At 47.6% G+C, this 71,599-nt stretch overlaps 1 protein-coding gene and 1 long non-coding RNA gene across 2 annotated transcripts; one reads left to right on the top strand and one right to left on the bottom strand.

Moving 5' to 3' along the window:
• Window positions 1-19,285: 19,285 nt before the first annotated feature.
• LIPG (lipase G, endothelial type) lies at window positions 19,286-44,683 on the bottom strand. Its single transcript, XM_045886331.3, has 10 exons — window positions 44,303-44,683; window positions 40,894-41,075; window positions 39,066-39,245; window positions 37,844-37,955; window positions 32,492-32,713; window positions 30,787-31,029; window positions 29,181-29,301; window positions 28,301-28,519; window positions 26,221-26,325; window positions 19,286-23,938 (listed from the first exon to the last, which is right to left on the bottom strand). The coding sequence occupies exons 1-10, from the start codon at window positions 44,397-44,399 to the stop codon at window positions 23,905-23,907; spliced, it is 1,515 nt and encodes a 504-aa protein (XP_045742287.1). The 5' UTR covers window positions 44,400-44,683; the 3' UTR covers window positions 19,286-23,904.
• A 168-nt stretch (window positions 44,684-44,851) lies between these two features.
• Window positions 44,852-53,708, top strand: LOC135362450 (uncharacterized). Its single transcript, XR_010407184.1, has 3 exons — window positions 44,852-45,140; window positions 51,065-51,201; window positions 53,535-53,708. It is a non-coding gene; the product is annotated as an uncharacterized LOC135362450 (long non-coding RNA).
• The last annotated feature ends 17,891 nt before the right edge of the window (window positions 53,709-71,599 follow it).

Here is a 71,599-nt window from a genome sequence, read left to right on the forward strand (position 1 = left end):
CAGGCAGCCCTCCAAGCACAGACCCTGAGCCCGGAACCCAGAATGGACAGGCCAGGTCTACTCCTAGGTCAGCAGTGCACAACCTGAACTTGTGGCTGGCAGGCTCAGCCATAGCAAGTGATCACCATCGATGGGCTGACGTCCATTATTTCCTGGCACCTCTTCTCTAGCACTTTGTGGTTTATTTCACAAAATCAACTATAGTTGAACAACTATGAACTACACAGGCCATATTAAGGGGGAGAGGGGTTTCCAGTAAATACAGTACAGTACCATAAATGTATTTTCTTTCTTATGATTTTCTTAACATCTTCTTTCCTCTCGCTTACTTTATTGTGAGAATACAGTGGATAATACATTGAATATGTGTTAATCAACTGCTTATGTTATGGGTAAGGCTTCTGATCAATAGTAGGCTACTAGTAGTTAAGTTTTGGGGGAGTCAAAAGTTATACACGAATTTTTGGCTGAGCTACGGGTCAGTGCCCCTAACCTCTATGTTGTTAAGGGCCAACTATATTGCAAGTATTTGATGATGGAAACTTGAGCACTATTCTCCTTCCTATTTAACATGTTTGCCAACCGACCTTACCTGTCAGAGGTAATGTGGAAACTTATCAGCCACTGGCTCACTCAAGAGAAGCCTAGGGTTATTAAATCATTATCTTATTTACTTTGGAGCTTCTCTTTGCTTGATCTGTTCTACTTTCCACTGCAAAGTGATTTGCAAAGTCAGGCTGAGACCATGACCCCTGAGCAAAACATCTAGGCAGATGAGACAGTGCTTCTGTCTCTTTTGGTTTTGTTCTTCCTTCCTAAGGTAAATAGAAGGTCAGAGAAGAAAGAGCATCCCTTCCGTGGTGATGGTGCCAAGCCCTTGTAATGTACCAATGATGTCTTACTCACTCATGATTTCTCCTGGGTCTGAGTCACCCACAGCAGGGCTGTTAAGAGGAGGGGGGGAAAAAAACCCTGAAATGAATGAGTTACATTTTGGCCAGTGAGGCCAGACAATAGAAGTACTCCCTCTTGGGCGGCTGGGTGGCTCAGTTGGTTAAGTGACTGCCTTCGGCTCAGGTCATGATCCTGGAGTCCCGGGATCAAGTCCCACATCGGGCTCCCTGCTCAGCGGGGGGTCTGCTTCTCCCTCTGACCCTCTTCCCTCTTGTTCTCTCTGTATCTCAATCTCTCTCTCAAATAAATAAATAAAATCTTAAAAAAAAAAAAGAAGTACTCCCTCTCACCCACATAATTAGGATGATAGCTGACAGAGATTGGTGGAAAAGGTTGTGAAATTGGGGAATATGGAAACAAAGCTTAAGGCTGTCCCAAGAGGCATAGTCAGAAAGGATACTTTATGCTGGAGCCACAAAGGGCTACACCCAAGTGGAGAGATGGAATTAGAAAAATATCTGCCCCACAAAGCAAGGAAGATTACTTGTCTCAACCCTTGTCACTGGGTCAAAGGCAAACCATCTCCCGTAAGAATAGGGAGGGAAAAGGAGGAAAGAAGGAAACAAGAAAACTGATATCTTTTGAGTGGCCTTTATGTGGCATCTATTATATGATAGGCACTCACATCTTATTATCATATTTAGTCCCACAGATTATTGCCTTTTTAATGGATGAGGGAAGTGAGACACAAAGGCCAAACGTATGGCATGAGCTTGCAGATCCTATGGTCACTGGCACTGAAGATGCTTTGCTCAGACCTCAGTTGCCCCTGCCAACCACTGCCCAGGGATGGTTCTCCACATGTGCTCCCAGAACAGCACCTTCTTGCCATTCATTTGGGACATGTTTTGCACTCAGTGGGAGGATCTGGGCATATCAGCCTCCGGGACCGGCAACAAACACCCAGGCCAATGGGAATGAACTTCAAAGATGAGCAAGATAAACAGTCCGTGAGGGTTAATTTCATGTGATAACTTGGCTGGCCCCAGTACCCAGCTATTTGGCCAAACATGATGTTAGGTGTTTCTATGAAAGTATTTTTTAGATGAGATTAATATTTCAATCAGTAGCCTCTGAGTAAAACAGATTTTCTTCCTAATATGGGTGGGCCTCATCCAATCAGTTGAAGGCCTTAAAAGAAAAAATGACTAACCTCCCCAGGAAGAAGGAATGTTGGGTTTTCTGCTCAAAGCCCATGAGGAAGTTTGAGAATCCATTCCACCAAAAGCAGTGGTCACGCCCCCACAAAAGCAGTGCGCAGGCTCCATGCTCACCCTTGGCTTCTGGGTTCCCCACCAGGAGTGGGGAGCGCTGGCTTGTATCAACTTTGGAGGCTCATCCCTGCCTCTCCCTCCCATCATGGGCCTCCCATCCCTTCCAGTCAGTCTGTTGCCTGAAGCTAGTCCCTGGGACATGGTGGATGTCTTCCCTCCCGGGACACCCGCTCCTTCACCAGCGCCCAGCAAGCCCCTCCCTGGTGGCAGCACCCTGGTGGCACCATCTGCACGTCCAGCCTTTCCTCCTGGAGAGAGAAGGGACATTTGATGGGATCAGTAGTTTGTGAAATCCAGGGCACAGGTGTTGGGAGTCAGTTGCCCCGGAGGAGACAGATAATGGACACAAGTTCCATCGTGACACAGAGAAGGAACAAAGGGTGCAACAAACAGAGGAGGCCTTGGTGATCAGGAAGGGGAAGGGGCTGCTTCTAATGGCTTCTGCTTTTCTTTTCCTTTTTTAAGGAGGAGAGAGCCTCATGTTTAGAGTACGGACTAGTCCAAATCAGAGGAGGCAGGCTTGGAATCCCTTGGGGTAACTGCCAGCCAGGGCTGCTAGTCCACCTCGGCATGCAGCGGATATGTGATACGGACCATGCCATAGCTAAGCAGTCTATCTCAAAAGAGATTGGCCAGACTGATGTGATGATCCTCTCAGGCTACCAGCCCATAGTGGTAAATAATGTGGGGCTCTGTACAGACACATGACCAATGCGTATGGCCCCGCAGGCCTGGGCTGGTACAGCTCCCCATCACCCATCAGACTTCTGGGACTCTCCTGACAATACCCGTCCAACTGGACTGCTGTAACAAAATACCAGAGACTGGGTAGCTTATAGCAGAAATGTATAAACAACAGAAATTTATTTCTCATAGTTCTAGAGACCAGAAATCCAAGATCAGGGTACCAGCATGATGGAGTGAAGGTCCTCTTCTGGGTTGTAGACTTTTCCTTGTATCCTCACAGTGGAGAAGGGGGCTAGGGAGCTCTGTGGGATCTCTTTCACAAGAGCACAGTTCCCATTCCTGAGGGCCCCACCCTCATGACCTCATCACTTCTCAAAGCCCCGCCTCCCAAACACCGCCACATTGGAGATGAAGCCCCAACATAGGCATGTGGGGCGGGGGGACACACACATTCAGACCATAGCAATACACTAAACACTCATCACACTGTGTTGGCACCTGCCTAACAGTGGTTGCCGTAGTCCACCGTGGGTCATAACTACATGTGGCTATATCTACGATCCTTTCTTGCAAGTTCCTGAAGAGCAAGAATCCTGTGTTGTTGATTCTTTTTTTTTTTTTTAAGATTTTATTTATTTATTTGACAGAGAGAGACACAGCGAGAGAGGGAACACAAGCAGGGGGAGTGGGAGAGGGAGAAACAGGCTTCCTGTGGAGCAGGGAGCCCGATGCGGGGCTGGGATCATGACCTGAGCCGAAGGCAGATGCTTAACGACTGAGCCACCCAGGCACCCCTATGTTGTTGATTCTTAACAATCTGTTCAAAATGTCTCTCTTTGGGAAACTGATCATTTTTTAAATCTAAATTCCATAGTCCTGATGCCAACATTTGGGTTCAGCCACCACTCAGAGATAAGCACTCGAGAAAGCCACCACCCCCTCCTCTGGCACTTGCTTGCTTCCCATAAGAGGGTTGTACAAGATGATGCCCAGGGACTTAGTAGCCACCCCTGTCCCATTTCCAGCAAGAACTCTAGATTTTCAACCCTTCTCAACTCAGTTGCCTCTCAACGGCAAGAGAATTTCTGGGAGTGTGTAACATTTCAAGTCCACAGGCTTTGTTGTCCGGTGCGTGATTCCTGGTCTTCCCTTGTATATTAATTCAACACTGAGGAGTGCTACAGGGAGGTGGGCTAGATTCCAATCATGTCGTCACTGGCAAAACAGTAAAATGCCTGACTGGCTATGAAGGTTATCACTGTCCCAGAGGTGAAGGTCAGGCCCTCATCCTTTCCAGCAATGCCCTTCTGGAGGAGCGCCGAGTGCAGCCCTGGGAAAGTTTGGTTTGCTCATGGCAGGAACTGGGAAAACATTTCCAGCATTGAAGGCCCCACTGGCTCTCATGTGGGGCAAAATGGGCAAGAGATAAAAGACAGCAGAGTGTGGGCCAGTTAGACGGCCCCACATGGAGCTGAGAGAGCCTCCCACCACCTTCACCCCACACCCCCTGCAGGCCCGCATGGTCTGATCTAGCAGATATCTAGAGGTGCCAGAGCCAGCTGGCTCATAAGCAGAAGAACTACCCTTTTCCTCAGCACAGCATGTGGCAGTTTCTAAGGTTCCTTCATCCTTTTATCTCATCAGATCCTCAAAACTAGCCTGTGAGGGGCAAGGATAAATATTCTCATCCCCATTTTATAGATGAGAAAACTGAGGCCCAAGAATTTCCCCATCCCATCAAGCCCTACTTGATGACAATGCATCAGAAAGGGTCTCCTCTACTTCAAGATATAAAAACCACTTCTTAGAGCAAACTCTGACCAAGTCACAAAACACATTCCCACTGCGTGATCAGAACCAGAAGGGGACCAAGGCTGCCTTGGGGTGTCTGGGCTCTGTGGGGTGGCAGATGGAGGTGGTCTGGGAGTACATCCCACTGCAGAAGAGGGACCCAGGGCCCGAATGCTCCCACTGCGCAAACAGCTAATTGGAACTTCCTTCAGGATCAAGTTGAAGTGGCAGATCTCAATGTATATAACTACAGAAATGTGAAAAACCACTTTGTTTTTGCAGTTTACAATTAATTCAGTCCATCAATAAGTATTTTAGGGGCAACATCTGTTCGTCCAGCCCAATGCTAGGCATGGTGAGGGATGCAGGTGCAGCAGAAACACAGGCTCTGTGCAAAGTTAAGGATAGCAGAGCCCCGGGATGCATCCTCCTCTCTGCTGTTCTGCCTCAAACCTCAAGGTCAAAGAGAAAAAAGAACAAAGGTCTCTCAGAATCTCTGCTCTATCCACTCAGATGCAAAACCAGGCCTTCATGGGTTAGCACCGTCATGGCGCCAAGGGCAGGGAGAGGTTCCTTGCGTGCTTTTGCTATAGATAGGGAGAAGCATGCACCAGGATGGATTCCCAGGAGACTGCCTTCCCTCCCCACAGGCTAGGTCTGCTCTGGCCCTGGATTACCTTGAGAGGTTGATTATGGCACAGGGTAGAACGAGAGGCTGTCCAGGCCAGAGCAGATCCAATGAGCAGGTCCTAGAAAGAATGGCCCCAGGGAGTCCTGAGACCACCTCATGGGCCTTTGGGTTGCTTTCAGGGCAGATCTGATCCGGTCTGGTCCGGACTGCTGCATCCCATCGGATCCCGTGTTTATGGCTCCACGTGAACTTGCCATCACCAAGAACTTGCTTTGATCATTAGGGTATCTCATGGCTGTGGTCATCCTGACTCCTCAAGTGGATGGGAAGTGCTGTGGGAAGGGCAGGGAGGTAGGCAGCTGCTCTCCCAAAGCCATAACCTCCCATCTCTCAGCCCCCCACACTTTTTTCCTCTCAGGGGCTTTAAACATCCTTCCACGCTCTTCCTTCCGAAACCCAATCTCAGGGACGGATCTCAAAGCGCAGCAGAATTAGAGGCATTGGAAGCTGGAAAGACTCAGTGACTTTCCAGGTGAGGGCGCCTGGGTGACCTCATCACCCTCAGTGTCCCCGCCCCTGCAAGTCACACTCAGAGAGAGCAGGACGATTGCAGACACCAGTGAGGAGCGGAAGACCGCACGCGGTCAGGGCCTTTTCCACACGGCACCCACTTAGGAAATCACAGGAACTGTGACTCTGCTTCCTGTCAAGACTTTTTGGGACACAGTCGGGACAAGACTTAGCACGCCCTTGGCACCACAAACACCAGTTCCAGTAACAAATGAGTGAGCCACTCTGGGTCTACGTAGCCACTGTGGACATGCTTGAGCTTGCTCTGGCCTCAGTATGTAATCAGAGCAACTGCAGAGCCTTTTGCTCTTTTGTCATTTTTCTCCGTCATGCTAGAATCACTAGATGCTACACTTGATCTTAGCCAAAAGGCAGAGAAGCGCTGCACCTGGGTGGTTCTGTTGGCTGAGCGGCTGCCTTCGGCTCAGGTCATGGTCCCAGGGTCCTGGGCTCGAGCCCTGCCCCGGGCTCCTTGCTCAGTGCGGAGCCTGCTTCTCCTTCTCCCTCTGCCACTCCCCCTGCTTATGCACTCTCTCTCTCCGTCAAATAAATAAAATCTTTAAAAAAAAATTTTTTTTTAATGGGATCACTAGATACCTTGCAGCTCCAACCCCCAGACATGTGCAGGTCTCCCCAGGTATGCAGTGTCTGGAAACAGGAGCCTTCAGCCAACATCTTGCTCCCATAGCTGGTTCAAGACTCATGTATCGAGCACCTGTTTTGTGCCAAGCACTGGGGTGGGTGCTGGGAAACCCACGGCACACAGGCATAGCTCCTCACGGTCTGATGGGAAGACACATAAGTAACCAACAACCTCAGTTCCCCACAGGGTAAGGGGATGCTGAGAGGGGGGCAGGGAGGCAGATGTCTACCTGCACAGATAATTTCAGCAAAATGTGGAAAGTGAAAGGAGAGAGATATGTACAAAATCTATCTTAAAAGAGAAAACTTTCCTGGGGTGCCTGGGTGTCTCAGTCGATTAAGCATCTGACTTCAACTCAGGTCATGATCTTGGGGTCTTCAGATCAAGCCCCATCGGGCTCCACACTCAGCTGGGAGTCTGAGATTCTCTCCCTCTCCCTCTGCCCCTCCCCCTGCTCGTGCTTTCTCTCTCTCTCTCCTCTCTCAAATAAATAAATAAATAAATAATATTTTGAAAAAGAGAGAGAGAGAAATCTTCCCTGAACCTGTTCCCCCTTTTTCTTCATTTTTTTAAAAATCTCCTACCCTTTATAAAAAGTTTTTTGCAAATACTATGCACACCCATTTCCCAGTCCATGAAATTGCTCTAAAATCACTGGTAACCTCATGACTGATAAGCAATAGTTTCCCCCTTCATTTCATAAGCCCCTGTGATATCTGGCCTCTTGAACACTCCCTCCCTCCCACCTTGGTCCCCCTGACTCCACTCTCCTAGCCGGCTGGCTCCTTGGGGATTCTGTTCTTGAGTCTCTTCTCTTGCACCTGGCTCATTCTCCCCTGGGCCGTTTTACCCACACCCAGCTTCAACTGCCACCTCCCTGGTGACTTAAAACTGCCAAGCGGCTCTATGTCCCCGATGTTGTGCTAAGCACCCTACCAATATTCTCTTATTCAGTCCTCCCACAATCTGGCAAAGTAGGACTTTGATTCCTTTTTTACAAAAGTGGAAAGCAACATGCAGACAGTTTGTAGATCACATCCTCCTCAAGTTCATGCAACTAGTAAGAGGCAAAGCCACGATTCAAAGTCAGCCAGGCTTGTCACCATCTTCTCTGAGCCCCAGCTTACACCACCTGCGACATCAGGATCTCTCCGTCCGATCCCTCTCCTTCACTCCAGGGCCCCTCCCAGGAGGCCGGTCTGCCCTCAGGCACCTCAGCTGTTCCGTGTCCAGAACAGAACTTGTCGTCATCCCTGTCGTCTCTGTCCCGATTCCTATAGCACCACCACATGCCCAGGCTCCTCCCCGACGCTGGGCTGTGTCACCCCAGACACCCCGTCTCTCACTGCCTGCTTCCTCTCCCCACTCTCCCTGCCCTGGGCTCATTCCTCAGCACTCTGATGCCTTCCTGGTCTCCCCAACACTTCCAGTTTTCACCCAGGAGTCCATCCTCCTCACTGTGGCCCTCGCTTTCTGAAGCATAACTCTGACCACGTTACCCTCTTATTAAAATCCCTCATGGGATGCCCTGTGCCCTTAAGTTAACCTCCACACGATTTGGCTTAGAAGATAAAATCTTTTAGGACTCAGCCACTCACCTCTCCATTTTGTCTTCTGTCCCTCTCACCGTGGGCCCACGGTCCAGCCACCTCAGCTGCCTATGGTCCTAGGAAAACCCAAAACTCTTTCTCATCATGTGACCTCAGAGATGGTTTTCCCTGCGTGTAACACCTGTGTGATCAACCCCTACTCATCCTTAATGATGTTCAAATGTCACCTCTTCCAGGAAGCCTTCCCCCAAGCCTCCCCCACTCCTTCCCAGGCACATTTCTACACCCCTTCCTCAATGTCCCCAGAGCGTCCGATACATTCCTCTATTGTCCACTGGTATGTAACTGTTCACTCAGTTCTATACCCCTGCATCCCCAACTAGGCTGCACACCCCTCAATCCAGATGGTGCCTTATTGATCTTTGTACAGTGCTGGGCAAGGGGTTTCTTTAATAACCATTGACTGGGTGATTGTTTAGTTAATTAAGTATAAAACAAGGTCCCCTGTGGAGGAACTACAGTCCAGATGGAGAGGAAAGCCGATCGTGGGTGAGGTGATGGAAAACACTCATGCCAAGAGCAAGCATGTTTTCCTGACCACAAAAGGCTGTAGAAATTTGGAGGAGGAAGATATTGAGAGAGCTCGAGGGGCTGGAGTAGCGGCAGGTTTCCTGGATGAGAAGAGGGTTAATCGATGCACAAGCCTGGGCCGTAGCTTTACCTACACCTGGTCTATTTTCCAGCAGCAGCAACATTTGAGCAAGAATGGGTGCCAAGAGGCACCCAGGGTCCCTTCCACATAATTAGCATGTCTCTGGAGGAGGCCTGAATCCCACAGTCTGGAATGTAGACAGAGGGTTTCTGTTCCAATTATGCTAATTGCTGCCTCTCTCCCACAGAGGATGGGGCTGTGACAGATTCCGGGAGGCAGCCAAGCAGATGGGGAATTCCTCAGCTCACATCTCCGGGCCAGCACCCAGGGAGGGGGGCCTGCTAGCCTTCCCCAGGGAAAGCTGGAGGCAAAGCCCCATTCAGATGCCCCCTACACTAGCTCTGAGGAAGTGTGATTGGAAGACTAGGCAGTTTCCTATCCAGGAATCTCAAAGCTTAAAATTCCACTTTAGAATTAGTGCTTTCTCCTGGAAGCCACTTTTTAAATGCAAATGACCCTGGGAGACGTAACACATTAATTCCCTAACACCTCAGTGTAAATGCGTGGGTGGGTGTACAGCTTTCCCAAGGGGTCCGGGTGGCCTGGAAAGGCAGGTGCCCTGAGCTGTAGCAGGAATGCAGAGGAGACAAGAGCCCCTGGTTCACAAATCCACTCCTGCCACAAACGCAGCCCCACCCCCTACCGTTACTGCCCAGCAGCCCCGTTCTGAACCGGCCCTTCTTTCTGCCACCATCCTGAGCTGAAGACCTCACGAATCCTCAGAAGCACCCACCTTCCCTCTCCCACACCCCCTCTTCAAAGGTTTCCTCTCCCAGAGTCAAAGTTCCCAGGTGATACAGATGCCTGTCCAGGCACCCCACTTTGAGAACCAGGGCTCGATCGCCTTGAGACTCAAACGGTGGTCTATGGACCAGTATCCCTGACATCAACTGCGAGCTGGTTAGAATTGCAGAACCAATGCAAAAGCTGCCTTTTAATAAGGTCCCAGGTGACTTGTATGCACATTAAATTTTGAGAAGCCTCCTCCAAAGCACTGTCTCTCAAAGTGTAGTCCAGACCACCTGCATCAGCCTCCCCAGGGAGTGTATTAATAATAAAGACTCCCAGGCCCTACCCCAGGCCTCCTGAACCAGAATCTCTGCAGGCAGAGTTCAGAAAAGGGCATTTAACAACTCTTTTGGTGTCTTAACCCTAACGTTTAGGAACTTGAGCTTCACAAGTAACATGGTCTCCATTTTGGCTGCCCATTAGAATTTTCTGTGCATTCTATCCAGGTTACCCCCAGAATAATCAAATCAGACTCTTTTGTTGGGGGTGGGGTGTGGGGGACGCAGGCGCTGCCATTTTTAAAGTTCCCCAGGTCATTCCAAGGTGATTTGAAGTTGAGAATGTCTGGTCACCAGCATCATCTCCACGGCAAATGTTGGAGCATGTTACCTGACACCAGAGGTTCTCAAACCTGGCTGCTCGGAATCTCCTGGGCAGCCGGTGGTTTTTTATTTTTAAAGATGAAATTCATAAAACGTAAAATCCATCATTCTGGGGGCTCCTGGCTGGCTCAGTTGGTAGAGTGAGCGACTCTCGATCTCAGGGTCATGAGTTCGAGCCCCACATTGTGTGTAGAGCCTACTTAAAAAAAATCCATCATTCTGACCGTTTTACAGTGGACAATTCAATGGCTTTCAGTATAGTCACAATGTCCCACAACTATCACCACTATCTAATTCTAAGATATTATTCTTACCCCGAAAAGAAAGCCCGTATCTCTCAATTCCTTCCTCCCCCATGGCCTGGCAGCCACCAATCTACTTCTGTCTCTATGGACTTGCTTCTTCCAGAGATTTCATACAAATGGACTCATACAATATGTGGCCTTTTGCTTCTTGCACTTGGCACAATGTTTTTGAGGTTCGTCCACCCATGTAACCGTACTTCATTCCTTTTTATGGCTAGACAACGTTCCATTGTATTGCTGTACTACATTTTATGTATCTGGCCATCAGCTGATGAACATTTGGGTTGTTTCCACTTTTCGGCAATTATGCATAATGCTACTATGAACATTCATGTCCACGTTTTTGTGGGAATATATGTTTTCAATTCTCTTGGGTGTATACCTAGGAGTGAAATTGCTGTGTCATACGGCAACTCCATTTCTAGCTGATTGAGCAATTGCCAAACTGTTTTCCAAAGGAGCTGTACCATTTTACATTCCCACCAGCAGTGTTTGAGGGTTCTGATTTCTCCACATCTTCATTTTTTTATTACAGCTATCCTGTTAGGTATGAAGGAATAGCTCACTGTGGCTTTGATTTGCCTTTCCCTGATGACTAATGATTCTTCACATCTCTTCATATACTTACTGGCTATTTGTATATCTTCTTCGGAAAAATGTCTGTCCTGATCTTTTGCCCATTTTTGGATATTTGTCTTTTTATTGTGGACTTGTAAGGGCCTGGAAGGCTTCTAAAATCATCCGTATACAGGTCCCCAAACAGTTCAATGAAATCAGAACGTGGAGTGCACCTGGACGTCAGTATTTTTTAAATTCCCCTAATCTGCATGTAAGGTTGAGAAGCACTGGGTTACACCATGTGGCTAGGCAGAAACAGAAGTGCCATGCAAGAGTTTGGCATCTACTCCGATCTCCTTCAGGGCTGTGTCTGCTCCTCATCCAACACCAAGTTCCTCCTCTGTGCCAAGCACAGCACTAAGCTGAGCAGAGGCACAAACCAAGATGAGGTGAATAAGACACTAGTTGAGAGAAGAGGTCTCCATGCAACAGAGAAGCTGGCTCCTCAGCAATAATTACAATACAATGTTTTAAGTGGGCTCTAATAATGGGATGCTATAAGTGTATCAAGGGGACTCCAAGGAAGAGAAACTCAGCTCTTTCCTGAGTGCATTAGTATTGCTGAATGTCAGTTGGTGGACATACAGACCCTCTACTTAAAGAGTAGTCCCCCACGAGCTGTGTTAGCATCCCACAGGGGCTTGTTAGAGATGCAGAATCTCAGGCCCCATGCCAGACCTACTGAATTAGTCAAGTTTATCAAGATCCCCAGATGGTTCCTATGTACATGGAAGATGCACTGATCTATCTAACTATGTCAGTTAAGAAGCATCCAGAAAGACCACCCACCTAAGAACAAAATAAAACAAAACAAAAAGATTCTACCGCAATGAGGTGTAGGGTCATTAAATTGTTCCTTAAGATAACTGACTTGCTCCTTTAAAATGCAACATGCTAAATAACTTAGTCCAGTGTATCTCAGCATGAATTTGTTTATCAGAATGGTTTAGCCTGAGCCATTGTCTTTCCCAGGCCCTCTGCCAGCCAAGTTGTTAAGGCAAGGGAGTTGAGACCAGACTGGGACCACACTGGTTCTCGGGCTCAAGCACAGTTGAACTGAAAGACAGAAATGGGACAGGGAAAATGAAAGATGGTCACACAATTTCTTTCAAAATCATCCCTGCTGACACTTCGATTTACAAGGCAAATGGCTTGCCCCAGCGTAACACCATCAATTCATTATAACACGATCAATTTATGTAGCAGTAGTTAAAGACTTGATTGAAATGACACAGTTGATTGTTCAGCCCACCAGATCACACCTGAACTTGATCTTGCAACAGGTGAAATCCCAGCCTCCACTGACTGCAGGCTTTCCAGAAGTCAAATAATCCACGTCCCAGTCCCATAACGGGTTGCATCTAATTCCTAGGTGTCCTCATACATTATAAAGTTTCCACTCTTCCAGAGGTGACTCAGTGCAGTGTTTTGTGAGCTGTGCTGCTAGAAAAATCTTCACATTTAATTTAAATGCCACCTGCTACAAGAGGAGATTACATTTTTGGGGGGTTGTCTGGTTTCCTTATTCGTTCCAGGTTTCCATGCTGAGTACCAGATGAGAGCCTCCCACTCTCAATCCCTCAGGCTAACGGCACCAAGGCCTCAAATGATCCCCCAGAGGCGGTGCTCTCTGAGGGATAAGAGATGTGCAAATATACACCCATGGTGCTGGCTCCATTAAAGCCTTAATACAAAATTGCATTGGGCCACCATCAAAAGCCCTTCCTGGATCCACATCCTAAGACTTAAGCCAAACCCTTTTCCATTCCCCCTCACTAACTGGGCATTAACAAAGAATCGGTAACTTTAGTATCTGTTCATTCATTTACTGAATACCTACTGGTTCCAGCCCCTGCTGTCCAGTGTAGGCTCCCTTTGTCACCCTTTGCGCTGATACTCAGTTCTGGCCCCAGGACTACACCAAGAGGTGCAAACACAGCTGAGGCTTCCCATCTCCAGCACCCCAAACCTTACTAGTGGTCTCTCTGTATTCATTTTCAACTATTTTATTGAGATGTATTTAACATACTGTACAATTCACCCATTTGCAGTGTACAATTCAATGGTTTTTAGTATCTTCCCAGAGGTATACAACCATCACCACAGCTAATTTTAGGACATTTCCATCACCTCTGAAAGAAACCCTGTACCATTTAGCAGCTACTCCCCATCGCCCCTGCTCCAAGTCCCTCAGCCCAAGGAAACCACTAATCAACTATCTCCATGGGCCCCCTATTCTGGACATTTCCATGTAGTTTCTTTTCCACAGAGATGGAATCATACAACAGGTGATCTTTGGGGACTGGCTTCTTTATCTCAGCATAATGTTTTCAAAGCTCATCCACACTGTAGCACGTATGAGAACTTTATTCATTTTCGTTGCTGAATGATATTTCATTGTGTGGACAGACCACATTTTGTTCAGTCACTCTTCAGCTGATGGACATTTGAATGGTTTCCACTTTTTGGCTATTATGAATAATATCACTATGAACATTCATGTACCCAAAAGTACCTTTTGCCTTCTGAAAAGAACAGGAAAAAACAAACCAAGAATCCTGTTGGTCACCCTAACACTTTGGGTGAAAAAACCTAGTACAGGAGGGAAGACAGCAGGATACATCACCTTGGACCATTTACTAGTGTCAGAAACCTCAAGTTTGGGCGCCTGGGTGGCTCAGTTGGTTAGGCGACTGCCTTCGGCTCAGGTCATGATCCTGGAGTCCCTGGATCGAGTCCCGATCAGGCTCCCTGCTCGGCAGGGAGTCTGCTTCTCCCTCTGACCCTCCCCGCTCTCATGTACTCGCTCTCTCTCAAATAAATAAAATCTTTTTAAAAAAAAAAAAGAAACCTCAAGTTAGGGGCCCCTGAGCTGCAAGATCTTGGCTAAGTCATTTGCTTTATCTGTGCTTCCTCCCCCCCTCCCATTTAATTAAGTGCTTCCTACCTTTATAAGGGAATCAGAAGACTATTAAATAAATCATTATCAGAGTATCTTCCTGTTATGCATGAGAGGCTTATTCCAGAACAGAGGAAGGGAAAATTGACATCATCATGAATAACAGAGTATCGTTCAGATGTTACATCCATAGCCAAACATTCCAAACCTTCCTGCCCGTCCCTGTGGTGGCCAGACCCACTACACCAGCATCTTCCCCTGGCCCTCGTGATGCTCCTTGATAGCGTTAGCCATACACAGTCACGGAATTTGGGCAAACCCACCAGAAGTCACCAAGAAGTTAGGCACACAGCTGCAGGGTGGGATGATCCAAGGCCTGGAACATCCTCCAGAGTCACTCATGGAATAATCTGCACATCTTTACAGCTCAAGTTAATCTTGTGAGTACCAGTTGAGAGCCCTTCCTGGCTTTGCACTTAGGATGGGCTCCTCAGCACCCCTAGGCTGGCTCAAGTTCTCAAGCTCCATGACGTTCCTCTATTGTATTTCTTTCCTTCTAATAATGATCAGGATTCTGATGAGCGTGTTGTGTAGCAGATACAGGATTTCTCTGGGTCTTCCTTCCTCGCCAGCCAGCTCTGGTCATCTTTTACCCATTTCTGTACTTCCCTTTTATCCCCACTTCCCATACATAATTACTTGTACACAAGCTTTTAGTTTATCTTTTCCTAAGTGCTGAAACTGGATTGGGCACCATGAAGATTTGCCACACTGTGGACTGAATTCTTGGTAGACTACAATGTCCTTGATAGAAATATGTCTAAATTACATAAAATTATAGTTTTTAGAAGTATTCAGCTTGATTCATTTTCAACCAAAACGCCGTAGACTTCAATCTCGGTGAAGTATGTCAACAATCACAGCAAATCAAATGGAGAGAATACATGTTGGTTACTTATCACAATATGCGAATCCTGGGGCAGGCTTCCTGGGAGATGGTCTTTCTATCATCCCAGGTGTCTTTGGATTAATGTGCACAGATGGAGGATGTCCGCTGATTATTTGGTGCTGTTGACATTCTGAAGGGAAGCAGGGGATGTAGCCTGACAGGAAGCCACCTAGACAGGTAACAATGACCTGAAACAATCAGCAGGTCCCCTCACCTCCCACTGTCCCAGCAGAGATGAAGGTGCCTGGAGCCCTGCTGCAAAACAATGTGGCATGGCCCAGTGGAAGAGGGACAGGGGGAGCCATTTGGCTGGTGGGGCCAGCATTTCCAGGCAGGTGGCCAACCCTGGACAGAGCACAGAAGGAAGCCGTACTGAACAAAGCCAGGAGACCGAATATGAGACCTCTTCAGAGAGTCCACAGATGTGATCTGTGGTCTGGCCACACGGGGAGCAGGGGCAGCAGTGCCTAAAGAGTCTGCCTTTGGTGCTACACGCTCCCTGGCCACCTCTCAGGGGCTGAGCCGCTTACACTTGTCAGGGATGCTCTGATGGGCTTCTTAGGGTGGGGAAGAAGATACCACCCGATGCTAAGCTCAGGTGGGCACAGATTCCCTCGTCTGCCTTATAAGGTGGGAGGAGGTGTTAACTATGGTACTTTGTCTGCCGAGTGAGGTGTGCTGGATGCTGTCCGCTCCCCCACAACCCAACAGCCTTCGCCCCTCTCGGTCTCAATCTTTCCACTAACTAAATGTTGAAGAAATATTTTAAATACGGATCTAAAGTTATGCACTACAATTCATTATCCCACCTCACTTTATACACAATATAACCCAGTGATTAAAAACAACAGATTTGGAGTCAGAGAGACCTGGGCTCGAATCCCAACCACCACTTACTGCTCTGACGTTTGACAATTCAGTCTCTCCAAACCTCGGCATCCACGTTTGAAATAAAGGATGGGAAAATTCATTTCATAGCAGTGCGGTGAGGATTACATGGAATGGAACTGAAAAGAGCCCAGTTCCACGCTAGGTCCTCTATTACTTCCAGAATATTCCAGGCGTGCCTTACTGAATGATAGCTGGAGCCCTTCTCCTGTTCCTGTAGCTGCTCCTTCCCTTGGGAAGCATCCCCTCCCACCATGCCGGGTGGTTCTGCTGGTAAAACATCTCCAGGCCATTCTTCAGGAATGTATATGATTCCAGTATTCCACAACGAGCCAGTTGGGCAAGTTTAGAAATCCAGGTGACTTCGCATCTCCCACTCACCTGGAGCGCCAGAGAGACTCTTTCTTCTTTGTCCATCTTCTTATGAGAAAATCTTAGAATGGGTGTTCCCTGAAAGAAAGCAGGTCGCCCCACCTCGAAATAGATGAACATCCAGATTTATACAGAGGACAAACAGACTCACACTACCAAAAGGCAAATTCTTTTAGTACTTTTAAGAGAAGGAAATAACACAGACTTTAATGTCTGTGGACCCAAGTTTAACTTCTATACCTACCACATAGATGGCTGTAAGGGCCCAACGAGGGAACATAGGTGAAAGGACTTTATAATACAATTAACTTATTAGTTATTATTATATAATTAAATTTACAAAAACATATGTCTGTTGTATAAGGGAACCTCACTTAAATGAGCTAGCCCAAGCTTGTTTTTAAAGGCCCTATTCTTTTTTTTTTTTTTTTAAGATTTGATTTATTTATTTGACAGAGAGCAAAACAGCGAGAGAGGGAACACAAGCAGGGGGAGTGGGAGAGGGAGGAGCGGGCTTCCCGCAGAGCAGGGAGCCCGATGTGAGGCTCGAACCCAGGACCCTGGGATCATGACCTGAGCCGAAGGCAGACGCCTAACGACTGAGCGACCCAGGCGCCCCTAAAGGCCCTATTCTAACTCTTTAAAAATGTGGGGTGATTCCAAGAGGCACATATTATGGGGACAGAATAGGACAAGATTTATGTCAAGGTGAATGTGGACTGACATCTGTGGCAAAGAACACTTAGGAAATCCCTTCATTAGGATCCTGGTTGCCCACCTGTCATTTCTGATCTCTCTGATTTTCATTAGCATCAGGAGGTAAATAAAAATATGTTTGAGTATCTCAGTGCATGATTTTATATAGTTTTTGGTACTATTTCCTCTGACTTCCCATGTTACACTCCCTCCCTGTCAAAGGGGGAGCTGAGAAAAGTTACAAAGTGAGTCTTCTCTGCCTTCCACAAACACCCCCCGTGCACCCTAGCTGTGTGATACCTTGTTCCCAGGGGGTGAACTTCTCTCTTCAGCTTCACTTGGCCCTGATGGAAAGCCTCCCTCTTTCCCTTTCTCTCCCATTGCATCATCCTGGTCCCTGCCAGGTGCTTTCTCCTCCTCCGGATGTCAGGATAGTTTCAAAGGGTGCTGTGAGAGAGGGAAAGCATGCCTGGGTGAGGTAAGTGACTTTGACCAGAAGCAGTCATAACAGGCCAACGAAAATTGGCTTCCTGTTTTCCTCATATCTCTTCCCTGAGCCTCAAGGGCTGACCTTAGTTTCTCTGTCTACACCTCTTTAAGCACTTGAATTAATTGCAGGCTGATTAGGAAATAATCTGTCCTTAGTTGCATTCCCAGGAGACAGACCTCTGTGTGAGGTGGAGATCTGTGTACAAGACTTTTGCCGGGGAGCGCTCCCAGAATCCCACCTGTGGAGGGTGAGGGCAGCAGGAGGGCAGGGGAGCATTGGATCCAACAAAGTTCTGGGCTGATCTCACCAGGAGCTCTGCAGTTCCTAAGGCTCTTCAGAGCTGTTCTGTCTTGAGGCAAAGACATGGGGCCTTCGCACCTGTCAAGGGCTATGTATTGCCCCTGGAGAGGGGCTGTGCCCTTGAGCTCCTTGGTTGGCTGGAGAGAGGCTCACCTGGGAGCCCTCAACTGCCAACAGTCCCAGCAGCTGGGGAAAAGAGAGCCTCAGTTCTGAGGGGGCATCTGGGTGGCCCTTCACACCCATTACAACATCTAAAGTGGTGTCCTGACATTTTTTAATGTTCAAATTTAAAATTTTAAAAATAAAAATGCCATTGTAAGTAAGTGTGAATTGTTTAACATGGTTCTATCCAAAAGTATTTTTATATATTCAGAAAGAGTAAGCCACGCCCCCTGAAGAAATAATTTTGTCACTACGCGGCCACGCTGTAAAATACTGAATTTAAGGTAAAAAGCGTTCCTATTTAAATGAAGAACTGATGAAAATGGGTTGAAAAACTTACATGGCCATATCAATTCTCAAACAGGTCTATAGATTCAATGCAATCCTACCCAAATCCCAGCTGACTTTTTGTAGAAATTGACAGCCGATTCCAAAATGCATATAAAAATGCAAATGACCTACAATAACTAAAACAACTTGGGAACAAAGTGGGAAAACTATCAGGGCCCAATTTCAAGGCTTATTATAAAGCTACAGTGAGGGAGAGAGTTTGGTGTTGACATGGAAACAGACAAATAGATCAATGAAACAGAGAGTCTGGAAACAAAGTCCACACACAGAGACAATCAGTGTTTGACAAAGGTCCTAACATAGTTATTTGGTGAAAAGCTAGTCTTTCCAATAAATGGTGCTGAAACAAATATCTGTCTGCACCCCTCCCAGAAAAATGAACTTGGATCGATACCTCATACCATGCAAAAAAAAAAAAAAAAATTAACTTAAAATGAATCATAGACTTAACTGTAAAACCTAAAACGATAAAACTTTCAGATAAGACAGAGTGATCTTTGTGGCCTCAGGTTAGGCCAATTTTTCTTACAGATAATACTAAAAGCTACATTCATAAAAGAACAAATTGATAAATTGTATTGCATCAAAATTTTAAACATTGCTCTTCAAAACACTCTGTTAGGTGAGTTAAAAAGACAAACCATAGACTGGGAGAAAGTATTTGAAAATTGTATGTCTAATAATTTACATCTGGAACACGCAACGAGCCTCCAAAACTCAACAATAAGAAAACGAACAACTTCCCCTAAAACAGGGAAAATATATATTTTTTAAAGGTTTATTTATTTATTTATTTTGAGAGAGAGAGCATGCAGGGCGGGGCAGGGGGAACAGGGACAAGCGAGAGAGAACCCCAAGCAGACTCCCTGCTGGGCATGGAGCCCAAGCCCAATGCAATGTGAGGGTCGATCCCATGACCCCGAGATCATGACCCTGAGATCACAACCTGAGCTGAAACCAAGAGTCTGATGCTTACCCACCCAGGTGCCCCAAATGGGGGAAAGATTTGAGCAGATACTTCACCAAAGATGCTGGAATGGAAAGGGAAGGGGAAGGAGGAGGAGGGAAGAAGGGAAGAGGCAGGATGTGAGGGAGGAAGGGGAGGAGGGGGGGGAAGAGAGGGAGAGGGAGAAGCAGGGAAACTCAACTGCCTTGGAGGGAGAGACAAGAGTAGCCCCATCACCAGGGAAATGAACTGCAGGGCTTATGAAGCCACACTTCTGAGGGTCTCTTTTTGAGGGGCCAAAAAGAAGCCTGTATAGAGAGTTTAGGGTAGCCTAGCCAGAAAGAAGAAAGCTGTGTTTATCTTAAAAAGGACATGGGACAGACGGTAGGACGGATATCTCTGACAAAAAAAAAAAAAAAAGTTGAGATCATGATAGAATGGTCTCCCTCCCAACAAATTGCTGAGGCTTTGACTTCACAGCAATCCCACTGAAGTTGTCTTGAGATACCAACCAGGGCAGCAGTTAAGATATCTTTACTTTTAAAGTGTACTCCCAGCTTCTGCATTCCAGTGAAATCAGCCCAGCCTCTGTTCCTGGCCTCCCCGCTTGCAAGGTTCAGTTGCAGCATCTGACCATAATCACCCACTTCTGGTGAAAGTATAAACGGTTAGAGTGTGCGTTCCTTTGGGCTGCGATATCCAGCATGGGGCCGGATACTGTTCCTTGCTGCCCCCTGGACCTCAGGACCTGAGCCCTTGCCTGCTTAGACCTGTCCTAGCTTCCAGACTCTTCCAGCAGCCCCTTCCTGAGGTGCAACACACCCATGCACTGACATGGTACAAAGAAAGTCAAGGTTAAATGATTTTGCTAACCACAGGTGTTTAGGAGAACAAATGACTTGAACCCTGGTTTGCATTTGTTTTACTCTTATTCTTTTCACATACTTTAGTAATCTTTTTTTAGGAGAGACCATCCCCAATTTGTAGATAACCCCACAGTTACAAAAGACAGCTTTGACACTTCTCTCCACTTCTCCATGGCAACTATGGCCACCATGGAAACCACCGGGGCGAAGGGGGAGGGAAAAAACAAATACAGGATCTATGGGATCAGGAGTGAAGGAATGGGATCAACTGTGAAAACCAGTAGGATCTGGGGGGACTTCACTAGAGGAAAGATTCCCAAGCAGGACTAGCCTATTTGTAAGGTGACTACCCTGACCCAATATTTTCCTACCCTAACAGGAAAACTTTCTTTTGATTTTTTTCTGCTGCCTCGAGGCAAATCAAAGATTGATTTGGATTAACAAGTATCTTACTTTGACAATGGGAATAACTCTGTACTGATTAAAGGCCTACTAGCCATTGATTCGTGAGCATGACGGATTTGAAAGCTTCCAACCATGCCTTGTGGAAGTCAGCAACACCAAATAAACAAGAGCTTGGGTAGAAGGAGTAGAAACTCAAGTAAATTTGGAAAATGGAACATTTGAGGAGTATGGGAGGGGAAATGCTTGGAGCAACGTGAGAATGGGCAGTAGGAGAGGAGGCACCAGGGGGAAAAAGTGGGCAGGAAAGGAACGTGGACCTGATGACCAGCCACGGAGGGATAGCTGAGTAAAGCATGATGGTCCACCCACTGTATGGAAATTTCTCCGCCCATGTATAAAATGATCATTAACTCTATTGCAACAAGAGAAATTACTGATATTTCTGAATATTGGTATCTGAATAATACTGAAACCACTGATACTATGGAGTGACGAAAGCAAGAGGCATAAGAAAGAGATGTCAGAATTTGACAAATACGAACTTCGTCTGGTTCAGTATTTTCACTGGAGATGGACTTCTTCTCCTCCTCCTTCTCACGGTCTGGAAGGGACCTAATGGGGGGCACTTTGAACTGTGGGGATGAGGGAAACATCCTGTGGGTGGCACAGCAAAAACTTAGAGCCTGGACCCCTCTCAGCCTTATGGAGCAGAACCTCAATACCAGCCGAGACTTGAGCACAATAGAGAATTCAGCTTCTACCTGGCTCGAGTCACTGTTATCTGGGTCCCATGCAACCAAACCTACATCCTCTCCAGTGTTCCCCAATGTCCGGCCACCTGCCCTTTTTCCTAGCATACACTTCAGGCACTTCTGTGATTTGAATAATTTTCCATCTTGGGACGTGGGGTGGCTCAGTCGATTAAGCATCTGCCTTCAGCTCGGGTCACGATCCTGGGGTCCTGGGATAGAGTCCCACATCGGGCTCTCTGCTCAGCAGGGAGCCTACTTCTCCCTCTCTTTCTGTCCCTCCCCCTGCTTGCGTGCTCTCTCTCTAATCTTTAAAAAAAAAAATACATAAATAAATTTCCATCTTGTTCTTTAGTGAAAGAAGCTGTTGTCCACTTCCTACCTATAATTAGTATCAAATAGAGAGTAGAGCTTTCATGAAAGTAACTTTTTGTCAAACCCTAGCCTTGGGCAGCCATAATTCTTTCAAATACTAAGAATTGAGATGCCAGACCACAAAGCATTGTGTAAATTTCTATTATTTTACTATTAAAAATTTTCAATCTCAAAATTGGTTAATTTTAAAATAAAAACTAACCATATATTTGTTTTTATACATTATATACACTTGAGAAATAAATACTGTTCTAAGTGTTAAAAAAAAAAAAGCATCATTATATACAAATAAGGCTTCAAACCAAATTTATAAATACAAGACCCATGGAGGAATTGATTCCTAAGTCTTCCATTACCAAAAATAGAAGTCAGAAGTAATCGGGATGTACAGTCAACAACGCAGGCTGCACTTTGGCTAGAAACCATTCACAGAAGCAACAGAGGAAGCACACAATTTAAGAAAGTACCTAGAAGTAAGACTTGACCGGTTATGTCTTCGAAAGTTTGGCATTGAACAACAATACAACTTTGGCACAATACAGATTAAGACTGTGTCCTTTAAAAACCGAGGTACAGAGAAAATCACTCTTCTCCCCCAACCTGATATCACATCTCCTTTCAAATAAGTCTCATCCATAAAAAGCCCAGTTTCTGGGAACAGTTGCTTTCCCCGTTATATATTAATGACAAGGTTTATGGTTTTATGGATGGATCTGAAAACCAATTCCTTGTTTGTCACATCTGGGGTATACTGGTGGGAAAAGGCTATAGACCTCTTGATAAAGTTGCAGAAATGAGCACACCACAGACTTGCCTCCAGGAAATCTGGGTCATCCCCTGACTCCACCACCAACTTGGTATATAATTCCACGCATGTGGCCGAACCTCACGAAGCCTCAGTGTTGCCAAATAGAGACATGAGCTGCCCTGCTCACCTCCTGTTGTGAGTCTCTAGTTAGGTGATGCACGTGCAAATCTTTGGAAAAGTATAAAACCGTTTCCCAGATATCACATAGATTCACTCATATCAAGATAGAGAATTGGAGGCTTTCCTGAGCTCAACACAGAGAAGGCACGGGTATGAGAAGAAGGTATTCCTAGAAGGAAGAAGCACTGTATTAAATCTTAGTGGGGGCACCTGGGTGGCTCAGTCGGTTGGGTGTCTGCCTTCGGCTCGGGTCATGATCCCGGGGTCCTGGGATCGAGCCCCATATCGGGCTCCTTGCTCGGCAGGGAGCCTGCTTCTCCCTCTCCCTCTGCCTGCCACTCCCCCTGCTTGTGCTGTCAATAAATAAAATATAAAAAAAAAATCTTAGTGCCAGGTCTGTTTGATAGGAGCTGGTTTCTGTGTGAACGGATCTGTAGAACAGATATGTAACGCCTTCTATTTGCCTAAGCAGAAGAGATACTGCTCAGAAGCAGTTCCATTTGGCAGTTGGCCACCCTTCTGTCCCCAGCATGTATGACACTCTGCTTGCTCCCATGCAAGCAATGAAACGTGTCACTCTTCCAGAACTGGCTGAAACCCCTGAAGGCCTAGGATCCCCAACTCTCACACCCTGTAGCCCCCAGTGTCCCCCGTGCCCTTCATCACATGTATATCCATGAATCACCTACACTGGAAGGGAGTCTAGAAATCCCAACCCCCTCAGATTCCAAGTCTGGACAGGTTTATGAATGCATCTACTGCCATGTGCTAATTAAGGTTAAGTGCTTAATAAACATTTGTCCAATCAAAAAATAAGCAATGGAAAACCGAGAAAGCCAATAATGTGTGCTTTAGAGAGTGAGCTGGGGAGCAAGACGGAATGTCTGAAATATAACCAGTATTGATCAGTGCAGCCCACGGAACCCCAACAGTGAGGACCTCGCCACCACCCCAGGTCTTCACTCCCCTCTCTCTGGGGGAATGAGATCACAGGTCTGCCATCCTGATGCGAGACCTCTCCCCACCTCTCAGGTCAGGTCAGACAGTTGACAGCCTTCCACGCACTTCCACAAGTGTTCCTTATCAGGGAAACCCCAGGCTCTTCCAGTCACTTAGAAACCAGCCCAGTGTGCATAAGAGGCCCTGGGCCTTCGGCCCTTTGCACACAGGTCTGGAGTCAGAGCCATTTTAGAGCAGCAGGAACAGCAGGAACAGCAGTGCATGGTCCCCTCTGGCGAGAAGTCCCAACCGTCCTAGGAGGTAAGGTCCTGGGCCCAGCAAAGAGACTCTTCCCGGGGCTCGAGTGTCCAGGCCAAGAGGGGTCCTTCCATCAGGTGGGTCTTCAGCAGTAACTTTCCTCCGTGTCCTTGGAAGGCGGGGGTGGGAGGGCCTTGCTGGCCCCTCAGAGAAGCTCCACAGCTAGGCTGTAGGGAACCCTGTAAGAGAGGCGCTCCGTCACTCGCTTGGCAAACACGCCAGCCTGCACCGAGCGTGTCCTCTGCTGACCTCAAGACCAGGCTTTCTTACACACCTATCACACTCTTCTACTTGCTTCCCATTCAGAACAAGAGGAAAGGGTCCTGAGTGCCTCTTCCTCCCCTTCTCCCAACAAGCCACGGATCACTTGGGGAAACACAACACTGGGGAAGTCTCTGGGTTCCTAGTTACTTAAACCTTGGTGCTGGCTTGCACAGATTTAGTACAATACTCGTCCACACCACACACACACACACACACACACACACAAATGCAGGGAGAACTATCCATGAGTCCTCTTCGCCTTGACCTAGAAACACAAGAGAGACTGTAGGATGGCAGGAAGGGGACAAGACAGAATCCAGAGACCTTGATTCTACTCGAAGCTATGCTACTGCGCAACCGAACCTCCCAGAACCTTAGTCTCTTTTGTCAGTGAATAGGTGACCAGTATCCCATTGGGGGAGAGAATACTGAAGACATAACATATGTCTAGGAATGTCAGGACCTCCTTGTGTTGATGAATTACTCTGGCTTCTACTGCTTTCTATTCCTTTGAGGGTAAAGGAACGGGTGACTTGTTTTCTCAAAGAGGCAGTAGGAGGTGAGTCATACCATTCTCAACTGTTGTGAAGTTCTGGAGCAGAAAAGAAGAATAAAATGTCTTATCATAAGATATGTTATCATAAGAATAACGATAAGACGAGTGATCCTCCTTGGGCATGTCCAATCTACACGGCTGTTCTGAGGATCGATGAAATTAATATTTGGGGAAGCACTTGGAAAGGTATACATTTGAATACAAACATAAAGAATTAAAATTATTATTAGAGCAGAATTTTCTTTTTTTTTCTTTTTTTTAATTTTTTATTTTTTAAAGATTTTATTTATTTATTTATTTGAGAGAGAGAGAGAGAAACAGCATGAGAGGGGATAGGGTCAGAGGGAGAAGCAGGCTCCCTGCTGAGCCGGGAGCCCGATGCGGGACTCGATCCCAGGACTCCAGGATCATGGCCCGAGCCGAAGGCAGTCGCTCAACCAACTGAGCCACCCAGGCGCCCCTAGAGCAGAATTTTCTATGGGCCTGCGCTAGACTGAGCCACGTCATTAGACGGGCAGTTTTCAGAATGCTATGCATCCCGTGATCGCCAAGCTTGTGGTCAGGCTGGTGATCCTGAGCAGGAAACAGAGCAGTGGGGATGCAGCCTGGCCCCCAGGGCTGGCAGATGGTTAATCCCAGGAGACCCCAGCATGGGTGCAGCTGCTTGGTAACTGATACCTAGATCAAGGTGAGGTGATGCATCTGAGCAAGCAGAACCTCCACGCTCAAGAAAGACTACGGGCTTCAGAGTAAAGCAACGTACTTCAAATGTTCGCCCTGCCATCGCCAGCTGGGGGACCTAGAAAGAATGACCCAACTTCCCTGAGCCTCAGAGTCCACAACAGCATGCAGGGTTAATACCACCAGCGTCATGGGGTTGATGACAAAAGTAAATGAGATAGCATAGGGAAGGCATGGAACACAGGTGGGCACACGCCGCGTGCTTGGTATACCGCAGCAGCACCTGGGTTGGGGTAAGTGGTGGGGGCCCGTCTCCATCCTCCTCAGCAGGTGTTTAGGCTCAGAGGCTCTGCGATGAATTCCCCCTTTGGATGCACCGGCTGCCTCACACCATGAGACCAGCCTTTCCTCAATCTGAAATAATGGGACTCCAGAATGGGGCAATGGGACACTGAAGCAAGATGTGTGTTCTGTCTGACTCAGTGCCATGCACATGAGCATTCCTGCTTCTCAAAGAGGGGAAGAACTGCCCGATAGTATCCACTTACACCAACCGGGGCTCCGGAAAACCTACAAATGGGGACTATATCTGGCACTTCTACTTTATCTCCCACCTGACTCCCCACTCCAAACTTGTGCCCAGAAGGAAGCTAGGAGCCCTGGAACCTTCTGGAAGCCCTGGTCACCATGGAGAAATTCATTCTCAGATGGCCTGATTCCAGTGGGGCCATGGGCTGTGGATGCCTTCTGGGGGAGGCAGAACAAGAGGCAGAAAGACACCACCACCCTCTGACATCCTCCATACTCCACGGATTCGATCTCCTGCCAACAGGTCCGCTTCCCAAGAGAAGGGCTTTATATCGGTTTTGCTCACTGCTGTGTCCCATATGCCCAGACCCATGTCTAGCACATGCTGGAGCACCTGTCAACATACGATGCATATGAGAAAGTCCCAGTTACCTGGTTTCATTTTTCATTCTCCAGCCATCTCGACACTTGTGGAACCAGAGCTCTTGGCCAGGGGAGATGCTGGTGTTCTCTAAGTCTTGCACACAAAAAGTTAATCTAGGACAAAAAAGAAACCACCCATGTAGCCAAAACTCTAGTGGGGGAGGCACATGGCTTGCCTCAGGCAGATGGTGCTTTCTGAATCCAACGTGGACCTAGCAAGGAGAAAAGGGCGTCTTCATCATACCACACCCTGACCCAAACCTTCGGAACTCCCCACTGCTGCTACAAGGGTCCTAAACGTGTCTCGCTCGGACATCTGCCATGATCTGGTTCATGCAGATTTTCATCACACCGCTTCCACTTTCTTCTGTCTGTCCATCCAAAAGTCTGCCTACCTTTCAAAGCATAGCCCATCTGAAGCCTCCCTGACTGCCCAAGCCCTTGACCTTAATAGAAAAGCATATTGTTATACAAGTGTTGTTTCTGCTATTGTCATTACCTTGTATGGTATGGAGTTAGTAATGAATGTCTTGTCTTATTTTAACACATTATACACTGCCTTGAATTGCTCATGGATTCCCATACCTGTGGTGGACTACACACTCCTCAAATGGAGGAATTCAAGGTACCTCCATTAGGGTGCTCAGAAATACCCACTGATAAGCATAACTGGAATTCAGCTGTGGGTCAAAATCAAAGATTCAGAAAATGCTCAACCAAGATCATGGAAAAAAATCAGTACTCAGATAACCATTTCGACTATAACTTAGAGCCAAACCATGTGGACCTTGATGGTGTGTAGTTAGCATGACCCCATGACCAAAAGACGTATATGGGACACCTGACCCTGATGTATGGGATGTGCTGACTGAAGGGACAAAAGCCACATTCAGAACAGGTTTAAGAACCTTAACCAGGAAGACCAAACAGCCCACAAACATATAAGAAGGGGACCCACCTCATGGAGATCAGGAAATTAAAACACATTAACACAACAGTAAGGGACCAATTCACACCCAATGGTGAGAGTGTCCCACCAAGTGGAGGTGAGGAGGAGGGAAAGGAGACTCTTACTCTTAGATTGTCAATTTGTCTAAACACTGTGGAAGGAGATTTAATAATATCTGGTCATTCTGGAGAACACGTTTACTGTAACCCCGTGACAGGGGAAGGGTGCCAAAGGGCTTCAGCTCCCCCAATTCCCAGGTTTCTAGGCCAGAATCTCTCAGACAAGGGACGCAAGCCTCCCTACCCCCTCGGCCACTCTGTGCCACAGGTGATGGATAGAAACGGGCCACATGAAGAACTGTGATGGAGACAAAAAACCAGACTAGGTACAGAGAGGGTGGAGGCTGCTTCCTCTCATGCCCAGGCTGGCAGTGACCTCCCAGCAGCCCACAGCCAGATGTGGCCAAGGAAACCCTCCTCTCTTGACAAAAGACCGGCTTCCCTGACTTCTGCTCAGAGAGTCCAGGCACAGTTTCAGGGGCTGATACATGTAGGTCTGGAGTTCTCGTGCCAGGCTGAAGGTTACAAACCATGGGGGACTGCGAGCTGGCGTAGTACAGAGGATTCTCTGTTACTTGACATCAGGGCCCCACCCCATAACCTTGACTCACAGGCTCCGCAGGAAGGATATAATGCTCTGAAAATCAGGTGCTGGGGAAACCAGGGCCTCAGGCAGGCCTCATCCATGGGGGTTTCCTAGGCTCGATACTTGAGTTTTCTCTGGACAGGGGCAGGCGAAGATGTTGGCTGCCCAGACCCCATAGCAAATGGATCAGCAAGGCAGTGCCCCTAAGGAGGAGCCCTCCTTCCTCTGGGCCAACACAGGGTCTGGCAAACACAACCGAGGCTGGACTCCAGCCTGCACTTTGCCCACCCCCCTCAGCTGAGGGCCCGGAATCAGGACACAAGCTATACAATGGTTGACAGAGGTCTCCACGGAGAATTCACTTTCCCTTACAGAAGTGTCTGCGGTGTTGCCCATGTGCTGTGGGCACGGCAAGGCTGGAGATGCCTGCTGGGCAAAGGGGAGGACGCGGCGGAGGCAGGCGCGCTCGGCTCCCCATTGACACGAGGCCCTTACCTCCGCTGAGTTTCCCCCGACTTGACCCGGATGCTCCTGATACTCAGTTCCCGCTCAGCGCTGTGGGGCTGAGACAGGTAGCTGCGAAGCTCCTTCCACAGGTTGTACCAGGACTGAGCTGTCCCCTCCCAGGTGAGTTTGATCTTCAGGAGGTCTCCCAGGTCCTCCTCGGTGTAGACCAGGAAGGTGTTGGTGGCGTTCAGCCCGATCTGCTCCACTCTGCAAGGGGACATGGGGCGGGTGTCACCCACCTGCCCCCGCAAAACTGCCCCGCAGTGACTGCAGACAAATGGGCCCACAGACACTGGTCTCCCTCTGAACTCCCAGCCCCTTCCTGCCTATCCCCCTCATTTGACACATGGGGGGTCTGTCCCACCCCGTTCGTGTGCATATACATCTGGTCCCCCAAGGAAGGTGTGTATGACCTGAGCCCTAGGAAGCTAGTACTTTACGACATTACTTTGCAATCCCAGAATTACTTGGCATGGCGCTTTGCACCTTGCATGCGTTCAACAAACACACTGATTGCTATGTGCCCTTCCCACAGACAATTAGAAACGGTGCAGGAATGGCATTTATGTTCCAAATTTCCTACAGCCTCAGGTGTCAGGCGTTGCCTGAAATGAAACAGTAGTCTCTGTCCAGATGATCCAAAAGCTTCTCATGCTGCTGATTCATCCAGGGGCATCCGTCCCAGAGAGGGTCTGAGTCAAGGGCTTGGTGGAGAGCGTGGCCCACAGATGCCTCTGGAGCCGCCCAGCCCCTCCCGTAGGCCCTCAGGCTGCACTCCCCTGCACTTGTTCACACACTCCCACACTCGCTCAATCTTAGACTGACTTGTTCTGGGTCCTGAACCCATCAAAGGGAGCGTGTGACTTACATTTCCAAAGGCAGAAGCTGGGAGTCTGCACTGGTACCATAAAGGGTGACATAAAAGTTGGGTTCGATTTCTCCCATCGTCTTGTAGCTGAAGATATGGATTTTCATCTGATAATGGTAAACTGCAGAGATAGTGGAACAAAGGCCTTTGTGAGCTTTGCTGGCCATCTCAGGACACCCCAACTCAAATTGAGTCACCCAGCACATTGAGTTTTTAGGGGCTGATGTCCCTTTGGTCCAGCCCAGCCTCCAGCCTCCCTCTGCTCTTGTTCAGTCCAATGGCGTAAGGGATCACTGCAGTATCGAATTGAGCCCCAAACGTGGAGTTCAGGGAATTTGGGGAGGGGGGCAGTTCCAGCTTAGCTGTGCGACCTTGAATGAAGGACCAAGGTATTAACTCTTTGAACCCCAGCTTCCTCATATGTAAAATAACACCCACAAACCCCTATGGTCTTAGAGCATGTTGTAAAAATGCAAGACATGATTTTGCTTCCCTGTTGGTCCAATCCAGATGTGTTGTGACACTCAAATGAGAAAAATAGGAAATAGCTTTGCAAAAGGCAAATGCAAAGAAATGAAAAAATGAGGGGAAGAATGAAGGGGAGGAAATCGGAGGGGTAGACGAACCATGAGAGACGATGGACTCTGAAAAACAAACTGAGGGTTCTAGAGGGGAGGGGGGTGGGAGGATGGGTTAGCCTGGTGATGGGTATTGAGGAGGGCACATTCTGCATGGAGCACAGGGTGTTATGCACAAACAATGAATCATGGAACACTACATCTAAAACTAATGATGTAATGTATGGGGATAATATAAGAATAAAAAAATTAAAAATAAAAAAATAAAGGGAGAAAAAAAAAGAAATGAAAAAATGTCAGGGCGCCTGGGTGGCTCAGTCGTTGGGCGTCTGCCTTCGGCTCAGGTCATGATCCCAGGGTCCTGGGATCGAGCCCCGCATCGGGCTCCCTGCTCCTCCCTCTTCTACTCCCTCTGCTTGTGTTCCCTCTCTCACTGTGTCTCTCTCTGTCAAAGAAATAAATAAAATCTTTAAAAAATAATAAAAATAAATTAAAAAAAAGAAATGAAAAAATGTCTATCTTAATACAAAATTAAGATACTGGGCGCCTGGGTGGCTCAGTTGGTTAAGCGACTGCCTTCGGCTCAGGTCATGATCCTGGAGTCCCGGGATCGAGTCCCGCATCGGGCTCCCTGCTCGGTGGGGAGTCTGCTTCTCCCTCTGACCCTCCTCCCTCTCATGTGCTCTCTCTCTCTCTCTCATTCTCTCTCTGTCAAATAAATAAATAAAATCTTTAAAAAAAAATTAAAAAAAAAAGAAATGAAAAAATGTCTACCTTAACACAAAATTAAGATACTGATATTGCGATCAGGGAGTGATGCTGTGCATCGCGAAAGGAGTCCCCACCACTTATTTTTAATGCTTAACTTTCCCAGGGCATGCACAGCATCCTCTGATTTGCAGCGATTTGACCTCACTAGTGCCAGCCCCAACTCCCGGCCTGGGATGTGCCCTTTCCACAACATGGTATCGAGAAGAGCGGAAGAGATGAAGGGCCCTCCTCGGGGCCCTGTGGGGCCTGAGGGTTACCTCTGAATGGCATGCCCGCCCGGGTTTTGAGATACATTTTGCTGTTCCTCTTGCTCCTCGTTTTCTTAGCATTGTATCCTATGCTGTTACAGCGGTTCTTCCGGCAACTGAGGCAGATCCCCTTCTTGAAGCGATTTGAGTCCGTGCACTGGAAGGCAAAACTCGGCTTGTCCCGATTCACCAGGGAGTCGACAAAGAGGTGCACAGCCCGCTCATGCTCACATTTCACCACCTCCGTGATTGCTGGGGGAGGGAGAGACAGGGGACAATGCAGGATGAGCCTCTCATCAAATACAGATTATGACCCCAGGGCCCATAGAGGTGGAGTAACTTGCTCAGAGTCCCACGATCACTTGGTTACGAAGTTAGGAGTATAATTTGGATTTTCTGGCCCACGGTACAGCATTATTTCCTGTCACCAGAAGCTAAAGCCCATAGTTCAGTAAATCCTAGGACCTTAAGAAAAATTTGACACAAAACCATCCCATCCCTTCCTCAGTAACACCACCAGCTTTAAGGAATGCCGTCATCTGATGGGGGTCCTGGCATCGACCCCTAAGCCTTGCAGGGGCTACTCGGATATTATCCCATTGGGAGAGGGCTACAGTCTTAAGACTGAATGAGAGGGAGTGGGACATCTGAAGGGCAGAGCATCAGAGTGCAGAGAGCCGACGGGGGCAAAGACGCAGCAAGACTGCCAGGACCCAAAGCAGGGAGTAGGGGGAAACCCGGAAAGAGATGGGTCATTGCGGCCACACATCAGTTTCAGCAGGAAATTCAGTTCAACCCAAGTCTGCTGATAACAGGCTCAGGCATTCAGAAGGTAAATCATACGTGAACGGAGACATCATCTTGGCTTTCCTTCTTTAAAATGTCACATAAAATTAAATTTTAGTGCATCCATTCTGTACAAGATTGTACAGCCTTTAAAAAGAATAAGGTAGGGGCGCCTGGGTGGCTCAGTCGATTAAGTGTCTGCCTTTGGCTCAGGTCATGATCCCAGGGTCCTGGGATCGAGCCCCGCATCGGGCTCCCTGCTCAGCAGGGAGTCTGCTTCTCCCTCTCCCTCTGCTGCTTCCCCTGCTTGTGCTCTCTCATGCCCTCTCTCTCAAATAAATAAAATCATTTAAAAAAAGCATAAGTTAAGTAAATCTATGTGCTCTGATGCTTAAGGATATTCATTTTATATATATACATATATATACACACACACATATATAATGACTGAAAACGGAAAGTTACAGAACAATGTGATTTTGAAAAATATAATCTCTCACACACATATGCACGTGCACACACACACATTTGCAAAGAAAAAAGACTAGAAGGACACATACAAAATTGTTCCTATTGGCTACCTCTGAAGAACAAAAGAGGGAATGGGAGGAAGGGGTTTACTTTTTGCTCTATGCGATTCTGCATTGCTTGATTTTTTTCCCCCAACAAATATATATTCCTTTTCTTATAAAAAGAAATTAATCAATAATAACTGGGACCTCAAAGCATGAGGTCGCCAAGAAGAGACCCATAGATGGCTGTTAACAAGCCTGTAGAAGGATGAACTGTACATGGGGTTGGCAGCCCCTGTGGGGTGGGGGCATAATGAAACGAACATTGTTGGGAGCACTACCAGCTGGGGCTGATTGAGGAGGAGATGTGATAACCAAGTCAAACGTCTCCATGAAGCAGAAAATAAGGAACTCACTTCCATATGCAATTGACCCCAAGACGTCATTGAGTCCACAGCCCGGCTGAAAGTCACCGCCGTTGGGGTAGATGTCGATGTGGCCCACGGGCATCTGAATCCCGATGCTCAGGCCAAAGGAACGTGTGTAGGTGTGGAGCACATCCACAAAGTCTGCATCGTCGGGGGACAGCCTCTTGTGGATGTCCACCCCTTCAAACAAGGGCCCGGCGGGATCCAAACCTACAGCAGAAGGGGGAGCCAAGACCAACTGTGTCAGATGTGCCAAATCCATGAGTCCTGAGTTAAAAGTAAATCCACGTGCGCACAAGGAAGGCATCCTCGGAACCAAGACCAGTAAATCTGGAACCATGTGATGCCCGCACTTGGGGAACCTGCGCTTTCTTCTGGAGCCTTCACCTGTCCTCACAACTCAATGGGCTCAGAAAACTGGCTGCCAGGTTCACAATGACATGCAGCTCCCAGGAGCCCCAGACTGTCAGAAATGGAGCAGTTCTAGAAAGAACTCAGGCTGGCTGAACTAAGCCATTAGTCCCATTTATTCTGCCACTGGAAGCCTTCCGCAGCCTTAATTTAGCAGGCCTTTTATGGAATAACCAAGCTACCTCCATCTTCTGGAGGGAAGACTCAGTTTACCCAAACTGAGCTATTTGCATGTGGACTTACTCTTCCCCTTCCTTTAGTGATGAATCAGGCCCAAGGGTAGAATGGTAAGATCAGGAGTACGGGCCACACCAGACACACTGAGGATCCATAGCCCAGGCTTCCAGAATTCCTGTATTTTGCAGCTAGAAGGAGAAATCTTTTTGCCTGCAAACTTTCTGCATTGAACAGGCAAGCAGCAACGTAGAGAGAACTGGTTCTCACATTTAAAACAGCACAAATATCACTGGGAGGTTGTTGAAAATTCAAATTCTACTATGTAACTATAAAAAAAAACTCGGGAGGAGGGGCGCCTGGGTGGCTCAGTGGGTTAAGTGTCTGCCTTCAGCTCAGGTCATGATCCCGGGGTCCTGGGATGGAGCCCCACGTGGGGCTCCCTGCTCAGCTGGCAGCCTGCTTCTCCCTTTCCCTCTGCCACTCCCCCCTGCTCATGCATGCTGTCTCTCTCTCTATAAATAAATAAAATCTTTAAAAAAAAAAAACTCTGGACACACAAGCCCTACCTATGTATATGTGTGCTGGCGGAGAGGGCAGGGCAGGGAAGCGAACAGGTAGTAGCAACAATAAAAGAGACTTTTACTTTGGACCACGTGAATGTAAACCATTCAAAAAAAGAGTTTGCAAAGCATGAGATGCAGATTCTCCAACCCGGTCGAGATTCTGATTGCCAAGTCTGGTGTGGAGCCCAGAAATGTGTTATTTATTCCCCAGGTGATCCTAAAAGGAGGTGGTCTATGAACTAGATCGGAAAGAACTTCTCCCACCGTCAGTATCATCGATAACATTGAACCTGAACATCTTAATCCATACAGTTCATGTGAGGTATTAAGAGATTAAGTGCTTGGGCGCCTGGGTGGTTCAGTTGGTTAAGCGACTGCCTTCAGCTCAGGTCATGATCCCAGGGTCCTGGGATCGAGTCCCGCATCGGGCTCCCTGCTTTGCGGGGAGCCTGCTTCTCCCTCTCCCACTCCCCCTGCTTGTGTTCCCTCTCTCGCTGTGTCTCTCTCTGTCAAATAAATAAATAAAATCTTTAAAAAAAAAAGAGAGAGATTAAGTGCTTGTCAGTGTAAATACTAGCCGCTATTACCAAGCTCAAGTAATTACGGGAGCCGACTTCCTGCCCCCTGGTAGGCTCTCTGCCCTACAGACACAGGGAGAGGGCCTGGAGAAAGTTGAGAATACTGTGCACTGTTTAGTCTAGAACGGTGGTTCTCAGCTGGGAGTGATGTTGCTCCTAAGGGGACATTTGGCAATGTCTGGAGACATTTGGGGTTGTCACAGTGGCAGGGAGAAGGAGAGAAGCTGCTAGTGGGTGGAGGCCAGGGAGGCTGATAAACATCCAGCAATGCTCAGGTCAGCTCCCACAACAAAGCATTAGCTGACCCAAAATATGCACAGTGCTGAGGCTGAGGCACCGCGGTCTGGAAACACCACATCAGAGAGGAGTTAAGACTGAGAGCAGGGTCGTAAAAGGACGAGAGGGGTAACAGAACCCGTCAGATCCCAGCACAAGAGAACCAGGGAGCACACTGTGCAGCTTGAATCACTGGGGTGATTTCAGAGGAAACAAGAGGCAGAGCTATTGTCTGGAGTGGACAGTACATTCATGAAACTCGCCACTCAGGAGGACTGTAGAGACTGAAAGGAAGCAGAAGAAGTTTAGAGAAATGCCCGTACGACCACGGCAGAAAGGCAGCCCGGGCTGCCTGGTGGTTCATCCGTAGCCCAGGGCCCCAAAGGAGGATGCCACAGAAGCAGTAACCCCCCAGCACAGCCCACGAGGACTCGGTTCAGAGGCTTCCAAGGGCTACAGTACCAACACAAGCGCCTCCCCCTGCCTCTTGCTATGTTTTCTGGAAGAAAAAAAGAGAGAGAGGAGACCATTCTGCTTTGCAACCAATACAGGAGAGGGGCTCTTTGCTTGATGTGAACAAAAGTCTCCACCAGACGGTCAGTGCCATGGAAACCAAGCTGAGCTGGAAGAATGTGGGCAGCTGACAGGGCTTTTGGAGAAGATGACCGGGGGGTGGGAGGAGGGGGGGAGGGGGCGGGCAGGCTCAGCCTTCACCTCCCCAGACTCACCCAGCCTGACACAGGGCCAGGGCTCACAGATGCTGGGGAAAAGTTGCACACTTTACTTTTTTTAACTAGGAATAGGAGGGAGAGCTTGTCCCCGCCAAAAAAAAAAAAAAAAAAAGAACAGGTGGAGAACCACCCCTTCTTCCATTCAGTCAGAGCCCTTCCAAAGATGTTCTGTCCAGCAAATGGAATACATCCGTGCATGCACACGCATACACACCCAGGAAAACCTCTGCACTGCGGCCTGGCAGGGCCGGGCCTGCTGCATTTCAATTGCTATTTTATCTCCACCAGCAAAGGAGAGGTGGGATGGCCCTGTGGCTAGGTACGGGTTCTGCAAGCTGACGGCCTGGGTTTGAATCCTGGCGCTGCTACTTAGGATGTAAGCCGTTGCACCCATTATTTAAGCACCGAGTCCTGGTTTCCCCATGCGGAAAGGCCCCTTTTGCCCCACTGCGCTGAGTCTTAGAGATAGCATGAAGTCCTTGTCACATCTTAGGTACTTGACGTTAGGAAGCATCTGGCCCAGGGTCTGTACAGAGTGGACACTGAATTCATAGTTCTTGAAGGAACGAATGAATCTGCTTGCTTATTTGTAACTAACTAGACACAGGGTCGATTAGAAATCTACAAACTCTTCCCTGGTATCTCACAGAATTCTCTCAAAAGCCTAAGAAGGTAAAACTCTGGCAACCCCCGTCCACAGCTCCAATCCAAGCGAGACTAGGGTTCAGGTGTCCCCCTGTTGGCCCCCATACAGCGGCATCATGGGTCTCAGGACCCCACACAAGCTGCAGTCTGGTCCTTCTACTAGTTGGGACCACCTGGTTCCCAGGCCCATGTGAAGTCTACCGAGGGAGGGGAGGAGAGTAGGCACTCCTCCCGCATTGGACACGCACAACAGCCGCATCAGGTGCACCACGTAACCCTCTGAAGGGCCGCTAGGCAACTGGACAGAGGGTACTCCTTCCCACCGTGCTCACCCAGCCCCAGCGCACAGAGAAAGGCTGGAGAACAGGGACATGCTCTGGACATGCAGACGGCTCAGAGCACTGATTAGCATTCGGCCCCAGAGCCCGCATCTCAGCAGCTGCCACCCAAACAGACAGGGGGAGAGAACTGGAAAACTCTTCCCTAGCCCCATCTCATTTCAGATTCAGAGAGAAGGAACGGGAGGATCTGCAGCTTGTCCTTGCAGCCAATGACCCTCATGGGGGGCAGGGGGGATGGGGACGCGATACTTGTATGTGCTGCAGTTTGAACAAGGCTGGTCTGGCTCTGAACATCATGCCTCTCTCTCACTGGGGGCCAGGGGGAGCTGCTCAGACAATGGAACCCAGAGTGGCTTACAGCTGAACAGCTTTGCACCAGCAAAGGGTTAATGAGCAGTCACGTGGCCACACAATCATGGTCCACCTGGACGCTCAGGCCCCACAGGCTTGGTAAACAAAAACGAGGCTCTCAGGCTATGCTAAATCAAATAACTGGACCTAAAGGAGTGTGTGCACGGGTGTGTGTGTGTGTGTGTGTGTGTGTACATTAGACTGAAGCCCAGGGATGACTGGAGGTGAGCCAATAAAATTTCACAAATAAATCTACCCCACCAGCTTGGTGCTAAAACCTGAAGCTTTACTAAATCGTTTGTTAGTTAAGGACTCCCTTCTTCCCTGTTTTAAAATAAAAACACTGCCGGGAAAGAAATTGATCAAATCTTTCTTTCTAGGTGACCAGTTGGGCCCTTGGTATTTTGGAGGAGAGAGGGAAGCTGGGAGTGAAGATGAATCAAAGAATTCTGGAAGGAAGATAAAAGTTTAGGGCACCAAATTTGCCATTAATTTCAGCCTAGAGGAAGCACAAAAATGGGAAAGAAAATCTTTCCCACTTTTCAAATCATTAAATGATTTAATCCAAACACACATCAGAAGCTCACCAAGATGGAAAACACAATTTTTTCATTGACGACCTGGGTACCAACATCAGAACGGCCTCTTTAATGACAAAATTGAAGCATCCATTCTAAACAGATAATTACCACTAATAAACGTGCCCGCAAAACATTGGGAAAAGCCTGTTGATGGATGAAATAGAACTAAAGCAAACTACTAGAATCCGCCACTCTTTCATTTCCCTGAGCATCGCTGGCAGACAACGGAGCGAGCCTCAGAGGTTCACAGGTCAGGATCCCCCCCAGTTCTGCACGTTAGTTATTAGCTGTTTGCTCCTGGGCATTTCCTTGCCTGTCCGACTAGACAGGTGGTTTTCAAACTATGTTCCCTGACGTTCTGGGGCCCTGAGATTTCTCTGCGTAAGGGGAAGGCCCCCTAGCAAAGTAAGCACTACCCACCATCTATCTAGCTGCGACCAGAATATCCCTTTTATCTGTTTCATGTATCAGGGTCCCACACAAGTTCAACTTGTAAGAAGGACTCTGTGGCCGAAGAGAACACTGGAAAGCTCTGGATTAGATACCCTCTGGGTTCGTTCCAAAGCTAACCCTTCATGGCTCCCTCGTGCTGCCTCTGCGGGAGCGCTCCAGTTCAGAAAAGCCAGCGTGGCAGGGGGGCTGAGGGAGTTTGGGGGTGAGCCCAGAGCGCAGGAAGCAGATCCTACCTGTGATTCTGCCCACCGTGCCTTTCACGAAGTTGCCAACATACCCAGCCACGTGAGCTCCCAGGCTGTAGCCGATCAAGTGGACATTCCTGAGAGAAAAATCATCCTTCTCCTGCGGGAAGTCACAAAAGTGACTGTGAGTGAAGTGTGTGGTCCTGAGCCCACAGGGTCACCAGCAATTCAACAATCCTATGGCCACAAGGAAGAGCCAGGGGAACCGGGGACAGAGACTTGCCAGGGCGTCGCCCGCCTTGCTGTCAATGAGACAGGGATGGGATGAAGCCAGGGAAGGGGAGGGCAAAAGGACTTTACGGCACTTTAAATGCCAAGCGCTGAGGGCAGGGTGGAGGTTATGACTGGAAGCTACATACCTGACCCTTGGGCTACATTTCCATTCCCTCGGGCACTATGGGAGGCACCCGACTCACTGGACACTAAGCGCCAGCCACAGGCTGCAGGAGCTTACTCTCTCCCCACTTCTTAGGCCCCAGGAGCTGCTGGTCTGCTCACCGCAAAGCTACCCAGAGAGAGGGCACTTCGCTGGCAGGGTGAGGAGGTGGGGCCTGGACCCCACAGCTCAGAAACCCAGCTCTACAAAACAACCCAGGCAGAGAACTGGGGTACGGCTTGAGAACCCTGACCAGACTGCTGCCAGGAGTCATCCGATTCCATGGGCAAAAGGAAGGTCAGACTGGAATCGCCCAGATCATGGGGTCACTTTGCCAGTACACCCCTGCCTCCGGCTAAGTCCGCTGATCTCAGGCAAATCATTAACCTATAGAGAGTAAATGTAAGACCTCGAGATCTGCTTTCCACACTTAATATTTTAAGCGTCGAATTAGACTGCATTTGTTGGAACCAAACTTCTCCTTCCCCTGAGGACAGCCACCCTTCAGAGGAAAAGAGTGGACTTCAGTAAGTTTTCAAGATTTCATGCTGGTCCTGGCTCCTGACTATTCCCAACCTGAGGGCATCAGCGAGGAATGACCCATCAGGCGAATTTTCCTCCGGCAAATAAAGCGATAGGCAAGATCCAGAGATACATCAATAACTAAAACGCTTTCCAAAGTTCCAGCTTTCAAGCATTTCAAGCAATACTTAATTCAGTAAAAATTTGAATCCCAAAGACATTCTTAGACTCCTGGAGTTCACTGTCACCCAGTCTGAGCTGTATTCTCTTAAGCAGTTTCGGGTTCAAGATCTTGTTCTTAAGAGCGGTTACCTGCAGCCAGTCGAGCATCCTTGCAACACTGTGTCCCACCACCCTGGTGTTATTGACCGCGTCCGTGTAAAGCTGGTGGGCCAGGGGAAGCCAGTCAACCACGACAACATTGGCTTCTTTCTCTCTTATCTGCAGGGCTGACACCAGCTTGTATAGCCAACTTTCAAACATGCCACTCATCTGCAAAGAAAGCAGAGCATTTAAAAAAATTCTTCTTATGGGTTTCAGAAATCCGAATGAATATGGAATTCAGTTCCATGACCCTCTCCCCAGCCAGTTCCAGAACTTTCACAATGGCTGCTCAGGCTCCAAACCTTTGCACGTAAGCAGGGCCGGCCACAGCCAGGATTGCTACGTGAGTGTTGGGTCTCCCATTGCTCTTTATATCTTGCTTTTTCCCAACAAAATTTCCATAGCTGGTGTCTTAGGCTGCCACCCACTGTCCAGTAGGGCCACTATGACATAAGTGGTGGTGGCCGTTCTGGCCTGGGGTTAGCCAGAGTCCCTATCACAGATAAGCACGTGGTGCCAAAAGGCAGCTGGGAAGGGTTGCCTTGGAGAATTAGCTTCTCTATCAGAGATGCAAGGAGATGCTGTCTCCTAGGCAAACGCAGAGTTAACAGATGACCCCTTCCCACAGCTCATCTCTGCCATCCCTCTCGATTCCAGAGTAGGGAAGATCTCTCCTTGGAATCCCAAATTAGAACTCAGAACACATTTTCCCACAAAAACAAAGTTATAAATAGTGCCTAGGTCCAGTTCTAAACCTATCCACATGTACATTATTAGATAAATAGATTTTCTGTGCCTGGCCTGGGAACCCAAACGCCATTTACAATCTTGCTTCTATGGGAAACTGCTGTTCCAAGTTCCAAACAGATTACAAAAGAACTTTCTGGAATGCAACCCATTTGTAAGTTGCAGGCAGTTTGTATTTGCATTTTGACAAGGGGCCTTAAAAAGGTTCAGTTGCATGATTCTAATTGTAGGCTGTGGGATGAGGATGGATAGCCAAGCCCCTAACCATCTCTGCAGGCACATTAGGTAGATAGGCACTTACCCCCCACCCCCCACCCCCAGGCCTGACCCCAGCAGTTGGTGATAGACCTAAAGACCCAGAAAGCATTTAACGGATATGAATTTCTCATCATTAAAAGGAGGAATGTCCCCTCCCAATTAGCCCAGGCAGAAACCTGCTCACTTAATAGTGTCATTTTCCTACAGACCATCATTATACGAATGAATAAACCCCTCGCTGGTCAAAAGCTTCTAAAGCCGAGCATTAAAGCCCTTTTTTGTTGAAGTTTGTCATGGGCCTTTCAATGTGAATTGCTCAGCTAGGGCACATAAAGAGCACCAATGCCTTTAACCAGAGACATCTCTATGCAAACAGGAGGGCACCATGCCAACGGCGGCCAGCAATCCAGGCCAGCTGGCTCTGCATAGACTCTCAGAGCCAGTCAAGTTGCTGCATTTCAGCTCAGCTCTTAGGAGGCACGGCCCCCGGGAGGCAGTGGTTGACCAATGTAATTAAGTGTAATTAGAAGGCCCCTTAAGAGCCAGTGGAGCTGAGCTGCTGCCTTCAGGAGAGCCACTTTCTGACAGCCCAGCATTAAATACCACCCTGCTGGAGTCCCTATTGCCCCCTCAGCGAAGTGCCCATTACATTCTTCACAGCTGACTGCAACATAAGCAGCCCACAAGAAAAGAGGGAGAGAGAGAGAGAGAGAGAGCAGGATTGGGAAACACCAGTCCTCTTTTTAATTGACCCAAACAAAGGAAGCCAAATCTTGGGTCGAGCTGCAGAGCTCCCTCCCCTGGGGCTCACCGTCCATCCATGAATGATGAAAAAGGTTCTGGCTGTCATGTTGAAACCACAGTCTTCCAAGGGCTGGTTGTGCCCCAGGGAGAGGTAGCATCCTTCATGGTCCGAGTCCCTGGAGGTGCGGAGGTTGAATCTCACAGGAGATTTGGCAGCAACCTGTATATGCCCGGATTTGTGGTGCTCGTCTGGGGGAGAAAGAACAGAACGTGTGTGCATCTGGCGGGGGCTTGGACAAGTGAGAGACCTGGGGTCTAGTTCTAGTTCAATCTTCTTCTTTTTTTTTTTTATTTGAGAGAGAGAATGAGATAGAGAGCACGAGAGGAGGGAGGTTCAGAGAGAGAAGCAGACTCCCTGCCGAGCAGGGAGCCGGATGCGGGACTCGATCCTGGGACTCCAGGATCATGACTTGAGCCGAAGGCAGTCGCTTAACCAACTGAGCCACCCAGGCGCCCAAGATTTTATTTATTTATTTGACAGAGACAGAGATAGCGAGAGCAGGAACACAAGCAGCGGGAGTGGGAGAGGGAGAAGCAGGCTCCCCGCCGAGCAGGGAGCCCGATGCGGGGCTCGATCCAGGGACTCCAGGATCATGACCTGAGCCCAAGGCAGTCGCTTAACCAACTGAGCCACCCAGGCACCCGAGTTCTAGTTCAATCTTGAGCACATTACTTAATCCTCTGGGTTTCAGTGTTTATATCTGCCGAATGTTTTCTCCTCACTTCCCAGAAGAGTTGCAAAGATATGATAAAGGGACATCTCCATACTGAAGAATATTAGTTAGTCACTAGTCCTAATTACTATGAATTACTGTGACTCTGAAATAAACAGGTGTCTCTTGTTTTTCTTTCCTCTTCCCTATCAAACGAGTTCTCCTTCCCTCAAGTGACTACTTGGTCCTCACTTCTTTTCCTGAAATGCTAGGGACCAACTGAGATTCAGAATTCAGAATGTTTCAGATTTTAGAGAGGCCTTCTGGGACGTAAGCTATGTGGTATGTGACATCCCCAGTGCGGTCTGGGGCATTCCCCAATCATCAAACACATGAATATTTCTGCAAGGAAACACACAACCACTCACCACTCAAGGGCAAAAATAAAGGTTATAGATAGCCTCGGGTCAGTTCTGGTCCGTTTCTGCTGCCAAATGAGTTCAGGGCAGGTAAGGCCGTGTCTTGCTGCCAAACAAATTACCAAACAAATGTTCCAATTTTGAAAGCTTCTGGATTTTAAATTAGAGATAAGAAGCCATCAACTATCATACAGTGGGCTTCCTCTAGTATTCCCAGCTGGATTCCAGCACTTACTCCAAAGACCTCCTGCATCCTCAGGACTCCTTGCCATGCCAGACATGAGCCAGATGTTCTTCTAGTTTGTTAAATAAATGACTGAAGCCATAGGGGAAATTCATAAGAGCAGCAAAACCGTTCCTTCCCACTCCACTGCTCACACAGAGCGCCCAGCTCCCAAGATACAGCAGATGTTACTGAGGTCCCTATGGCCTCTTAACTCGAAGCACTGTCATCACCGCGCTATTATGGACAGTCATAAACGAACCCCATCCAGCATTCTTCCAGCCATCCAGGAAACTATCCCTTGATAACAGCTTAGGAAATTAGCAAATCGAACTCTCCTGTCACCCAGAGATCAAGGAAAAAAATACCAAATGACCACTCCAGGAGTTTCATTTATCCCAGAGTTAAGAAGCAAATGGAATCATGGAAGGAGAGACCAAAATGGTAGAGAAGGTGGCGATGGGGAGGAAAAGAATACACCAGATGTAAAAGGATAGGGTTCCAGAAAATGCAACTAAATATATATGAGCAGACCTCAGGTTAACTGTCATTAAAGTAATGAACAAAAGCTCCAGACGGCAGAAATTTGAACCATGGACAAAAATAGTCTGCTTCTCCAATTCCCACCCAGGTAGCCATTCACAGAGACCAGATGGGGAATTGTAGGAGAAAAGGACAAAAGTCTTCTGGCTTCCTGGGACAGATTTGTGGATAAACCCACATATTGACATAAAACGTTCACCTGAGTATCTGGCCTGACCCAGAGTTCTCCAGCTTCATTCCTACTACTTTCAGCCTGGGTCAGTTTGGCCTCTGGGACTTTACGATTGTTCTTCACCCATGTGCCCTCACGGCTCATTCTCTTAACGTCCTTCAGTTCCTTGCTCAGTGGTCAACTTCACAGTGAGGGAAGCCTGACCACAGATTAAAAGCCTGACCACCTTCTCCACCAACACCCTGTTCCTCCTCTGCTTTACTTTTCTCCTACTGAGCATCATTTATATATTTTAATTAGTTTGGTGTCTGTCTTCCCACTACTGAAATGTAAGCTCCATGAGGCAGGGGTCTTCATCTGTTTTGTTCATTGCTGTATCCAACGCCGCCCGCCCCCCCCCCCCCCGAAGAGGCACTAAGCAGGCACACAATAACTACTTTCTCAACTGAAAGAATAGCCCACGAATACTCAGAATCACGGGAACACAGAAGTTGGAAGGAACCTTAGCGCTTTACAAGAGAGGAGCTAGAGATGTGAGTAAAGCAAAGCTTTCCCATTCATTCAAATTAACCTGCCCTCGTGTACATAAACTGACATGGGCCAACATCATGCCCATGATGGCTCAACCTCAGCAGAATAGTAGAAAATGAGATAATGGGGTGGAGTTTAGGGGATCTCCCCTCTCGCCTGCATAACTAATTGACTTGGCACCCCCGATGGGTGATCCTACCCTCATTCCACCAGGGCAGGCTTCCTCTAATGGAAGAGACTGCCATACAGGACTCCGAAGGAAGAAAGTCCAGCATCTAGGAGGAGGAAGGTGAAGAGAGGTAGGTAGGAAGAGTGGTGATTGGAAAGGGTGTAGGGGAGGAGGAGGCCCGCCACCTGGGGGAATAAGCCCCGCAGCCTTCCCCCACGTTACTCACCAAATGCTCCCTGCAAGCGCTAATCAAACCACAGCCAGCTACCCTGCCCCCCTAACTTTCCAAACACCTACACCCAGTTTAGAAGGAGGGGCACCAGGCGACTTAGCTCTAACAACCTCCTTGCTTCGCAAAGGGCAATGCTGAAGAGCCGTCGTCAGCCGACTCTGCTGGTTGGACGGCACCCATCCAGGGAACCTTATCATGGAAGGGGGTGGGGCGAGAGGGTGAGCGCGGGCCAGCGCCCCCGCCCGCCGGCGGCCTCTCGGATGCCTTTCTGGGGATGTCCTCGTCAGAAGCGCCAAGGAACAAATGAACCGCAAAGCTGACTAGAGGAGCGACTGGGCAGTGGGAAAGGCAAGAGGGTTTCGCAGGCACCAGGAGGGGCTGGAAAGGGGTCGGCAAGACAGAGAGGGGACGTGGCACAGGAAAGTTGGGGGTGGGTGGATGGGGCGGAGGGGAGTAAGAATAAGTGCACGTTACCTCGCCGCCATCCCTCCGGACCAGGGGGTGTGGAGCTTCCCGCGGCAAAGCAACAATAGACGCTCCAGAGGCAGAACAGAGGGACGGAGTTTCGCATCCTTCCCCGCCACACCCCCTTCCCCGAAACAGGGCTGAAAAAGAGAACACCTCTCCGGGTTTCTGGCAGTCCGCGCGGTAAGACCCGCAGTGGGCAGCCCTCTCGTGGCCAGAGAGCGGTGGCCTTAGCCAGCTGAAGGTGAAGGTGGGAGTGAAAGTTTGGCTAATCTGAGCCGCGGGGAGTGGCGGGGAGTATGAAGGGGCTTGAACTGGATCTGCTCTCACCCGTGCCGCCCGCCCGGGAAGCCAGGACTCGCCGCTGTCACTCCTCGAACTCCCGGCGAGGTAGTTTTTTAAAGTATGGGAGTCATCTGACCCATCGCCAGATGGTGATTTGCATAATTTATTCCCGTCCCCGGACTCTGATTGGTCACACCTTCGCTGACGCCCGAACCGAGACTCCCCAAAGTTTGAATGAAGCGCAGCCACACCCACCGCGTGGACGCTCCGCACGCGCCGCCTCGCTTCCAACCCCGCCCGCTTGGCTGGCCGCCGAGCTCCCGCCACCGCACTTCCTCCTTGTGCCGGCTCTCGGACCCCAGGTTCTCCGCTCGCCCCCGCCGCCCCGAAATGCGATCCCCGGAGAAGGCAGGTTATCCTTTCCCAAGTGCAAAGCCACCCCTGCGCCCGAAATGAGCTTTCCGCGCAGCCAAGAGTCAGGATGGAGGAGAGTCACCAGGTCACCCTTTGGGTCCTTCTCTTTTCGAGCCCCGTTACCCCCAGCGAGGCCTGCGTGCGACAGGTGCGTACAGAGTGATCTGACAGTAATCGGGCAGAGCTGAGGGGCCGTGGGCTGTGGGCTCTGGCCTGCCTGGGCTTTTCAGGATCGCACAGACCCTTTCCGCGTCACTGTTCCGCCCCTAGCAGCAAAACTTTGGGAAATCCACCCAGCTTCTCTAAGGTCGTTCCGTCGACCGCAGTACTCGGGTGGTAACAGTTCTCGCAGCTTAGGGATGTTGGGGAAATTAAGAGAGATAGTGTGGTACAGCGCTTAGCGCGGGGCCTGCCAAGTGTTACGATCTCTCTTGCCTTGGGGGTGGAGTGCTAGAGGGATACCAGGAGACACTCCCCAAAGGAACAGTGAGCCAAACTCAGAGGTCTCAGACGCGTGACCAGCGCCAAGTCTCGGCCCCACGCGCCCAGCTCCCTGTTAATTGGAATTAAGCAGCAGCTTCTTCCTTTCCTTGGTCATTTTTTCCCTCCTGTCCTTCCCTTTATTTTTTTTTTTTTAAGATTTTATTTTATTTATTTGAGAGAGAGAGAGTGAAAGAGAGAGCACAAGAGGGGGTAGGGTCAGAGGGAGAAGCAGACTCCCCGCCGAGCAGGGAACCTGATGCGGGACTCGATCCCGGGACTCCGGGATCATGACCCGAGCCGAAGGCAGACGCTCAACGAACTGAGCCACCCAGGCGCCCCTTGTCCTTCCCTTTATTGATCCGCGTCCCCCCTCCTCCCTCTGGTGCTGGCTCCAGCTTCCAGCTCCCGGCTCCCCGGAGGGACCCTGGGACTGAACTTAGAGTGACCGAGACCTTGACTGTGAGTCTGCGGCTGACACCTGGGAGCCAGAGCTGAACCTGCGGCAAATTCTGGGCGGCGGCAGGGACAACTGGGAGGCGGCTGCGCCCCAACAGCCCTTGGGGACGTAGAGCCGGTAGGAAGGACAGAAGGCGCCACGACAGGGCTGCGCTCCGCCGTCCCTTCGCGTTCCAGCCAGCCAGGGTTGGCTCTGCAAGATTGCATCTTTGACCTCGAGTAACCCCACCATCGCAGGGAACCAGTCCCACTCTTGCCTGGGGAGGAAAATGCCCGGGCAGCCTCGCGCCCCTTTCTTCCTGGTGTCAGGGCCCCAGCCGGGGAGATCAGTGTGGGGAAACCAGTCCTGAAGAGCAGGTTCTGTTCCTGCCCTATCCTGGTTACTTTTGTTACTCTGGCTGCCAACGGAGCTCTCTTTGTCCCTCCCATGTGCTGTAATAAATTAACAAGAAGCAGGCTAGCTTTATTTTTTAATATTAAACCCCGTGCACTTTATGGGATGGTAAATGGCACCCCAGATACGTTCCTTTCCTTCTGCTCCAGCTCTCCTCCATTGGTAAACGATACAGACATAAGTCAGGTATTATCTACGTTTTGTAGATAGGAAAACTGAGTCATGGGGACAGGCTGCAGGTTTGAAGGTCATTTTGACAGCCAGGTCTCTCTCCGCTGCTCTAGAAGCCAGTTTAATTTGGCCAGTTGGCTTCTAAATAGGAGCTCTTGGGAACCATGTCCCCCATCTCTCATGCCTCAGCGGCAAAAATCCCTTTTTCTGTCCTGAGTTGCTCAAAGCCATAGTCCCTAGAACCTTAACTGGACAGTGTGAGGATGTGTCTTGGGGGTCTTTGCCACATGTGAGATCCCCTAGGAGAACTAGGTATTCCTGCAAAGTTGGTTATCTTACCTGGGGGGGAAAAAACAGATTCAACAAAATCAATATCCATTTTTTTAACTGCCAAGGCTATGAAACCATTAAGTTTTACTGCTGGTTGGTTAGAGTGCCCTCCTGTGTCTCTGTATTAAAATATTATGTAAGAACTGTCAAAGGACATAATGAAATAACAGTCACAGCATAAGAGTAATGTGTAACATCAACTGTTTGTTATACTTCATACTTTCCAGAAGAACCACAGGAGATCTGGGGAGCCTCCTGTGTGGAGGAAATCTCTGTCTGGGGAGTTTCAGCAGAAAATTCTGTTTAGGGGTCCCTGGGTGGCTCAGTCGGGTAAGCATCTGCCTTCCGTTCAGGTCATGATCCTGGAGTCCCTGGGGATCTCTGGAGCCTCTCCGGTTCCCTGCTCAGCAGGGAGTCTGCTTCTCCCTCTGCTCCTCACCCCACTTGCTCTCTCTCTCTTAAATAAATAAATAAAATCTTAAAAAGCAAAGAAAAGAGAAAGTTCTGTTTGAGTTGTCAAAATTTCAAGGTCTCAGGCTACTCTAGTAAAGGATTCTGGTCATTCGTTTTGCCTGCCAACATGTGAAGGCACCTTTCTATGTTGAAGGAATGAATTCTCTTTTTATGAGACCTTTCCAGCCTCCCTTGCAGGTAGAGTTTAAATTCAGCCAATCAAACTCTAACCTGTAAGCTAGTGACGCCAGAAGCCCGTGGCCACTCCGCTCTACCAATGGGGCAGCAGCGGACACAGCCAGCTCTGGTTCTCTGGGGCCGCAGGGGGATCACCAGTTAGACCAGTCTGCAGTGGGATTTGGCCACTGCCATCTGCCTGAATGCTCTCCCAAGCCTGGTTCCTGTGCCCTGCAGAGATTTGGGGTTATTAGTCAATATCATTTTAAAGATTTTATTTATTTATTTATTTATTTATTTATTTATTTATTTATTTATTTATTCATTTGAGAGAGCGAGAATGAGGGAGAGAGAGTGCACATGAGAGGGGGGAGGGTCAGAGGGAGAAGCAGATTCCCTGCTGAACAGGGAGCCCGATTTGGGACTCGATCCAGGGACTCCAGGATTCATGACCTGAGCCAAGGCAGTTGCTTAACCAACTGAGCCACCCACGCGCCCCTAGTCAATATCATGTTAATGAGTTCCTCCTCAGCATTGCTTGCAACTAACAAGATGACTCAATCACCAGATATTAACTGAGCAGGTACTACAGGTAAAACAAGGGGCTGAGCACCCCCAAGGAATGTTCAGGGGTCCATCCCTGCACTCATGAACAAAGGTAGAAAGTTACAAGTGGCAACAGATTCCTGGCTAGGAGCTACCAGACATCCAGTGCTGTCCAACAGAAATAGAAGCCACATGTGTTCATCAGATGGGGTTGCAATAACAAAATACCATGGAGTGGATGGTTCGAACAACAGAAATTTATTTTCTCACAGTTCTGGAGGCTAGAAGTCTGAGATTAGGATGTGAGCATGGTTGGGTTCTGATGAGAACCCTCTTTTTGGCTTGTGGATAGCTGTCTCCTCACTGTCCTCAGATGACAGAGGGAGACAGAGACAGAGAGTGAGCAAGTTCTCTGGTCTCTTCTTGTAATACAAGGGCACTAATCCCATCATCAGGGCCCCAACCTCCTGCCCTCATCTAAACCTAATTATCTTTCAAAGGCCCCATCTCTAAAGACCATCATACCGGAGATTAGGGCTTCAACATATGAATTTGGGAGGGAGGGACACAATTCAGTCTGTAATGCCACATATGTGATTTTACATTTTCTAGTAGCAACACAAAAAGATAAAAAGAAACATGCGAAATTAATTTGCTAAATAGATTTGACCACAGAAACCTTGTCCCACAAAGAATTTAGTGAAGGCTCAGAATTCTCCAAGAACATTGTTTGGAAAGCACCAGATTAAGAACTATAACCACAGAGGAAGTTAACTGAGGCTCAGTTTAAACCTCCATTCGTAATCTGACTTCAACTCTCCTATATGCTGAAGGTAGCTTTGGGTAGGCTTGTTTGGGTTTGTTGGTTTGTTTATGTATGCCCCTCCTTTGCAAATCCACAAGCTTCAATACCTAGAATTCTTTCACTTAAAAGACATCTAAAGGGAGCTGAGTAATTCTCCTTAATAAAGAGATATTCCTGCAAATTCATATATGCAGTTTATACGTGGCTGTTTTCCTCCTGGGTCTATACAGGCATGGAGCAGGTCAAATGCTGGGTTTAACCAGGGGGTTGGATGGTTTAAAGGAATTTGCCTGAGAAACCAGCCAGGCCCGGCATATTATTCTGGGGAGAGATAGCAGGGCTGGGCTACATTATCAGGGTGAGACCCAGGGAAAGGTTATTAAGCCCCACTCACAGCCCCCAACCCCACAAAACCAGGGTGGTTCAGCTCAGAGTGCCATTTAATTCACTGTTAGTAATCTTCTCCAATGAGCCCTACATACAAAAACTAAATAACCACTGTGATACCAGCAAAGAACGTCAGGGTCCTCAGCACACCTGGGGGTCCGCACCTCCCACAGAGAAGACAGGAGGACAGCACCCAGCACTGTGTGGAGGAAGCCCAGCTGAGCAAACCAGGCGGACCTGCTGGGACCCTTTCTCTCGCCCATCACTTCCACACAACAGAACAGGGCAAAGGAAAGGCTGAGGCAGAGGGATTCGTGGCCAACTGAGAAGCATGTAAAATGGTTCAAAGGACAACCTGGAAGACTAGATCATCGAATTTTAAATGCTCTGGCATTTCCGAAGCTCTGTGAAAAAAAAATTTTTTTAACCTAATTCAAAAAGGTCCATCTTCTAGCAAAATATGTTACAAATAACTGACCCCAGGTTATCTGAAGAGACCAAAAACACAAGAAAAGATCCATAGTGACCAAGTATTCCATCCATACAGACCCCCAAAGTGCCAGATGTATATGCTTCCCCAGATAAATTCCCTTAAAATACCAAACCTTTGGTTAAATCCAAGTGTTCACCTATTCCTCTATCTATACATCTACGTAGCAGCTCATAGCTGGAGAACAAAACAAAGCACAGGCTTGCTAAATTAAAATAACAGCCACTGACCTCAAGCAGTCTTTTAATTTTGCCTAGCAATCAATTTATATTCCCTCAGACAATCTCCGCCTTCCACTCCTTCTCTTAGACAACTCTCTCACATCTTGTCCTCTCCCCTCTGACCTCCAACATCTCCCCCATCCCTCATCCTGATGATTTGACTTCCCATTTCACTGGGAAAATAAAATCAATCAGAAGAGAACACCCACAAACCTCCACCATCACACCCATCCATTTGTTTGCATCTGTCCCTATGTCCTCAGACCCCTTCCTGTTGCTAATGATGAACACTCTGCAGCTGTCTAAGCCCCCCTGCCCTTCAGTTGAACACCAGATGCCATCCCTGATCACCCACCTGAGGACATCACACCAACGATCCCCTCCCCCACCATGGATCCTTTCCATGGATCATTAGCATTTCTCCATCTTAAAGAAAACTCTATCGACTCTACTCCTGTCTCCAGACTCATCTTATTTCTCTGCTGCTCTTTGCAGTAAAATTCCTTTAAGGAGTCCCCTCTGTTCCCTGATTCCAATCCCTCACCTCCCATTCCCTCTCGGGCTCCACCACCTTCCCACAACCTCTCTCCTCAAGGTCACCAGTGGCCTCCACACAGCCAGGTCAATCCTCAGCCCTCCTCCTACCCCATCACGGTCACTCTTTCCTCCTTGGACACTCATGTGGTTCGTCCCTCCTCCTCAGTCTCTTTGCTGACTGACTTCTCATTGTTGGAGCGCCCTAGGGTTCCATCTGCAGAGCTCTTATTTTCATTTATCTAAAATCACTCCCTTAATAATCTCACCTATTCTCATGCCTTCAAAGCCATCTATATGTGATTCTCAAATATGTATAGATACATACAGATGTATAGGTAGATAAATAGATAGATAGACAGATAGATATAGGGATATATATCTCCAGCCTGAACCTCCTCCCTAAGCTCCAGATTTGTTCATCACTTTAGATGTCTTCAAGGCATCTCACATGTACCATGTTCAAAACTAAATCCCTGATCTTTCCCCCCAAATCTACTCCTACTTCAGTCTTCTTCCCAATTTCAATAAATGGCAAACTAATCCTCTCAGTCACTCAGGCCAAAAACTGGAGTTGGCTTTGATGTCTTCCTTTTTTTCTTGTCTCACATCCAACATTCAACAGATCCTGGTGGCTTCACCTTCGATATTCATCCAGAATCTGACCACCATTTAACACCTCCATCATTCCCACCATCATCTGTCACTGAAATAAACCACTTGAAGTACCCCTAGTGGCTCCCCAAGCCATTCACAGTAAAGGTGAGTCCTAATAGTAACGGACCAGGCTCTGCAAGGCCTCCCCTCTACCTCTCTGATATTAATTCACCCAACTTTCCACCTAGCTCAACCCCCACCTCATTCTGGCCTCCTTACTGTTCTCTGAACACACCATCCCTGTTCCACCTTGGGGCTTTCACCTTTGCTATTCCTTCTACTGACTCCCCAGATATTTATAGGGCTCACTCCCTCGCTGCCTTCAGATCTGTGCTCAAATGTCTTCATGAGGCTTCCCTGACCACCCCATTGAAAGTTGCAAACCGCCCCCCCCAACACTCCCTATGTTCCTCCCCTGCTTTATTTTTGTCTCTAACACTTACCACCATCTGGCATGTGACATATCTTAACTCATTCGTTTACAGCCTGGCTTCCCCTGTTAGGATGAAAGGGATTTTTGTGTATTTTGATCATTGCTGTATCTCCAGAACCAGGACTTAATAAATACTTGTTGAAGAAGCACACAAATAAAATCTGAAACTAAACTTTTTTAGAGCTGGATAAAGAATAAAAGCTTCAAAATTCTTTCTACAAAATCAGAATAACACTGATACCAAAATATGACAAAGATTGAAATGCAGAAAAAAAAAGAAGGAAAGGAAAATAGAAAAAAACTAAAGCTATCTCCTTTGAAATATTTTAAGTAAAATATTAGGGAAAGACTCTTTAAGCAGGATATAAACACAGAAGATAAACGAAAAGCATAGTAAATTTGACTACACAAAATTTTTTTTAAAACTTTTCTGCATTGGGGCGCCTGGGTGGCTCAGTCGTTGTGTCTGCCTTCGGCTCAGGTCATGATCCCAGGGTCCTGGGATCAAGCCCTGCATCGGACTCCCTGCTCAGCGGTAAGCCTGCTTCTCCCTCCCACTCTCCCTGCTTGTGTTCCCTCTCTTGCTGTGTCTCTCTCTGTCAAATAAATAAAATCTTAAAAAAAAAAACCAAAAAACTTTTCTGCATTAAAAAACACCTTAGGGGCGCCTGGCTGGCTCAGTTGGTGGAGCAGGCGACTCTTTTTTTTTTTTTTTTTTTTTTATTCATGAGAGAGAGAGAGAGAGAGGCAGAGGCAGAGGGAGAAGCAGGCTCCCGGTGGAGCAGGGAGCCCGATGCGGGACTCGATCCCAGGACCCTGGGATCATGACCTGAGCCGAAGGCAGACGCTTAACCGACTGAGCCACCCAGGCATCCTAGAGCAGGTGACTCTTGATCTCAGGGTTATTTCCTTCGAGTCCCACTTGGGGTGTAGAGATTACTTAAACAATAAAATCTTAAAAAAAAAACACACACACTTTTTTTTTTAAGGCAATTTCAGACTGAGCCGCATAATATTTGTTACCATTTCTCAATTTTCAAAGACTTTTTTTAAAAAAAAATCCAATATGTCTCCTTGCTGTAAATTAGGAAAAGGACTCCCTCCCTTGAGATATTTTACTTCCACTTTTCAGAAAAACGATCACACTATGCTAATTTTGTTAGGACAAGACACTTCACTGCCATCTGCCAGAAAAATGACATAATAAATATTGAAATCTCTGATTTCTATGATATGAATAGAATCCGCTAGGTTGAACAGTATAGAACCCACGCAACTATTGACACCACCTATATTCTAGACTGAGGTAATTGTAAATAGTATTTTTCACTCCCATGAACATCCACCAGGATTAAAACATTGCGTTGGATGCCAATAAATTCTTTTTTTTTTTTTTTTTTTTTTGCAGGCTGAAAAGCATTCTTACTCCCTCCCCAAATTCCAGTAATCAGTAATACCCTGTAATCATTGGAACAATCACAAACATTCTTAGGCTTTTCCAAAATGCCCCCAGGAAACAACATCCCCCCTTCGAGAACCAGGGGTGTAGATTGGTTGGAAGGAGTGGAAGACGACTTTAACTCTTTATTTTATGCTTTTCTATACAGCTTGAATTTTTTACTATATGCATGCATAAGAAAAGGAATGATTAAAATATGAAAATACAAATTAATTAAATCAGGACACAGAAGAGGAGCTAAATATTAGGGATGGAGGAATGATTCCAAGGAAGACACATAATCTTGATCCCAGTACCTAATAGTAAGAGAGGTCTGAAGTCTACCACAGTCTCCGCAGTAACTAGTTGAAAGAGCCTGGTCCAGAAAGCCAAGAACTTGACTCTGCCTCTAGGAAAATCAACAACCACCCTCCTAGTGTCTTGCATCTCTTAGTAGATAGAGGGCATTGAGTGCAAGAGTGTTCAAGCTCTTTCAGGTGGCGGAGCACCTACAGGTCATGATGCTTTTTGCTGAAGAGTGTTAACTGTTAAAATATTTCATTTTAGGGCGCCTGGGTGGCTCAGTTGGTTAAGCGACTGCCTTCGGCTCAGGTCATGATCCTGGAGTCCCGGGATCGAGTCCCGGGATCGAGTTCCGCATCGGCCTCCCTGCTGGGCAGGGCGTCTGCTTCTCCCTCTGGCCCTCCCCCCTCTCCTGTGCTCTCTCTCATTCTCTCTCTCTCAAATAAATAAATAAAATCTTTTAAAAAAAATAATTCATTTTATCACATAAACTATGCTCTTACATAAACCATTTATTTAGCTCCTATGTGTGGCTTTAAAATGTCAGTTTCGTGAAACTTACACACTACAAAGCACAATGTGAAAACAAAATTACAAATACAGACGGAAAACCAGCTGTCTCAGCATCACTGGCCAGTGCTGAGTTTTCCATGACTACTCCCTTGTTACTTGTTTGTGTTCTTTTATCTGTTGGAGGCACCCAAGTAGTAGAAAGCACAAAAACTTTAAGAAAAATTATGGCTTTGCTGTAGGCCAAAAACTAGTTCAAAATAAAAGATTTTTTTTACATGGTAAAATCCAAATAAAGCTTGCAGTTAGGTTGTGAGTACTATGCCCATGCTGGGCCCCTTGTTTTGACTGTTGTACAGGGATTGTATAGGACATCAACTTCAGGGCACCTGCATGGCTCAGTTGGTTAAGCGTCTGCCTTCAGCTCAGGTCATGATCCCAGGGTCCTGGGATTGAGCCCCACATCGGGCTCCCTGCTCTGCGGGAAGCCTGCTTCTCCCTCTCCCTCTGCCCCTCCCCACTGCTCATGCTCTCTCTCTCTCAAATAAATAAATAATCTTAAAAAAAAAAAAAAGATGTCAACATTAGGGGAAGCTGGGTGAGGGACAAGCTCTCTTCACTATTGTTGCAGCTGTTCTGCAAATCAAAAATCAGTTCAAAATAAAGTTTAAAAATTTATTTAAAAAAATAGGAATACATAGGGCTGATGTAAAATTACAAACAAGTCCAAGGTTAAGAAAATTATGGGAGATGTACAGCATAGTGACTATAGTTAATAATAGTGTAGCGCATATTTGAAAATTGCTCATCACAAGAAAAAAAATTTTGTGTGGTGATGGATGTCAGCTAGACTTGTGCTGGGTTTTTTTTTTGAAATACACACTAATATCAAATCATATATAATACCTCTGTTTTTTTAAGTTATGGGGGAAAACTTGAAATTGAGAATTTTACTTATGTCAATTTTTTCTGCAAATTAGGAGAAGGCAGTTGTTCCATTTCAGTTGAGTGTTTTAACCCTTCTTGAAACTCACCAGAAGGGGCGCAGCTTGGAAAACACGGGTGGTGGAGGCATCAGAGGAAGGGACAATGGGGAAGGGGGGAGGGACCTGAGAATCCAGCATGTCTTTGCTGCTAATTCAATCAGGATAACACCTTCATTTCCTTGTTTGCAAAATGAGGAGGTAAACCAGATCTCTCTTACCTGAGGAGCCTAGAAACATGGATGTTGAAAAGCCCCTCGAGATGTTTATTCTATTCATCCTTAAAAATCTAAGTCAGAAATCACCTCTTCCATGAAGCCTTCCTTGCCAGGAAGAGGTCAGTTAGAATTCTGGAGATGCTATTCCCAGGTGCAGGAAATGTACTTTATAAACCAAAAGGAGCCTACTGGCTCAAGGGTAGACTGTAGTGAATGCCTTAGTGCATCACCCAAATGCCCCTTCAGGAGAAAGGCACACACCCTCCCAGCTGATAGGAGTGTGGGCTGCTGAGGATTCATAGCTGAGTCCTTCCTGGGAAGTGCTCTTAGCTTAAGGGAATTGCCTGCCCAAAGTCACTACCCCCCCCCCCCACTGCAACCTGCATATGCTGTCTGGGAGACTGGGTGGGGGCAGACAGGGTGGTGCAAAGGCCAGTCTCGTTGCCTCAACTTCACAGGATGCAGGATGACTGGGGCCTCTGTAACACTACAGTTCACTACCTCCCTCTGCCCACTTCTGCTGCCTCGCTCCCTCCCAGGTAGGATCCCAAGAACGTTCCCCTAATAAACCACCTACACACAAAACTCTGCTTCGAGTCCATTTTCTGGGGAATCCATCCTAAGACAATCACAAATGCCAATACCTTGGAATTATCCCATCCACTTCAAGGATTTTGTCCTTCATTTCTTTGGGTACAAAGTCACATACACACAGGATAATTTCTTGCAATAGCAACACGTTGTAAACAATATCAATTGGCAGGGGACCCGGGGATCGTGGCTACAATGGAATAATATGCATCTGCATAAAAGAATGAGAACACACTCGATGTCATGACAGGACACAATCTTCAATACATAAATTTTAAGTGAAAAAGCAATGTATAGAAGACTGTATAATATGCTACCATTTTGTTTTAAAAAATAAGAATATATATATGTACATGTTTATACAGTCATAGAATATTTCTAGAAGGACCTCAAAGAAACTGGAAACACTGATTGCCTCTGGAAAGGCATTTGGGTGAATGGGGAGTTTTCTTGTTTTTTTACTCCATAGCTTTTTGGAGCCTTTTGGAATTTTGAGCTGTATGAATACATAATCTATTCAAAACTAAATAGATGAGGGAGGCCTGGGTGGCTCAGTCAGTTAAGCGTCTGCCTTCAGCTCAGGTCATGATCCCAGTGAGATAGAGTCCTGCATCCGGCTCCTTGCTCAGCAGGGAGCCTGCTTCTCCCTCTCCCTCTGCCTGCCACTCCCCCTGCTTGTGCTCTCTCTTTCTCTGACAAATAAATAAAATCTTAAAAAAAAAAAAAAAAACTAAACTAAATAGATACAAGTAAAGCAAAATAAAATAAATGTCAAGAACTGAAAAGAGGCCTTTGGGCTTGGAGAAGAGTAGCCATGGAGGGTTCTTAGGAAGAGGTTTCAACAGAGTTATGGCAACAGTACATTTCAGGGGGTGAGGGACAACAGGAAGAGAGGAAGTGAGAGGAAGTCAAAGGATGCCCTTCTTTCGAGATGTCTGGGACAGTAGGCAGCATAAGTTTCCTCTGTACCCCCGATTCCCACCTTCACAGGTGCACTCAGCCAAACAAAGCGCCTTCATGGGCTGGCCAGCAGCCTGGGAGGTTGCCTAGCCCCCCAAATTCTGCCCATCCAGGAAAACACTTGGCCAAATTTCTCTCCTTTCAGCTTTTGAACGGAAATATGTAAAGGATCAAGTAGAAGCCAAAAGGCCAAGCCAGAAAGATGCAGAGAGAGGCTGTCGGACAGGGGGGCGGTGGCAGGCCATGCGTGGGCCAAAGATGGGTGTGACATGAAGACAAGACCCACAGAGCAGCAGGCGAGGAACAGTCCAAGCCAAGAAGGTAGCTGAGTCATAACAATGGCGATTGCACAGGGCGAAGCCTGAGAGCCATCAGTTGCTGCTCCTGAGCCGGCCAGGCCTGCCTTAGACGAGAGGGTCACAGAGTGTGGGCCTCAGACCATAGCATCAGCCTCACCTGCGAGCTTGTTAGAAAGGCAAACCCTGGGGGCGCCTGGGTGGCTCAGTCGTTAAGCGTCTGTCTTCGGCTCAGGTCATGATCCCAGCGTCCTGGGATCGAGCCCCACATCGGGCTCCCTGCTCCGCGGGAAGCCTGCTTCTCCCTCTCCCATTCCCCCTGCTTGTGTTCCCTCTCTTGCTGTGTCTCTCTCTGTCAAATAAATAAATAAAATCTTAAAAAAAAAAAAAAAAAAAGAAAGGCAAACCCTGGTCTGACTAAATCAAAAACTCTGGAGGTGAGGCCTGGCAATCTGCGTTTGAACAAGGCCACCAGGTGATTCTGATGCACCTGCGAACCACTGCCTGAGACGTTAGACCCAGGCCCAGCTGCACGAGGGCTCCTGAGTATGGATTCCTGGTGGTGAGAGTCTTGACAACGCACCCCACCGCTAAAGCTAGCAGAAGCTCTCTAGCAGATGATCTTGTTTCCTACATCACAAGAGCCTAATTAACATAGCCTTACCCACTAGGCAAGTGAACTCCTACACTTAGTTGAAGCTTCAACTCAAGGGCCACCTCCTCCAAGAAGCCTTCCCTGCAGATCTCTCGCAGTCTAAGCTAAGTGTCACTCCTCTGTGCTGCCACCCCTTTAACCTCTAGCCTAACACTTACCACCTTGTCCTGTAATCCGGGGTTTATTAATTCACGTCCCACCAGAGCGAGACTGTGTCTTCACTGTATCTTCAGCGCTGGGAACTCAAATAATATTAGTTATCAATAGCTATTATTATTAAGCCCTCAAGAAATAAATGCAATATATATATTGAATGATTATTATTTTCCATGAATCACAGCAGCTTCCTTAAACAGTGCCGAACTCCTCTCTTTTGACGTTTCCCAGCAAGGCAAGCCTGCTGAGCCAAGGGATAATTGTTACTAATGGGCTGTGACAGCTCCTGAGCTGAATTAACCCTTTGTTTCTGTGCAAGGAATTCCAAGTAGTTAGCAGGTAATCGTGGACAGGAGCGGCAGAAGATGGCCAGAAGGCATGCCCAGCCAACTCTGTGTTTGAGGGCCAGGTAAAAGGTCCCCTCTCTCAAGGATTCTGCCTAGCAGGGAGGCAGACCCATAACAGACCTTGAGAACACAAAGGGTAAGTTTTACAAGGATGACACAATAAAAAGATAATAAAGGGAGGGGACAAGAAAATACGTAGTATGTATGCATAACATATAATTAAGTTAGCCAAAACCAGGAGTAGATAAATAAGAGAGAATCGCATAGCTGCTCCTCCCCTCATTTCTAGAACAGGTCACAAGGCTATAGTTGATATTTATGACTTTCTCCTTCCACTACCCCATCCCTGTTCCATTTGCCCTGGTGACGTGACCCAAAGCTTCAATTCCTGAAAGGTCTGCAACCCCGGTGGGCTTGCCTTTTTTAGTCGCTGTACTTTAACACTAACTTCTATTATTGGACATGGAAGTACCAAAAGGCACCCAGAGAATGCCCAGGGTCCAGGCACAGTCCTCTTTGCCCCCGTTGTGTGGCAGCAACCAAACTCCCCCAGGTCACTGGGATCAATCACTCCAGCCACATGGTGCTCTCATCTTCCAATTCCATGGAACCATGATGGCGTCCCCCAGCGGAAGCCTTCCTCTCTTGGGCACTAAGACCTCCAAGCCAACAGAGCCCAGAGTTGCAGGAACAACAGGCAAAAATTCTGTGCATGGGTTAAGTGTAATAATTAATGGAGCCACTCCCTGTCTGTCCCTTGATTCCTAGACCGCTATGCTCTGTCCGTGGGAAAAGCAGCACCATATTTTGGTCACCGATTCAAAGCATATACCACATCCTGTAAGCCAAAACCTCAGCATTTCAGCTTGTTAATCCAACTGGCACTGCCTCTATGTCTTCTATTCCACAACTCAAGCTAAATGTGGCACGTGGTAGGAATAGTGATCTCCATGGGCTTAAGCCCACCGCTACTTTTTTCTCCCCTGAAATGGAATGAAATGAGCTCCTTGGTCACAAGCAATGTGTGGTATACATTACAATGTATAAGGCATTCCATAAATCCACAGAGGGTGCTGGTGCCCTGGGTCGCAACTGGAAAAGGCAAATCCAGATTCAGAACACTACCTATTCCAGTGGGAACAAAATACTGCTTCTTTCCTAGTGAAAAAGACCCGATATAATCAACCCGCCACTGGGTAGCTTCATAACCCACCCCCCAACTCCTGGGGAAAGCTGCTCCACTGGGGGCTTAGCAATGGTGCCTGCAGTTGGCAGGTTAGGCTCTCAGCAAGAGCATACCCATGTTCGTTTGGGTGAAGGGAAGACCTTCTCAGATGTCCGAGCACCAGCTAGGCAGGCCCTGCCCTCCCATCATGAGGTCCCAGAAGGAGCTAGGAGGCCCCTCCTCCAATACTCTAATTCTGATGCCCCCAATCTCTTCTTCTTGTCCCCACCTCCCACCCCAGGGGTGGTAGCTGTTTTCTGTGGTTACTTCCGTGTTGCAGTTTTGTTCTTCCGGCCAATGGGAAGTGAACAGTGGGAGAAAGGAAGAAGCTTACCCTCCTCCCTCTCTGTCTCTGGCAACTTCTCCAGGGGAGGCTATGTCTGCCCCTTGGTTTCAGCTGCTGTCCCTCAGACCTGCTGTGGTTTCAGTCTCCCTTGGGAGATGCCGGCCTCTGGCTCTGACAACGCTACCTCCTCCCTCTGACCCTCTGACCCTCTGACCCTCTGACCAAGGGGTGGCAGGTGCTTGCTTGCTTCCGTTGCTGTTCCCTGGAGGCCTCATAAGCCTGTGTGGCGCCTCGGCCCCGCCATCAGCTGCGTCACCACCCATACCCAGCATTCTGCTCCTTCTGGGTCACATACTTCTAGTGGTTTCTCCTATCCTGGTTAGCCCCCAATGATACATTTGATTGGTTCAGTTTTTGAAGGCAGTTTCACAAATCCATCACACGCCCACCTTTGCTTGCTTGCCTGGAAAACTCATATTTCATACTTCAAGTTTCAGCTTAGAATTTCTTTGCTTTCTATAAGGCTTTCACATCTCCTACTCACCTCGTCTCACCTCAGCCACGCCCCTGCGTTCCCTGTGTTGCATCTGGGCTCTCCCAGCACTTGGATTCGTCAGCTTGTTCCATCTAATCGTGCCTGGGTCTGCTTTAGCTCCGATGGCAGTTTCTTGATGGCAGAAACTAAGTTTTATGCACCTACTTATATATTGGAAATATCATAGGTGTGCAATAAATGTTAACAGAACGAATGAAGGCGTAAGGGTGACTTCTTCTATTTAAAACAAGAACAAGGGGGGTGTTTGGAGGGCTCCATCGGTTAAGTGTCTGCCTTCAGCTCAGGTCATGATCTCAGGGTCCTGGGATTGAGCCCCGAATCGGGCTCCTTGCTCAGTGGGGAGTCTGCTTCTTCCTCTCCCTCTACCGCTCCCCTTGCTCATGCTCTGTCTCTAAGGAATAAATAAAATCTTAAAAAACAAGAACAAGGGGTGGTGACAGCGTTGAGAGAGGGGTTAGTGTTTAACGGAGACTGAGTTGCAGTTTGGAAGATGAAAAAGTTCTGGAGACGGAAGGTGGTGATGGTAGTTCAGACAATGTGAATGCACTTGATGCCCTTGACCTGTATGCTTAAAAATAGTTAAAATTTTATGTCACGTATATTTTATCACCATAAAGAAAACTAAACTAACAACAACAGAAATACCCTTTATTCTCAACTATAAAATGACGTTGCATACCCTGTGAACCATCAATTCTACTTTGAGAGCTGGACTTTGGGAATGTTCTCATGCTTGCGCACAAGGAAGGAAGGAAGTCCGCTGAATTTCCCAGCAGCCTTATCTGCAATGGCATCAGCAACAGGGGGTGGGAGGTGGGGGGTGGGGGGTGGAGGGACAACCTAAACGTCCAGTTAGGAAAGTGGATGCATGAGTTGTACCCCTGCAAACTATGGCACACTACATAATATTGACAATGAAATCCATGAGAACCTCTTTGATCAACACAATCTCAAAACCATAGTGCTAAGTGTAAAATAGAGGCTACAAATTCTATCTACAATGCAACACCATTGAGTAAATCTCAAGAAGAAGCAAGAATATAACGTATTGTCACAGCCTCATTCATGTAGGTAATAAAAGTATAAAAACATGCAATTTCGGTTTAGTGGTTAACCTGAAGGGACGGAACAAGGTGGAATGAGAGTATTGGCCTTTAATATTATTTCCTGCAGGGGCGCCTGGGTGGCTCAGTCATTAGGCATCTGCCTTCGGCTCAGGTTGTGATCCTGGGGTCCTGGGATCGAGCCCCGCATCGAGCCCCGCATCGGGCTCCCTGCTCCGCGGGAAGCCTGCTTCTCCCTCTCCCACTCCCCCTGCTTGTGTTCCCTCTCTCGCTGTCTCTCTCTCTGTCGAATAAATAAATAAAATCTTTAAAAAAAAATTATTTCCTGCAAAAGGAGAGATTTCCGAAGTAAATAAGGCAACATATTACATATTTGTTAAATCAAATGAATGGGATATATGGAGGCCAATAATATTTTCTGTGCTGTTCTGTGTTCTTGAACTATTTCATAATTTAAACCCTAAGAATTAAAATTAAGTTGATAAACTGACACATACTTTGACGAACCAAATTCTCAATACATGCCAGTTTGCAAACCCAGGCATTTACCCACTTACTGAAGCACGAGTCAGTGTGAGATTTGAATAGGAGGAAATAATTGCAGTGGGATGATTTGGGCAACTAAAAACCTCACACAATATCACGTGAAGTGCAGATACGTGTGTGAGCATGCATGCGCGCACACACACACACAAATACACACACACACACACACACACACACCCCAGCTGTGGAGTGCTAAATAAAAAATCCAAAGTGCCCCCAGGAGGATTACAATAGAATAGAAATAGAATATTCTCTCTTTTGTATTAAGAAAAGAATCAGTTAGGTCATTGCTTGAAAGTAAAGCTTCCACTAAAGACAGCCTTAGCAAGTAAGGCTGTTTCCCAGGGGCTGGTGACCGTGCAGGAGGAGGAGTAGCGAAGAATGCTGATTTCGTGTTGTGGGGCCTCCACTGGGCCTCCCAGCAGAGCCAGGCTGAGGACTTGCAGAACTGATGACGGAGGGTGAGCCAGGAAGGCAGGGCGCCAGGGACCACCTGCCCAAGGGTTCCAGCGACCCACAGAAGAAACTTTGCCAAGGCCTGAAGCGCATCGAATCCTTAAAAGCTTCTAATCTAACTGCTCACCTACTGCAGAAATCTCTTCTACAGCATCCCTGTCAAACCTCTGCCCAAACACTTCCAGAGTTGGGGCCCCACTGTTTTTGAGGCATCGGATTATATTATTGGACCATTTTGGTTGTTGGAAGATTCTTACATTTTTTAAGAGAAATAATCAGGGACGCCCAGGTGGCTCAGTCGGTTAAGCGTCTGCCTTCGGCTCAGGTCGTGATCCCAGGGTCCTGGGATCGAGCCCCGCATTGGGCTCCCTGCTCAGCGGGAAGCCTGCTTCTCCCTCTCCCACTCCCCCTGCTTGTGTTCCCTCTCTCGCTGTGTCTCTCTCTGTCAAATAAATAAACAAAATCTTTAAAAAAAAAAATAATCAGAACAAAAGCAGGAGGCATACTAGTACAAGTAAAATGTGTGTAGGGTGTGGGCACATGAGTGTGTGCATATTTGGGAAATCATACATCAAAATATAAAATATTATTACTCTGAGGATTGGGATTATTGGTGATTTCTTCTTTTTGTCTGTCCTTATTTCCTAAAATGAACAAGTTTTACTCTGGTGAAGTGGGAAGAGGTAATGCATATATTTTAAACTCAGTGGGGAGATAAACTTCTTTCTCACAAACATGAAACAAGCCCTTTCCTGTCTTGTGTCCCTCAGTCCCAGTTCTGTCGGATCTACTCTCAGGTGGACAATGGGTGCTAGGTCAGAACTTTCTGTGTGGCTGGCTCACCTTGGACACACACCGCCTGCCCATGTGAGAAGAATGAAACTTCTTTGGTAGCCACAGAAAATGTAAGCACATCCACACTTCACATCAGTGAGCTGGGAAAACCCAGGCTCCTCTCAGAAAAGGGGCTGGACTCAGCCCTCACATTCCAACCAGCACCTTCCAGAAATGCAATGATTTTTTTTTTTAAGATTTTATTTATTTATTTGAGAGAGAGAGAGAAAGCACAAGCAGGGAGTAAGGGAGGGGCAGAGGCAGAAGGGGAAGCAGGCTCCCAGCTAGGCTCAGAGCCCAAGGGGGCAATGAGGATGTCTGCCCGCCTGGTGACAGGATTTGCAGCCGACAAAACTCTCTGCCGGGCAGGAGAATTGTGCGGCCTGTCTGGCTGCAATTTATTCTCCTCGGTCACTTTGACTGAAGCCAAGTGTCGGGAGAAATTTGAATCTGAATGCTCCTGCCTCTGGAATAAGCTCAGAAAAATATACAGGCTCTCTTCAACAAAGAGCCAGCCTGGCTGGATCTGAAGACCCACGTTTGGGGTGGGATAAAGACACGCATGCAGACACCATCCAATTGAGCGGAGTCTCAAGAAACCAGAGGGAGATTAATTTCTTACTGGAGGGAGGGATTGAGCCGGCGGGAGGGGCACAAGCTTTGCATAGAAAGGTTGAGCTAAGGCAAGATATGGCCGGGAGAGTCAGGGACTATGTCAGAAAAACTTTATTGCACTCACCTGAATGATGCATCAGGGAAGTCGGGGGCCTTAGTAGGGAAAGGACCGCTTCAAGGACAGGTATGTAAGGACGTTTGTTGCAATACAGTTTTCTTTTCTTTTTAAGATTTTATTTATTTATTTATTTATTTATTTATTTATTTATTTATTTATTTATTTATTTATTTATTTATTTATTTATTGGAGAGAGAGAGAGAGAGCACAAGCAGGGGGAGCGGCAGGCAGAGGGAGAAGCTCCCCACTGAGCAAGGAGCCTGATGTGAGGCTCCATCCCAGGACCCTGGGATCATGACCTGGGCCGAAGGCAGACGCTTAACCGACTGAGCCACCCAGGTGTCCTGCAATACAGTTTTCAATAGCAACAGATTGGAGACAACCTGTCCCCACATCGCTAGGAGACTGTATCAATGCACTGCGGAATACTACGTGGCCATTGAAAAGAAGGCAGTAAATCAACACAAGCTGATATAGAAAAACTCCAATTCTTACTTTAAGTGGAAAAAAGGAAGGTATAGCATGTGATGTGTGTCACATATGTTACTGTCTATGGGAATATGCTTTTACATCCATATAAGATCTCTGAGACAATCCCCAAAAAATAGGAGTAGAAGGTAGACTCACTTTCCACCATATACCTTTCTAGACTGTTTAAATTGTTTATCATGTGCCTATATTCTTGTTTGAAAATATAAATAAATTGGGGCGTCTGGGTGGCTCAGCCAGTTAAGCCTCTGACTCTTGATTTCAGCTCAGGTCTTGATCTCAGAGTCGTGAATTCAAGCCCTGCATAGGGCTCCATGCTGGGCATGGAGCCTACCTAAGATTTAAAAATTTTTAAAACTTTTAAAAAGAAAAGAAAATATAAATAAATAAATAACGATGACAAAGAAAAGGGGTGGTGAGAAGATACTTCACCACTCCTTTCCCTCCAGAGTCAATTCTGCCTTCCCTTCCCAGGTACAATGGTTAGTTTTACATGTCAGCTTAGCTGGGCCAAAGTACCCAGATACTTGGTCAAACATTATCCCAGATGTTTCTATGAAGGTATTTTTTACATGAGATTAACATTTAAATCAGGAGACTGGACAAAGCAGATTACCCTCTGTAATTCAGGTGGGCTTCATCGAATCAGGAGAGGGATCTGAGAGAAAAAGGGCTGAGACCCCTTGAGAAAGGGGTCTGCCAGCAAATGGCCTTTGGGCTCGAACTGCAATTCTTCCCTAGGTCTCCAGCCTGCCAGCCTACCTGGCAGATTTTGGATTTGCTAAGCCTCCATAATTATGGGAACCAATTCCTTAAAACAAAATCAATAGATCTTTCTCACACACACTATAAATCTAGTCAAGAAATAATCAAGAGTCAAGAAAGAATCCTGCTTTAACTTCTATCATTTAATCCCTACAGCTACCGTATATATGTACTGTGGGCTTCTTTCTCTGGAGAACTCGGACTTGAGGGCTTGAGAGGAATCTCTGAGGCCAGGCTTTTGCAGAGGTAGAGTGAGGGGACGTTTGCTGCCTGCTGGGGAGAGGGCAGGGGATGACTGCTGACCTCCCTCTGGGGAGCAGAGCTGAAAGAAATGCCCGTCCTCTGTCAGCATGTGGGGCAAGCCCTCCCGTGGTCCTCCCACAGATACTCGGGATACTCTCTGAGCATTAGCGTATAGGTTCCTTTGCGTCCTCCTGGCCCTTCCTCACGATCTGTCTTTTCTTTTCCTCTCTCGCTCTCCACGTCTTTTCCTTTCTGTGTCTTCGCTGTGAACAAGGTTACACCAACAAGGCAAAAATGAAGGTGTTTCTGGCAGCTGTCTTCTCCCTGGGTTTGATCCTTTTGGCCTCAGTTCAGTTCCCCGTCGTGGCCTCCAAGGCTGGCACATTCAGCTGAGCAGGACAGTCAATCAGCCAGCTACTTTGTCTCAAAGAACCAAGTAATAAGTTTAACCATTTTCTCCCAGCTGTTATTGTTTGACCAAATAAGACCAGGCAATTCAAGTCAAGATGATTGAAAATGACATGTATAGATGCCCTGTTTTTTTCTCCCTTTCCAACTTGTGACACACTGAATTATTCATTCAGACTGTGTTATTCATTCTTCATTCCACCATGAAAGGGGGCATAAAATGATCTCAAACCTAAGGTCCTTACATTGGGTGGTCCCTTTAAAATAAATCTCCCTCCATGGATCCAGCTTCAATTAAGTACTCAATCCACAAAGACTAAACGCAGTTATGATTAAGGCATCACACTAGGCATTGAAAGAATTCAAAGGAGCAGAAAAAGAGCTTATGTACAAGAGGATTAGGTAAAGCGCACACATAAATAGATCATAAATTAGTAAAATGGTATAAGGCTAAATAAGTGACAAAGCAGAAGGGAGCATGCACTGTGGGCTAGAATGTCTCTGAAGGCTCTGGCTTGGGCACCAACGACGGACAGGAGTCAAGAATAATCCTGCTTAAAAGTCTGTTATATCATTTAATCCCTACAGCTACCCAGCAGGGTGGGTAGGTCAGGCAGATCTTCCCATTGTCTGGGTGGGTAAGTCAACAAGTATTTCCTGCCACACATCAGGAATGAACATTCAATGAGGTCACGTGCTTGGGGCCATGGGTACCCTGCACATCAATGCTAGAATTGGGGCTGGAACGAGATTTCCCAATGCCCTTATTGGTGCTCTGCTCACGAAATTAGAGAAATAGACAAGGCTTCCCAGGCAAGGGCATCAACAGGCACAAAGGCCCAGAGGCACAAGGAGAGAGTGAACAAACCAAGCCACCTTGTACAGGGGGAGAAAGAGAAGGCTCACTCCCCATCTCCATAGGACACACATGCACACACTCCTTGTTTTCCTCCAATTACGCTCTGCCTGGGAGAATATAATCAGCAGACAAAGAATTAATCAGGTATCATTTGAATCACGATCCGAAAAGGATATCTTTGACCTATAGGACTTTGGCCCACCCCCCCCCCATAGAAATCCAGCTCCAAGTCCGTTCAACAGTTAATATGATGATACAAAAGCTTCTACTTGGGGCTAACTTTATGTCAGAAACTCCTACAGGGAGTAATAGTAAGTCTATTCAGCAAAATAAATAAATAAATGAAAGGAGCTCTACTATTTATGCAAAGTTATGCACATTGTTCCAGAACTGATAACTTTGGCACAATTGCAGCTACACACAAAGAGTTATCAGCAAGACAAGGAATTTGTTCTAGGAGCAGTAAATAGTGGGGTGAGGTGTTCACTTCAGCTCATTGGCCTGGGGCTTCCAACCGGACAAGACTCTGCCATGGGCTGACCAGCTCAGACACAGTGTAACTGGGAGCTGTTGCAATCCCAGCTGATGTGAGCAGGAAAGAATTGAATGTGACCTGCCAGGAGATACTGGACAGTGGCCTCCACTTTCTCTTCCCTGGTTGGTCAACCTCCTTATCTGCACAGTCAGAATAATAAAGCCTAAAAAAAGTGTCTTTGAAGGCCTCCGAAGGCACATCCACATGGTCAGCTGCCACCGTCATCTTGACCTTTCCTCCCGGGCAGACCTCAGTGGGGACAAGGAAAGCATTCTGGGGGCCTCTGCCAGGGGTCTATGGACCTGGACAGATTCACAAGCAGAGTGAAGCTCAACTTCATCTGGGATCTCTCCTCCACCTGGCTGCTGGGTTCTGCAATGACCAGCTTTAATGTCCTCCAGGAGATACAGAGTCTCCACTGAAATCTCCACTGAGATTTCAATTCCTAGCCAGCAGATTCCCATCCAGTGATGGAGTTCCCTCCAGTGTCCAGAACAAGTTCCATGCTGCCAGGGATGCCAGCTGAACTCAAGTAATGAAAGGAACAGGCCACTTCAGGAGGCAGTCAGCTTAGTCTACTGAGGTCACTGGAAGTGGTAGAAATTCTTTATTTGCAGTTAAATCTATTCCTGACAATTCCCAGTATTGATTTTAGTTCTGTCTACACCCTCTTCTAAGTGGTAACCCAAGTTCCAGAAGACTGTCGGTATGAGAACCACCTCTGATCTGAGTCTTCTCCAATCCAAGTCAAACACCCACAATTTACCTTTGTAACACAGTGGCTATGAACTTCCAATGGGAGAGGCCATGTTTGGAATCCCTCGTCTGCTACTTTCTGTCTAAGTGCACTAAGGGCAAGTTACTTAATATGCTCATGTTCCTTTTCTGCGCCTGTATAATGAGACCAGAAATGCCCACTTCTGAGATGTAGGGCAGACAGACTCTGAGATGTCCCCTGTGACACCAACCCCTGGTCTCATGCCCTTGTGCATGCTCCCCTGAGTATGGGGCAAGACGTGTGACGCACTTCCAAAGTGTACAATACAGCAAAGGTGACAGGATATGTGACACTTCCATAATTATGTTACGTAAGAGTCTAACATCCATCTTCCTAACTGACACTCTCCTTGTCGGCTTTGATGAAGCAAGCAGTCATGTGGGTGAGGCCCACATGGTGAGGGACTGAGGGCAGGCTCTGTCCACCAACTAACTAGGAACTGACGCTGGCCTCCAGGGGACACCAGGGAGAAACTGAGGCCCTCCATGACAGCCAGCCAAGACCTGAATCTTGCCAACAACTGGCAGATCCTCTCCCAGTCAAGCCTTCAGATGAGAACCTAGACCTCAGTTGCAGTCTTAAAGAGAATCCAACTTCGCCTGGACTCCTGATACACAGAAACTCTAAGATAATACATATGTTGTTTTAAACCACTAAGTCTGTGATATTGTTGGCAACACTAGAAAACGGATACTCTGAGAGGCTCTGGGAGGACGTAAGCAAAATTCTCAGCCAGTGCTTAGCATACAATAAGTAAGTGTTCAATTATTTGCAGGGTTGGGTTTGTTTGTTCGTTTTTTTTTTTCCATTTCCTGGTCCTCATCTAACATTTCACCAGCACCAACACCTCCATCCATTGTTCCTCCCTCCTCAGAGTCTTTCTAGTTTATCGCTAATCTTCAAAACATACTTGTGACCTAGAATCCTTCATGTTAAAGAAGTGCCTTTCCAGAGCTCTATTAAAATGCACTTGCGTTCCTTAGCTGGGAAGGGCCCTTCAGGAAAATGTACTGTCCTCACATGAGCGGGCTGCCACCCTGGGAAACAAACATAGGGCTCTGAGGGAAAGAGCACAGCTTTTTTTTTTTTTTTTTTTTGGACATTTGGAGCATGGGGTAGCCCCTGGGGAAGGTCAGATCTGGAAAAGGCCCTGTCTTGGAGGGCTTCCTAGAGGAACAGCTTCCAAAAACGTGGCACAAGGCAGAGAACTCAAGAAAGGGGAGCACACTGACCCCAGGGGCCCTGTCTGAGGAGGCAGCATCCAGACTTTAATATCCCAAGCTCCTGCGCCTGGAGGGCTCAGTATGTGGTGACTATCAACATCAGACCCAGAACTATTGGCTCCCCACTCTGCACTCAGCCTGGTTGGACCATCCCTGCATTAGTGCACATAACTCCAGTAAGTCACTAACTTAGGTCTGGGCTTAAGAGTCATAGAGGCAGAGACCACCTTTTCTTTATCTTTGAATGTTTCTCATCTAGCACGTTACTCATACATCCTAGGTGCTAACTAAACTGTAGCAAACTGAACTAAGTGCTGAAGAAGTCTCAGTAGCTCGTCTGGGGAGAACTCTAATGGCAGAAAGGGGAAGAAAGGGGCAGTAAAGAGTTGAGGGAAGAGAAAGAGGAGTTGGTATGTCTAAAGGCAGAGCAGGAGCCCCGTGGATGCTGAACCGGGGAGGAGGCGGGGCCTGGGAGAAGCAAGCCTTAGGAAGGTCTAGAGGCTCTGGGGCACCAGGGTGGCTCAGTCGGTTAAGTGTCTGCCTTCAGCTCAGTCATGATCCCAGGGTCCTAGGATCAAGCCCCACGTGGGGCTCCCTCCTTAGCGGGGAGTCTGCTTCTTCCTCTCCCTCTGCTGCTCTCCCTGCTCAGTCTCTCTCTCTCTCTCTCTCACTTAAATAAATAAAACCTTAAAAAAAAAAAAAAAGGAAGATCTAGAGGCTCTGAAGTGAGGACGCTAGGCAGGCGCAGGGTCTCTTGCAGGGCTCACAAAGTAGGGGACAAAGCCTTCCTCCAGGAGTGAAAGGACTCCCCCAGGGACCTGGCAAAAGATAAGAAGCTCTGGACTAGTGGCAGTGACAATGGCTTCCACATTTTCCAGGACAGGAACACCATCCAGGCACAGTTTTCTGGTACTTATCAAACCTTATGGCTCAACATTTTATTTCAAAAAAATGTGGCCACTACAGAAATCACCCTGGGGAAAGAGATGGGCTTGAGACTTTTTATTTGACTTTTTTTTATATTGTTTTGATTTGTTGAACCAGATAAATGTATTCCCTGTTTTTAACATTTAAATCATAAATTTAAAGAAGAGGGGTGCCTGGGTGGCTCAGTCGGTTAAGCATCTGCCTTTGGCTCAGGTCATGATCCCAGGGTCCTGGGTTTGAGTCCTACATCGGGCTCCCTGCTTGGTGGGGAGCCTGCTTCTCCCTCTGCCTGTAGTTCCCCCTGCTTGCACTCTCTTGCTCTGTCAAATAAATAAATATAATCTTAAATAAAATAAAATTAATTTAAAATTGAATGAAATTGAATGAAAAATTGGTCTAGAGAATGTCACACGGACAAAAAAGAAAAGAAGTCCCCTTCAGAAACAAAGAGAGGGGAGCAAAAGCTACACCCTCTATCTAGGTGCCTTACAAAAGGCCCCCACCACCGGGAAGGGCACAAGGCAAGAAATGTCAGGACAATATTTTTTGTTTGCACAACTGGGTAAGCTGGGGATCACTTTCTGTTACACAGACAGCAACAGAACAATGTTTCTTCCTCTGGGTAATGAGAGGATTGGACATCATCAGACACTTGCCGCTCTAATGGTCTCACCGCCTTTGAGAGAGTTTTGCTTGGTTGGGTCTCATAGGTCAGTACTGTTTTCCTCTAAGCTGCGGGGGGGTTCCCCCCCAGGGTGAGGCTTCATCGTTCTTTCTAATTGCTTTCCCACCCCGCCCCGCCCTACCCCCAACCCCACTCACTGCCCCCTCAGAGCCTCAGCTTTGAAAAACTTAAAAGTCAGCCCAGTTTGGAGGAAATACAGAGTTCATTCGATCAAAGTCATAGTTACATGTCAAGGTAAACAGAACATGCTACCCACACCCTTTGCCCACAAAATGATAGAGAAAAGCTTTACTCAGTGCTGAACAGGTGCCATCTAGTGGCCCATGGTGTCACTCAGCCAGCCCACAACAGAGAGTACCCCTCAAAAAGAAGTTTCTATGAACAATATTAAGGCTCTTTTCCAGGCTAGCCTTTGGCAAAATTGTGAAATCGAAGGCACATTTCCCCATTTTTCCAGTTTCCCCTTTCTGGAATTCTCCCCTATGACAGGCAGGTGTAATGCAGAGAACAAACGCAGGAGTCAGGCCAGCCTAAGTCAGGTGCATCCTGTGCCACCTATTAGCTGCAGGATCCAGCGCAACGTACAGAACTTCCCCAAGTCTCAAGTCCATCCTCTGCGAAGTGTGGGCATTACAACCTTCCTTACAAAGTCATCATGGGGAAGAAGTATGATGAAGCATGCATAGCATTCAGCGTGCGGTAGATGCACCCTAAATATTAGCTCCATTCTCAAGTACATTTTTATTTTTGAAATGGGAGTGTAAAAGACAAATACTGAGCTCTGGTCCCTAGCAGTATTCAGATAGAGGGTGGATACCCTCCCTTTATAGGCCAGCAGGAAAAATTCCGTGCAGAGTTCACCAGAAGAGGCTTTATGAAACTCGAGAGGTGTGGGCAAACTAACAAGGGACACGGAAACACCAGAAACCTCACAACAACAGAGAGATGTTTCCACACCCAGGACTGACGGGACAAGGAAAGGAGAAATCGTAACGGAGCCC

Source organism: Mirounga angustirostris, unplaced genomic scaffold (genome assembly GCF_029215605.1).
Source record: "Mirounga angustirostris isolate CCGP_5_RB_7025 unplaced genomic scaffold, mMirAng1.0.hap1 SCAF_14, whole genome shotgun sequence".
NCBI classification, from domain to species: Eukaryota; Metazoa; Chordata; class Mammalia; order Carnivora; family Phocidae; genus Mirounga; species Mirounga angustirostris.

Bases quoted from the DNA above. Each gene is read 5' to 3' on its own strand.
- LIPG (XM_045886331.3), bottom strand. From the start codon at position 44,399: ATGCGAAACTCCGTCCCTCTGTTCTGCCTCTGGAGCGTCTATTGTTGC. The intron at 37,956-39,065 runs GTAACCGCTCTT...GACTTCCCGCAG, and splicing joins GGATGCTCGACTGGCTGCAG to GAGAAGGATGATTTTTCTCT. The intron at 28,520-29,180 runs GTAAGTCACACG...GTCCCCTTGCAG, and splicing joins CAGCTTCTGCCTTTGGAAAT to AGTGGAGCAGATCGGGCTGA.